This window comes from Procambarus clarkii, chromosome 38, assembly GCF_040958095.1.
Source record: "Procambarus clarkii isolate CNS0578487 chromosome 38, FALCON_Pclarkii_2.0, whole genome shotgun sequence".
In the NCBI taxonomy this organism is placed as follows: domain Eukaryota; kingdom Metazoa; phylum Arthropoda; class Malacostraca; order Decapoda; family Cambaridae; genus Procambarus; species Procambarus clarkii.
This window is the reverse complement of record NC_091187.1, coordinates 12,986,289-13,058,377: the sequence shown is the minus strand read 5'-3', so window position 1 is coordinate 13,058,377 and position 72,089 is coordinate 12,986,289. Positions and strand designations below refer to the sequence as shown.

Here is a 72,089-nt window from a genome sequence, read left to right as displayed (position 1 = left end):
AGGAGTCACAATAACGGGGCTGAAATATGTTGGCCAGACCACACACTAGAAGCTGAAGGGACGACGACGACGTTTCGGTCCGTCCTGGACCATTCTCACAATCGACTTGAGAGTGGTCCAGGACGGACCGAATCGTCGTCGTCCCTTCACTTTCTAGTGTGGTTTGTGGTCAACTTGGTGTAATTAAATTCCTTAAATAAATTTCACAAATACACAAGTGTTTGGGATTTTTATCCTGAAAAGAAGAAGAATGTTGAAAAAATCTTGAGTCAATAATAGTCAACAATTATTGCACAATAACAGGATCGAGACGAAGCTCCACAGGATCACTGTATAACAGGAACGAGACGAAGCTCCACAGGATCACTGTATAACAGGATCGAGACGAAGCTCCACAGGATCACTGTATAACAGGAACGAGATGAAGCTCCACAGGATCACTGTATAACAGGAACGAGACAAAGCTCCACAGGATCACTGTATAACAGGAACGAGACGAAGCTTCACAGGATCACTGTATAACAGGATCGAGACAAAGCTCCACAGGATCACTGTATAACAGGAACGAGACGAAGCTCCACAGGATCACTGTATAACAGGAACGAGACGAAGCTCCACAGGATCACTGTATAACAGGAACGAGACGAAGCTTCACAGGATCACTGTATAACAGGAACGAGACGAAGCTCCACAGGATCACTGTATAACAGGAACGAGACGAAGCTTCACAGGATCACTGTATAACAGGAACGAGACGAAGCTTCACAGGATCACTGTATAACAGGATCGAGACAAAGCTCCACAGGATCACTGTATAACAGGAACGAGACGAAGCTTCACAGGATCACTGTATAACAGGAACGAGACGAAGCTCCACAGGATCACTGTATAACAGGAACGAGACGAAGCTTCACAGGATCACTGTATAACAGGAACGAGACGAAGCTTCACAGGATCACTGTATAACAGGAACGAGACGAAGCTCCACAGGATCACTATATAACAGGAACGAGACGAAGCTTCACAGGATCACTATATAACAGGAACGAGACGAAGCTTCACAGGATCGTGGAACATCAGATGAGGTGGTGACGTCACCGTTTGTTTTGGTGGTGGAGGTGCCAGCGGCCACCAGCGCGTCACAAGAGATTTAACAGACAGTTTAACAAGACATTAACAGGTTGGCTTAATAAAGTCATTAATCCAGAAACGTCTTCCAAGACCATCTTGATCCAACAAACAATACAAAATAATGAGATTCAACTTTTATCGCACAAGTGAACTAAAAAGTTAAAAAAAAATGGTTGAATAGGCTCCGCTATTGACAAATTTGCTGAATTCTGCTTATTTTTTGACAAATTTTTTGACAAATTTGCTCACTAGATATGCTACTAGTGTCCAGGTAGCTAGTTGTAGTGCAACTAGTTCTGTTAAGCCAGTTGTTTAACCCGACACTATTGTGCACAAGTATTATTTTATAAAACCGAATTATTTCCATAAAACCGAATTATTTCCATAAAATCGAATTATTTCCATAAAACCGAATTATTTCTGTACAAAACTTCTATAAAATTCTATTATTAATATAAAAGCCGCCCCTACGTGTACGGTTTATTGTCAATGTCTACTCGTCAATATTTTGTATGGCTATTACTGAAATAATCAGTTATTAATGTAAAAAGTAAAACAAAAAACAGAGTACGTTATTATGTCTCCTGCAAATACGACGTCTCAGGACATAGCTGAGCAATCAATTACATAAGCAACCTTTCGTCACTCTCTCAGTCTTTTCAGCACCGCTCCTGTGCCAGGTAAGTCCACTACGGGCTCACCATAGTCCGTGCTACTTGCCCCGCTCCTGTGCCAGGTAAGTCCACTACGGGCTCACCATAGCCCATGCTACTTGGAACTTGTTGCGAGTAGCTGAATCTATAACAACAACTTTCTCAGTCTTACGGGCTATTCATGCCCGTGCCACCTCTTGGGTGGCTTAATCTTAAGCAATCAATCTCTCTCTCAGTAACCATTGACCAGGATGCAGCAAACATTACCCAGTCTACTAACGAAACCTGTGCATCTCTCCTCGATCATGACGGCTTAGCTTGTGTTGATTAAACAGTGTATACGAGCTTGGAAACATTACGAGATCAACACAGGGGATATTATTGCTACAGTGCGATCTCGTACAGCGCTTCGGAGGTCGTAAACCTACAATACTAGGCCGCAATGATCGAGGAGAGATGTACAGGTTTCGTAAATGAACACGTAAAATACTTTTGGTCTAATCCTGTCCTGAAGGACCCAAATGTTCGTACAGTCATGACGTAGATTATGACGTCACAGTGACGTCACAGTGACGCCACACTTTGAGCACAACCTACATGAAACTCAACATTGTTTCTCCTAGTTTGGTTAGGTCATGGTTAGTCAGGCTAGGGTACGGAGAAACTAGGTTGGCATAGGATAGGATAGGATAGGATAGGATAGGATAGGATAGGATAGGATAGGAAAGGATAGATGAGGTTAAGTTAGGATATGATAGGTTAGGTTAGCCAGTGTTAGGATAAGATAGATAAGATTAGGTTGGTCTAAATTCGGTTAAGCTGGCCTAGGACAGGACAGGATAAGTTAGGTTAGGTTGGCCTAAGTTAAGTTAGGATAAGTTACGTTAGGTTTGGTTAGGTTAGGTTACGTTAGGGTAGACCTAGGATAGGTTAGGTTAGGTTACGTTAGGGTAGACCTAGGATAGGTTAGGTTAGGGTAGACCTAGGATAGGTTAGGTTAGGTTAGGCTATTTTATTTATTTATAGCGTAGCGATGACGTAGAAGAGCACATCATTTTCTCAGGTCTTAGACCCCGCTCGAGGAATGAACCTCCCAAGGTGCTCCAGGACCTGCAAGACTAGGATGTAAGGAGCATTACACGATACGCACCTTCTTTCACTGTCTCACAATCCAACCCTCCTCCCCCCCAACCCCTCCCCTTGTTCCCTCTCTAACAATCCCTCGCCCCTTCTGCCCCCCCTATCTCCCCCTACCCAGGGGGTCCTCTCCCCCCTCTCTCAGTCCCTTTGTGCCCTGCCACGGCACATTTTCGCCCGAAGGAGTGAAGGATTTTAAGGAATTCAATGTCCTTTTAAAAGTGGCCGATCTTTGCGTTCCTCTTCTTTTGTGAGGATCTTGGAAGGAGGGCGGAGGGTCCGTGACGGCCTGGACGCTTTGACGGACGTCGGGGGTCGTGTGTTAAGACGCTGCTGGCAACCCTGCCCGTGTGAGGGACCCCCACAACAAGGGGACGCCGGTGTGAGGGACCCCCACAACAAGGGGACGCCAGTGTGAGGGACCCCCACAACAAGGGGAGGCTGGTGTGAGGGACCCCCACAACAAGGGGAGGCTGGTGTGAGGGACCCCCACAACAAGGGGACGCCAGTGTGAGGGACCCCCACAACAAGGGGACGCCCGTGTGAGGGACCCCCACAACAAGGGGAGGCTGGTGTGAGGGACCCCCACAACAAGGGGAGGCTGGTGTGAGGGACCCCCACAACAAGGGGACGCCAGTGTGAGGGACCCCCACAACAAGGGGACGCCAGTGTGAGGGACCCCCACAACAAGGGGACGCCGGTGTGAGGGACCCCCACAACAAGGGGACGCCGGTGTGAGGGACCCCCACAACAAGGGGACGCCTGTGTGAGGGACCCCACAACAAGGGGACGCCAGTGTGAGGGACCCCCACAACAAGGGAACGCCAGTGTGAGGGACCCCCACAACAAGGGGACGCCAGTGTGAGGGACCCCCACAACAAGGGGACGCCAGTGTGAGGGACCCCCACAACAAGGGGAGGCTGGTGTGAGGGACCCCCACAACAAGGGGACGTCAGTGTGAGGGACCCCCATAACAAGGGGACGCCAGTGTGAGGGACCCCCACAACAAGGGGACGCCAGTGTGAGGGACCCCCACAACAAGGGGACGCCAGTGTGAGGGACCCCCCACAACAAGGGGACGCCAGTGTGAGGGACCCCCACAACAAGGGGACGCCAGTGTGAGGGACCCCCCCACAACAAGGGGACGCCAGTGTGAGGGACCCCCACAACAAGGGAACGCCAGTGTGAGGGACCCCCACAACAAGGGGACGCCAGTGTGAGGGACCCCCACAACAAGGGGACGCCAGTGTGAGGGACCCCCACAACAAGGGGACGCCAGTGTGAGGGACCCCCCACAACAAGGGGACGCCAGTGTGAGGGACCCCCACAACAAGGGGACGCCAGTGTGAGGGACCCCCCACAACAAGGGGACGCCAGTGTGAGGGACCCCCACAACAAGGGGACGCCAGTGTGAGGGACCCCCACAACAAGGGAACGCCAGTGTGAGGGACCCCCACAACAAGGGGACGCCTGTGTGAGGGACCCCCACAACAAGGGGACGCCAGTGTGAGGGACCCCCACAACAAGGGGATGCCTGTGTGAGGGACCCCCACAACAAGGGGACGCCAGTGTGAGGGACCCCCCACAACAAGGGGACGCCAGTGTGAGGGACCCCCACAACAAGGGGACGCCAGTGTGAGGGACCCCCACAACAAGGGTACGCCAGTGTGAGGGACCCCCACAACAAGGGGACGCCAGTGTGAGGGACCCCCCACAACAAGGGAACGCCAGTGTGAGGGACCCCCCACAACAAGGGGACGCCAGTGTGAGGGACCCCCACAACAAGGGAACGCCAGTGTGAGGGACCCCCACAACAAGGGGACGCCAGTGTGAGGGACCCCCACAACAAGGGGACGCCAGTGTGAGGGACCCCCACAACAAGGGGACGCCTGTGTGAGGGACCCCCACAACAAGGGGACGCCAGTGTGAGGGACCCCCACAACAAGGGGACGCCAGTGTGAGGGACCCCCACAACAAGGGGACGCCAGTGTGAGGGACCCCCACAACAAGGGGACGCCAGTGTGAGGGACCCCCACAACAAGGGGACGCCATTGTGAGGGACCCCCACAACAAAGGGACGCCAGTGTGAGGGACCCCCCACAACAAGGGAACGCCAGTGTGAGGGACCCCCACAACAAGGGGACGCCAGTGTGAGGGACCCCCACAACAAGGGGACGCCAGTGTGAGGGACCCCCACAACAAGGGGACGCCAGTGTGAGGGACCCCCACAACAAGGGAACGCCAGTGTGAGGGACCCCCACAACAAGGGGACGCCAGTGTGAGGGACCCCCACAACAAGGGAACGCCAGTGTGAGGGACCCCCACAACAAGGGGACGCCAGTGTGAGGGACCCCCACAACAAGGGGACGCCAGTGTGAGGGACCCCCACAACAAGGGGACACCAGTGTGAGGGACCCCCACAACAAGGGGACGCCAGTGTGAGGGACCCCCACAACAAGGGGACGCCAGTGTGAGGGACCCCCACAACAAGGGGACGCCGGTGTGAGGGACCCCCACAACAAGGGGACGCCAGTGTGAGGGACCCCCACAACAAGGGGACGCCGGTGTGAGGGACCCCCACAACAAGGGGACGCCAGTGTGAGGGACCCCCACAACAAGGGGACGCCAGTGTGAGGGACCCCCACAACAAGGGGACGCCAGTGTGAGGGACCCCCACAACAAGGGGACGCCGGTGTGAGGGACCCCCACAACAAGGGGACGCCAGTGTGAGGGACCCCCACAACAAGGGGACGCCAGTGTGAGGGACCCCCACAACAAGGGGACGCCGGTGTGAGGGACCCCCACAACAAGGGAACGCCAGTGTGAGGGACCCCCACAACAAGGGGATGTTCTCAAATCTATGAATTTTTTTTTTAACTAAAGAAATAAAGTGTCAGACGAAAGATATTTAAGGAAACGAAATGAAAGAAGAAAGAAATATGGAAGAAGATATTCATGGAAACGAATTATTTTTTGTTAGCTAAATGAGTGCTTTGCATTCATTAACTAACGGCAGGGGAATGAAGGAACACAATATACGCGCCTTGTATTGATTTGTTGATGGGATAACAACTTTGGATTCCAAATCTAAGCTCGATCCCCCGATGGTTAAAAGTGGTTGGGTGCTGTTCCTTCATTTTATCTTCATATCCCAGCTTCTGGTCCTCATAACCCAGCTCCTTGTCCTCATATCCGAGCTCCTGGTCCTCGTATCCCGGATCCTTGTCCCCATATCCCAGCTCCTTGTCCACATATCCCGGCCAGCTCCTTGTCGTCACATCCCAGCTCCGTGTGGTCATATCCCAGCTCCTTGTCCTCATACCCCAGCTCCTTGTCCTCATATCCCAGCTCCTTGTCCTCATACCCCAGCTCCTTGTCCTCATATCCCAGCTCCTTGTCTTCATACCCCAGCTCCTTGTCCTCATATCCCAGCTCCTTGTCATCATATCCCAGCTCCTTGTCCTCATATCCCAGCTCCTTGTCCTCATATCCCAGCTCCTTGTCCTCATACCCCAGCTCCTTGTCCTCATATCCCAGCTTCTAGTCCTCATACCCCAGCTCCTTGTCCTCATATCCCAGCTCCTTGTCCTCATATTCCAGCTCCTTGTCCTCATATCCCAGCTCCTTGTCCTCATATCCTAGCTCCTTGTCCTCATACCCCAGCTCCGTGTCCTCATACCCCAGCTCCTTGTCCTCATATCCCAGCTCCTTGTCCTCATACCCCAGCTCCTTGTCCTCATATCCCAGCTCCTTGTCCTCATACCCCAGCTCCTTGTCCTCATACCCCAGCTCCTTGTCCTCATATCCCAGCTCCTTGTCCTCATACCCCAGCTCCGTGTCCTCATACCCCAGCTCCTTGTCCTCATATCCCAGCTCCTTGTCCTCATACCCCAGCTCCTTGTCCTCATACCCCAGCTCCTTGTCCTCATATCCCAGCTCCTTGTCCTCATACCCCAGCTCCTTGTCCTCATATCCCAGCTCCTTGTCCTCATACCCCAGCTCCGTGTCCTCATACCCCAGCTCCTTGTCCTCATACCCCAGCTCCTTGTCCTCATATCCCAGCTCCTTGTCCTCATACCCCAGCTCCTTGTCCTCATATCCCAGCTCCTTGTCCTCATACCCCAGCTCCTTGTCCTCATACCCCAGCTCCTTGTCCTCATATCCCAGCTCCTTGTCCTCATACCCCAGCTCCTTGTCCTCATACCCCAGCTCCTTGTCCTCATATCCCAGCTCCTTGTCCTCATAACCCTTCAAGTGCTACACAGTCACACTCACAGCTTTCTCATAATTACTTTACTGTGTGTTGATTTGAAAGTGTTGCTGACCCCTGCCTTGAATGTATTGAATGTGATTCAGAAGCAGACATAGACGACAATAGGGACCCAAAGCTGTGTCACGCGCCTGGCAACTGTGTCACGCGCCTGGCAACTGTGTCACGCGCCTGGCAACTGTGTCACGCGCCTGGCAACTGTGTCACGCGCCTGGCAACTGTGTCACGCGCCTGGCAACTGTGTCACGCGCCTGGCAACTGTGTCACGCGCCTGGCAACTGTGTCACGCGCCTGGCAACTGAGTCACGCGCCTGGCAACTGAGTCACGCGCCTGGCAGCGTGAGACTACCGTAGTATGCCTACGCGCCAAAATCGCACCGAGTATGGTGTAAGACCTGAGAAAATTATGTACCCCTTGACGTCATCACGACTCTATAAACAAACCCAACCTCTGGTGCGACCGCGGCGTGTGACGTCACTATGACGTCACACTGTTCATGCCGGTACAGGTTTTAAACTCTACTTATAAAATAAATTATCCAGGTGTATTAATCGTGAATATTTATTCTCATGATGTAGGGATAAACTAGAATATATGGTGAACGATGTGAGGGGTGGAGCATGGTCTCCTGGCCACTAGTGTGAGCCCGGCTAAATGCAACGTTATGATAGTTTGAGAATTGCCACCTCGAGAAACGCTGAGAATCAGGGGCCAGATTCACGAAGCAGTTACGCAAGTACTTACGAACGTGTACATCTTTCCTCAATCTTTGGCGGCTTTGGTTACATTTATTAAACAGTTTACAAGCATGAAAACTTGCCAATCAACTGTTGTTATTGTTATAAACAGCCTCCTGGTGCTTCGGAGTTCATTAACTATTTAATAATAGTAAACAAAGCCGCCAAAGATTGAGAAAAGATGGACAGGTTCGTAAGTGCTTGCGTAACTGCTTCGTGAATCTGGCCCCTGATCTAATTACGGGTCCTCGAGGGACAAGGGAGAACTGCCCATTCCACTATTTGAAACACATCCCTGTTGAAACAGGTAGGTTTGGCACCACAACAAGGGCACGAAGACTTGGCACTACATTACTGGCACTATGATCAACAGCTTAAATGCTCTTCAAGCCAACATGCATCAGAAAACTCTTTGACCCCTCAAGGATTCGAACCTATCTAAAGTCAGACGATTTTTCAATCCTTTTGTAGAGTCTGTTGCCCGAGTGGTTATAGTACTGGACACGCTAAGGAGCACGGAGGCCCTCACTATCACATTGCCTGGAGAGGAATGGAGTTCTGGGTGGTTAAATACCCTAGAATTCCTACCTCTGTAGGGCTCTGAAGTATGGTGTAGTGGATACAATGTGTAACTGCCACCTTGATGGCCAGTTGGCCAGTGTTCGAGTCCCCTGGTGGGTTGAGTGTCTAATAAAAAGTTATATACTTCAACATGTGGTTATAAGCAAGTCTGTGCATATATATATATATATATATATATATATATATATATATATATATATATATATATATATATATATATATATATATATATATGTGTGTGTGTGTGTGTGTGTGGGTACCAATTGTAGGGACTCACATCCCAGAGAAGACCTTGTGGATTCCTTGTGGAATCTTTTCTTCTCCTACCACTCCTATTCTTTCTTTTTATTAATTTTGTTTTATTTTATTTCATTGCAATGCTACAGTTTACAGAGAACACACATATATATAACAATATAACACTCAGCGTTCGAAGACCTCGTCCAGCTCCTCGGAGGTTGGGCGCGTACCCAGGATACAGCACGCATTTCCTCTCTGAACTGCGACACTGAGGCGCTGGAACAGGAAACTGGTCGCTCGTGAGTCTTTAGTTTTCCCAGTGAGTTCCTTGCCCACCTCCTTTAGGAACTTAAGTGCACATTTACCCCAGGCGCCCAGAGTCTCAGACCCTATCGGCACGAACCTGTAACAACGTTCTAGGTCTCTGTACTTGTGGATTTTCTGGGTCTCCCTGAAGGTGGCCGCCCCGCCTCCCTCAGCTGTGCTGTAAGGTAGATAGGTATCAGCCAATATAGACGCACACGTGTAATCCCATACGACCTGTTTACCTTCCCTCCATGGCTGCAGGGTGACTCCATCTGAGCGTTTGTTACTGTTATCAGGTCTGTACAACTGAGGTTCCCTTTATGCTGGACACCCAGCTGTAGCCAAACTTCTCTTGATGATGTCATTGACTGCTTCATGTCTGGCAATGTTTCCCTGTGTCTTACGACAGATGAGACCATGGCTGCCGTATTGGTCTGCCCGTGCATGGCCGCAGATACACCGGTGCTCGGTGGAGATAGGGGCGTATGTAAATAATACTGGAACTAATAAGTTGTCGAGGAATACCACAGGAGTTATAAAGGCAATATTTACCGTCATAAAAGTCTTTGAGGATAAAACTGGGTACAATAATCTTCCAGTTGGACCCCGCCCAGGTCCTCCCGGGACGCGCGGGGCGATGCTCAAGCACCCGTCTTTTACGTATACAAAGGCTAGAGAGGTGTTTATACCTGTGGGGGCGAGGGAAGGAAGCTGAGAGTGGGGGTTATGGGTGAGCTGTATGTTCCCCCGATGCCCCCCCTTCCACCCACACGGTCCCTCGGTCACTCATCCCCCCCTTGGCCCACAACCGTACGTCCCTCACCCCCTACTGTAACACCCCTCGCCACCCCCTCCCCCCTGCCACTGGGGGTCCCTCGCCCCCTCCTGAAGACCCCCATTGTTGCTGGCGCCAAGGGTAAGATCATGTATCCCATTTGCATTTACTTCCAAGACTTGTTCCCTGATATCTTAGGCATAATTATCGATTATTATAAGAAAGTCTGTCTGGTTAGCTGTCTGTCTGTTCGAGTTTGGGGGCCTGACGCCTGGGCTAGCCTCACCAAACTTTGCAGTATGATGGTCTTGCTCCAGGTGGTAGTCATAGGCGGGGTCAAATGGGGTCTATTTACCCCCATTTGCATGTCCATAATGCTAAAGTCCAATCTCGCTACATAACAGACGCTACCCTAAGACTCATCTAACCCATTATTTTCAACGTGGTGATTAAATAAAGAGCAACAGGGATGAAGGGAAAGTGATGAAGAGTAAGAAAAGTGGTGACTAGAGTAGAGAAGGTGGCGAAGGAGAAAGGGAAGGTGGTGAAGGAGTAAGGGAAGGTGATGAAGGAGTAAGGGAAGGTGATGAAGGAGTGAGGGAAGGTGGTGAAGGAGTAAGGGAAGGTGATGAAGGAGTAAGGGAAGGTGATGAAGGAGTAAGGGAAGGTGATGAAGGAGTGAGGGAAGGTGGTGAAGGAGAAAGGGAAGGTGATGAAGGGGTAAGGGAAGGTGATGAAGGAGTGAGGGAAGGTGGTGAAGGAGAAAGGGAAGGTGGTGAAGGAGTAAGGGAAGGTGATGAAGGAGTGAGGGAAGGTGGTGAAGGAGAAAGGGAAGGTGGTGAAGGAGTAAGGGAAGGTGATGAAGGAGTAAGGGAAGGTGATGAAGGAGTGAGGGAAGGTGGTGAAGGAGAAAGGGAAGGTGATGAAGGGGTAAGGGAAGGTGATGAAGGAGTGAGGGAAGGTGGTGAAGGAGAAAGGGAAGGTGATGAAGGAGTAAGGGAAGGTGGTGAAGGGGTAAGGGAAGGTGGTGAAGGGGTAAGGGAAGGTGGTGAAGGAGTAAGGGAAGGTGGTGAAGGAGTGAGGGAAGGTGGCGAAGGAGAAAGGGAAGGTGATGAAGGAGTGAGGGAAGGTGGCGAAGGAGAAAGGGAAGGTGATGAAGGAGTGAGGGAAGGTGGCGAAGGAGAAAGGGAAGGTGATGAAGGAGTGAGGGAAGGTGGTGAAGGAGAAAGGGAAGGTGGTGAAGGAGTAAGGGAAGGTGATGAAGGAGTGAGGGAAGGTGGTGAAGGAGAAAGGGAAGGTGATGAAGGGGTAAGGGAAGGTGATGAAGGAGTAAGGGAAGGTGATGAAGGAGTGAGGGAAGGTGGCGAAGGAGAAAGGGAAGGTGATGAAGGAGTGAGGGAAGGTGGCGAAGGAGAAAGGGAAGGTGGTGAAGGAGTGAGGGAAGGTGGTGAAGGAGAAAGGGAAGGTGATGAAGGAGTGAGGGAAGGTGATGAAGGAGTAAGGGAAGGTGGTGAAGGGGTAAGGGAAGGTGATGAAGGAGTAAGGGAAGGTGATGAAGGGGTAAGGGAAGGTGATGAAGGAGTAAGGGAAGGTGATGAAGGAGTGAGGGAAGGTGGCGAAGGAGTAAGGGAAGGTGATGAAGGAGTAAGGGAAGGTGGTGAAGGAGTAAGGGAAGGTGGTGAAGGAGTAAGGGAAGGTGATGAAGGAGTGAGGGAAGGTGATGAAGGGGTAAGGGAAGGTGGCGAAGGAGTGAGGGAAGGTGGTGAAGGAGTAAGGGAAGGTGGCGAAGGAGTAAGGGAAGGTGGTGAAGGAGTAAGGGAAGGTGGTGAAGGAGTAAGGGAAGGTGGTGAAGGAGTAAGGGAAGGTGGTGAAGGAGTAAGGGAAGGTGGTGAAGGGGTAAGGGAAGGTGGTGAAGGAGTAAGGGAAGGTGGTGAAGGAGTAAGGGAAGGTGATGAAGGAGTGAGGGAAGGTGGTGAAGGAGTGAGGGAAGGTGGCGAAGGAGAAAGGGAAGGTGATGAAGGAGTAAGGGAAGGTGGTGAAGGAGTAAGGGAAGGTGATGAAGGAGTGAGGGAAGGTGGTGAAGGAGTAAGGGAAGGTGGTGAAGGAGTAAGGGAAGGTGATGAAGGAGTGAGGGAAGGTGGTGAAGGGGTAAGGGAAGGTGGTGAAGGAGTAAGGGAAGGTGGTGAAGGAGTAAGGGAAGGTGATGAAGGAGTGAGGGAAGGTGGTGAAGGAGTGAGGGAAGGTGGCGAAGGAGAAAGGGAAGGTGATGAAGGAGTAAGGGAAGGTGGTGAAGGAGTAAGGGAAGGTGGTGAAGGAGTAAGGGAAGGTGATGAAGGAGTGAGGGAAGGTGATGAAGGGGTAAGGGAAGGTGGTGAAGGAGTAAGGGAAGGTGGTGAAGGAGTAAGGGAAGGTGGTGAAGGAGTAAGGGAAGGTGGTGAAGGAGTGAGGGAAGGTGGTGAAGGAGTGAGGGAAGGTGGTGAAGGAGTAAGGGAAGGTGATGAAGGAGTAAGGGAAGGTGATGAAGGAGTGAGGGAAGGTGATGAAGGAGTGAGGGAAGGTGGTGAAGGAGTAAGGGAAGGTGATGAAGGAGTAAGGGAAGGTGATGAAGGAGTGAGGGAAGGTGATGAAGGGGTAAGGGAAGGTGGTGAAGGAGTAAGGGAAGGTGGTGAAGGGGTAAGGGAAGGTGGTGAAGGAGTAAGGGAAGGTGATGAAGGAGTAAGGGAAGGTGATGAAGGGGTAAGGGAAGGTGGTGAAGGAGTAAGGGAAGGTGGTGAAGGGGTAAGGGAAGGTGATGAAGGAGTAAGGGAAGGTGATGAAGGAGTGAGGGAAGGTGGTGAAGGAGTAAGGGAAGGTGATGAAGGAGTAAGGGAAGGTGATGAAGGAGTGAGGGAAGGTGATGAAGGGGTAAGGGAAGGTGGTGAAGGAGTAAGGGAAGGTGGTGAAGGGGTAAGGGAAGGTGGTGAAGGAGTAAGGGAAGGTGATGAAGGAGTAAGGGAAGGTGATGAAGGGGTAAGGGAAGGTGGTGAAGGAGTAAGGGAAGGTGGTGAAGGGGTAAGGGAAGGTGGTGAAGGAGTAAGGGAAGGTGGTGAAGGGGTAAGGGAAGGTGGTGAAGGAGTGAGGGAAGGTGGCGAAGGAGAAAGGGAAGGTGATGAAGGAGTAAGGGAAGGTGGTGAAGGAGTAAGGGAAGGTGATGAAGGAGTGAGGGAAGGTGGTGAAGGGGTAAGGGAAGGTGGTGAAGGAGTAAGGGAAGGTGATGAAGGAGTAAGGGAAGGTGATGAAGGAGTAAGGGAAAGTGATGAAGGAGTGAGGGAAGGTGGTGAAGGGGTAAGGGAAGGTGGTGAAGGGGTAAGGGAAGGTGGTGAAGGAGTAAGGGAAGGTGATGAAGGAGTAAGGGAAGGTGGTGAAGGAGTAAGGGAAGGTGGTGAAGGAGTGAGGGAAGGTGGTGAAGGAGTAAGGGAAGGTGGCGAAGGAGAAAGGGAAGGTGATGAAGGAGTGAGGGAAGGTGATGAAGGAGTAAGGGAAAGTGATGAAGGAGTGAGGGAAGGTGGTGAAGGGGTAAGGGAAGGTGGTGAAGGGGTAAGGGAAGGTGGTGAAGGAGTAAGGGAAGGTGGTGAAGGAGTAAGGGAAGGTGGCGAAGGAGAAAGGGAAGGTGATGAAGGAGTAAGGGAAGGTGATGAAGGAGTAAGGGAAAGTGATGAAGGAGTGAGGGAAGGTGGTGAAGGGGTAAGGGAAGGTGGTGAAGGGGTAAGGGAAGGTGGTGAAGGAGTAAGGGAAGGTGGTGAAGGGGTAAGGGAAGGTGATGAAGGAGTAAGGGAAAGTGATGAAGGAGTGAGGGAAGGTGGTGAAGGGGTAAGGGAAGGTGATGAAGGAGTAAGGGAAGGTGATGAAGGAGTGAGGGAAGGTGGTGAAGGAGTGAGGGAAGGTGGTGAAGGAGTAAGGGAAGGTGGTGAAGGAGTGAGGGAAGGTGGTGAAGGAGTGAGGGAAGGTGGTGAAGGGGTAAGGGAAGGTGATGAAGGAGTAAGGGAAGGTGGTGAAGGGGTAAGGGAAGGTGGTGAAGGAGTAAGGGAAGGTGATGAAGGAGTGAGGGAAGGTGATGAAGGGGTAAGGGAAGGTGGTGAAGGAGTGAGGGAAGGTGATGAAGGGGTAAGGGAAGGTGGTGAAGGAGTGAGGGAAGGTGGTGAAGGAGTAAGGGAAGGTGATGAAGGAGTAAGGGAAGGTGGTGAAGGAGTAAGGGAAGGTGGTGAAGGAGTGAGGGAAGGTGGTGAAGGAGTAAGGGAAGGTGGTGAAGGGGTAAGGGAAGGTGGTGAAGGAGTGAGGGAAGGTGATGAAGGAGTGAGGGAAGGTGGTGAAGGAGTAAGGGAAGGTGGTGAAGGAGTAAGGGAAGGTGGTGAAGGAGTAAGGGAAGGTGATGAAGGAGTAAGGGAAGGTGGTGAAGGAGTGAGGGAAGGTGATGAAGGGGTGAGGGAAGGTGATGAAGGAGTAAGGGAAGGTGGTGAAGGAGTAAGGGAAGGTGGTGAAGGAGTAAGGGAAGGTGGTGAAGGAGTAAGGGAAGGTGGTGAAGGAGTAAGGGAAGGTGGTGAAGGAGTAAGGGAAGGTGGTGAAGGGGTAAGGGAAGGTGGTGAAGGAGTAAGGGAAGGTGATGAAGGAGTGAGGGAAGGTGGTGAAGGAGTAAGGGAAGGTGGTGAAGGAGTGAGGGAAGGTGGTGAAGGAGTGAGGGAAGGTGGTGAAGGGGTAAGGGAAGGTGGTGAAGGAGTAAGGGAAGGTGGTGAAGGAGTAAGGGAAGGTGGTGAAGGAGTGAGGGAAGGTGGTGAAGGAGTAAGGGAAGGTGGTGAAGGGGTAAGGGAAGGTGGTGAAGGAGTAAGGGAAGGTGGTGAAGGGGTAAGGGAAGGTGGTGAAGGAGTAAGGGAAGGTGGTGAAGGAGTGAGGGAAGGTGGTGAAGGAGTAAGGGAAGGTGGTGAAGGGGTAAGGGAAGGTGGTGAAGGAGTAAGGGAAGGTGGTGAAGGAGTAAGGGAAGGTGGTGAAGGAGTGAGGGAAGGTGGCGAAGGAGAAAGGGAAGGTGATGAAGGAGTAAGGGAAGGTGATGAAGGAGTAAGGGAAAGTGATGAAGGAGTGAGGGAAGGTGGTGAAGGGGTAAGGGAAGGTGGTGAAGGAGTGAGGGAAGGTGGCGAAGGAGAAAGGGAAGGTGGTGAAGGAGTGAGGGAAGGTGGTGAAGGGGTAAGGGAAGGTGGTGAAGGGGTAAGGGAAGGTGGCGAAGGAGTGAGGGAAGGTGGTGAAGGGGTAAGGGAAGGTGGTGAAGGGGTAAGGGAAGGTGGTGAAGGGGTAAGGGAAGGTGGCGAAGGAGTGAGGGAAGGTGGTGAAGGAGAACAAAGGTTGTGAAAGAGAGGGAAGATTGTAGATAAGGGACTCAGCGGTGTATCTTTCTGTTTGTGCCTGCAGGCTCGAGCTCTCAGCTCTTGGACCCCGCCTTTCCAGCTTCTCTCATGCAATAACTACTAAAGTGTGCGTGTCTATCATATCTACTTTTGAAAATTATGAATGTAGTTTGTTTCTTTCAGTTCATTTTCAAACTCTATCGTTTTAATAGCCAGGGACTATCCCCAGGGGACTAGCCCAGGGACTATCCCCAGGGGACTAGACCAGGGACTATCCCCAGGGGACTAGACCAGGGACTATCCCCAGGGGACTAGACCAGGGACTATCCCCAGGGGACTAGCCCAGGGACTATCCCCAGGGGACTAGACCAGGGACTATCCCCAGGGGACTAGACCAAGGACTATCCCCAGGGGAATAGCCCAGGGACTATCCCCAGGGGACTAGGCCAAGGACTATCCCCAGGGGACTAGCCCAGAGACTATCCCCAGGGGACTAGCCCAGGGACTATCCCCAGGGGACTAGACCAGGGACTATCCCCAGGGGACTAGCCCAGAGACTATCCCCAGGGGACTAGCCCAGGGACTATCCCCAGGGGACTAGCCCAGAGACTATCCCCAGGGGACTAGACCAGGAACTATCCCCAGGGGACTAGCCCAGAGACTATCCCCAGGGGACTAGACCAGGGACTATCCCCAGGGGACTAGCCCAGAGACTATCCCCAGGGGACTAGACCAGGGACTATCCCCAGGGGACTAGCCCAGAGACTATCCCCAGGGGACTAGCCCAGGGACTATCCCCAGGGGACTAGACCAGGGACTATCCCCAGGGGACTAGCCCAGAGACTATCCCCAGGGGACTAGCCCAGAGACTATCCCCAGGGGACTAGACCAGGGACTATCCCCAGGGGACTAGCCCAGAGACTATCCCCAGGGGACTAGCCCAGGGACTATCCCCAGGGGACTAGCCCAGAGACTATCCCCAGGGGACTTTCCCAGGGACTATCCCCAGGGGACTAGCCCAGGGACTATCCCCAGGGGACTAGCCCAGGGACTATCCCCAGGGACTATCCCCAGGGGACTAGCCCAGAGACTATCCCCAGGGGACTATCCCTGGGACTATCCCCAGGGGACTAGCCCAGGGACTATCCCCAGGGGACTAGCCCAGGGACTATCCCCAGGGGACTAGCCCAGAGACTATCCCCAGGGGACTAGCCCAGGGACTATCCCCAGGGGACTAGCCCAGAGACTATCCCCAGGGGACTAGACCAGGGACTATCCCCAGGGGACTAGACCAGGGACTATCCCCAGGGGACTAGCCCAGAGACTATCCCCAGGGGACTAGCCCAGGGACTATCCCCAGGGGACTTTCCCAGGGACTATCCCCAGGGGACTAGCCCAGAGACTATCCCCAGGGGACTAGCCCAGGGACTATCCCCAGGGACTATCCCCAGGGGACTATCCCTGGGACTATCCCCAGGGGACTAGCCCAGGGACTATCCCCAGGGGACTAGCCCAGGGACTATCCCCAGGGGACTAGCCCAGGGACTATCCCCAGGGGACTAGCCCAGGGACTATCCCCAGGGGACTAGCCCAGAGACTATCCCCAGGGGACTAGCCCAGAGACTATCCCCAGGGGACTATCCCTGGGACTATCCCCAGGGGACTAGCCCAGGGACTATCCCCAGGGGAATAGCCCAGGGACTATCCCCAGGGGACTAGCCCAGAGACTATCCCCAGGGGACTAGCCCAGAGACTATCCCCAGGGGACTAGCCCAGGGGACTAGCCCAGAAACTATCCCCAGGGGACTAGCCCACGGACTATCCCCAGGGGACTAGCCCCCGGACTATCCCCAGGGGACTAACCCAGGAACTATCCCCAGGGGGCTAGCCCAGAGACTATCCCCAGGGGACTAGCCCAGAAACTATCCCCAGGGGACTAGCCCCCGGACTATCCCCAGGGGACTAGACCAAGGACTATCTCCTGGGGACTAGCCCAGGGACTATCCCCAGGGGACTAGACCACGGACTATCCCCAGGGGACTAGCCCAGGGACTATTCCCAGGGGACTAGCCCAGAGACTATCCCCAGGGGACTAGCCCAGAGACTATCCCCTGGGGACTAGCCCAGGGACTATCCCCTGGGGACTAGCCCAGGGACTATCCCCAGGGGGCTAGCCCTGAGACTATCCCCAGGGGACTAGCCCAGGGACTATCCCAAGGGGACTAGCCCAGAGACTATCCCAGGGGACTAGCCCAGGGACTATTCCCAGGGGACTATGCCAGGGACTATCCCCAGGGGACTAGGCCAGGGACTATCCCCAGGGGACTAGGCCAGGGACTATCCCCAGGAGACTAGGCCAGGGACTGTCCCCAGGGGACTAGCCCAGGGACTATCCCCAGGGGAATATAGTCATACTGATAGTTTAACTGATCATATCTTTATCCCAGATAATTCCGGGACGAGCCTCGTTGCATATCTTCATTGTTTCAATTTTCCTTATATGTTGTGTAAAGTAGGGGGTCCACGCTGCATGCTGAAGGACTAGTCTCATGTAGGTGATGCACAATGATCATATATACATTTGAAATTGTGTATGGAGTCAGCCTCCACCACATCACTGTCTAATGCAATCCATTTGTCAACCACTCTGACACTAAAAAAGTTCTTTCTAAAGTCCCTGTGGCTCATTTGGGTACTCAGTCTCCACCTGAGTCCCCTTGTTCGTGTGCGTGTGTGTCTATGTGTCACACAGTATCTGCGTGTGTGCGGGCGTGCGCGCGTGTTTATATGTGAGATATTTGGGGAGCGTGACGGAGAGGGTGTGCGACAAGAGTGGCGGCCATGCCAGGTGCCTCCTCAAGGGGGCGCACCTTTCCTCCTCCTTTTGTCGTGAGAGTTCTCTCCCATGATGGCCCGACCATTCTTGACTGGGACACCCACTGCCATACGGACACATGTAACACCCCGCTCTTACACGATTGTGTACCTTCCGGCTCAAGAGCTTATGGACTAGTAACGCAAGAAAGGTATTGAGAGAAGCGTCACCGCTGCGCGTCGCCGAGCCGACATCATCTTGGCGGGAAGATCTTGGCGGGAAGAGGTGGCGTTGAAGCTCGCTGCCCGCCATCGGAAACCATAACACCAATTCATATTTATTAACTACCAGTTTGTAGCCAAGAGATTTCACCAAAAAGCAATCAAGAGGAGATTGAAGACGACGGCAGGGCGAGACTGGGGTTTGACCTGGAACCTTCCAGAGCTGTAGGCTCCTGGAATCTCTTCTCCGTCTCCGCCTCCTAGGCCTAGATCAATGGTTTCTTTCCCTTCCTTCCCCCGCCCCCCCCCCCCCAAACTTACCTCTCCTCTTTCCTTCCTTTTCAATTGGGTGTCTTTCTTCAGTCGTGTGCATGATGCTCAGGTATTTTCTTGTGGAATGTCTGGCTACTGCGTGGTCTATTATGACTCTCCTCGACCTCTCTCTGTCGGCTCTATTATGACTCTCCTCTCCCTGTTGGCTCTATTATGACTCTCCTCTACCTCTCTCTGTCGGCTCTATTATGACTCCTCTACTCTCCCTGTTGGCTCTATTATGACTCCTCTACCTCTCTCTGTCGGCTTTATTATGACTCTCCTCTATGTCTGTTGGCTATATTATGACTCTCCTCTATGTCTGTTGGCTATATTATGACTCTCCTCTATCTCTGTTGGCTCTATTATCCCTCTCCTCTACGTATCTCTCCCGGCTCTATTATGACTCTCCTCTATGTCTGTTGGCTCTATTATGACTCTCATTTTTGTCTGTTGGCTCTATTATGACTCTCCTCTATCTCTGTTAGCTCTATTATCCCTCTCCTCTACGTATCTCTGCCGGCTCTATTATGACTCTCCTCTATCTCTGTTAGCTCTATTATCCCTCTCCTCTACGTATCTCTGTGGGCTTTATTATGACTCTCCTCTCTCTGTTGGCTCTATTATCCCTCTCCTCTACGTATCTCTGTGGGCTCTATTATGACTGTCGTTCCCTACACTGAGGAGAAGGTCCAAGCACATCTTGAAGGGACTAACAGCCATATTCTGTACTTGGGTTGTTGTTGTTGTTAAAGATTCACTACTTGGAACAAGCAGTTCCAAGCAGCACGGGCTATGGTGAGCCCGTAATGGGAGACATTAACCATCAGAAAATAACACCAAGTAACCAGGAAGGAAAATATGCTCGCATCTCTTGTGTTAAGAGATAATGTTATGGACAAGGGAGGACGACTTTGGGTACCCATATTGTATGCCCATGATGTATGCCCGTGATGTATGCCCATATTGTATGCCCATGATGTATGCCCGTGATGTATGCCCGTGATGTATGCCCATATTGTATGCCCGTGATGTATGCCCGTGATGTATGCCCATGATGTATGCCCGTGATGTATGCCCGTGATGTATGCCCATATTGTATGCCCATGATGTATGCCCGTGATGTATGCCCATATTGTATGCCCGTGATGTATGCCCGTGATGTATGCCCATGACGTATGCCCGTGATGTATGCCCATATTGTATGCCCATGATGTATGCCCGTGATGTATGCTCGTGTTGTATGCCCGTGATGTATGCCCATGACGTATGCCCGTGATGTATGCCCGTGATGTATGCCCATGACGTATGCCCGTGATGTATGCCCATATTGTATGCCCATGATGTATGCCCGTGATGTATGCCCATGATGTATGCCCGTGATGTATGCCCATATTGTATGCCCATGATGTATGCCCGTGATGTATGCCCATATTGTATGCCCATGATGTATGCCCATATTGTATGCCCATGATGTATGCCCGTGATGTATGCCCATATTGTATGCCCATGATGTATGCCCATGATGTATGCCCATATTGTATGCCCATGATGTATGCCCGTGATGTATGCCCATGACGTATGCCCATAATATATGCCGATGTAGTGGCAACAGACTCACCGTCTTGGTAAAGCTGTATATGGCATTAAGTGCGTTTGGTGATGCCAAGACCGTACTCGTGGCCGCAAAATATGAACATCTAAATTTGTAATGCGAAAATAATTGACTTTTTGACATACTAATCTGTCATGCTTATCTTAAATTCTCAAGACGATTCGGCTTTTGGGGGAAGACGGAGGAGGTATATTAAGTGACGGGAATACTGACTACAACGTCAAAAAAAATCTATTCGCTATTATTTTCTGTTCCTTTTTAATCATTCACAGAAACTGTTGGGCTTACCTTGTGGAGGCCTGGTCGAGGACCGGGCCGCGGGGACGCTAAGCCCCGAAATCATCTCAAGGTAATCTCAAGGTCGGTCCGGGTTGTGGGGAGGGGTGGGGGCCCGGGTCACTGCTCCTGCGGTCTGATCTGCCAGACTGTTGGTATTTGCAGCCCGTCGCAGGCACCATAGCTCAGCTGCAAACAAAAAAAGGTATATACTGTAGTTGTTTATCAAGTTTCACGTCTGAGACGGAGCCAGGCGTAAGGCAGCGAGGTAACATGAAGGATGATGCCAGTCTCCGTGGTGCAGTGGTAAGACACTCGCCTGGCGTTCCGCGAGCGCTTTGTCATGGGTTCGTATCCTGACCGGGGAGGATTTACTGGGCGCAAATCCTTAACTGTAGCCTCTGTTTAACTCAACAGTAAAATGTGTACTTGGTTGTAACAACGATTCTTCGCGGCAGGGGATCGTATTCCAGGGACCTGCCTGTAACGCTACGCGTACTAGTGGCTGTACAAGAATGTAACAACTCTTGTATATATCTCATAAAAAAATATCAGTAAACAGTTTACTTTTAAAAGGTTAGCAACATATGTCGGGTATATTTCAACATATTCCTGATGGTATACCCGGCGATACCTGGGTTGTTTCTCTCTCTCAGAACCTAAAACATTAAGAAGAGCAAGTGAAAAACTGTTGAAACAAAACCACAATTCTAGCTTTAACAAGAGTCGCAATAGGGGCCGATCCTTCTTAAGGATGGGCACGGGGGTGGACCTTCACACCTCCTTCCTTCCTTCACACCGAGGGGTCGGCCGAGCGGACAGCACGCTGGACTTGTGATCCTGTGGTCCTGGGTTCGATCCCAGGCGCCGGCGAGAAACAATGGGCAGAGTTTCTTTCACCCTATGTCCCTGTTACCTAGCAGTAAAATAGGTACCTGGGTGTTAGTCAGCTGTCACGGGCTGCTTCCTGGGGGTGGAGGCCTGGTCGAGGACCGGGCCGCGGGACACTAAAGCCCCGAAATCATCTCAAGATAACCTCAAGATAACCTCCTTTCACATTCTCCATACAATCACAAACACGTCACTTCCTGTCCCGATCGGGATTCGAACTCAGAATTCCCGACTGTGAGTCGAGAAAGATCCCGACTACTACCAACTGCTTCACCCGTTTCTCGACAGAGGTCACTATTACTTTTCGAATGGCCAATCAAAGTGAAGGTAACACTCTTCATCTTGAGAAAATCAGCAGGTGTGGAGGAGGATTCGTACCTATGATTATTCATCTTATCGTTTAGCCAATCACGTTGTTAGCTCAGTTGGACTATTGAACAATCACGAATCTTTTATATCAGCTGATGTATGTCAACAAATTGAGTTCATATATTCACCGAGAGGTTTAACAAACTTCTCGGTATACCCAGTATATAGATAGTTAAGTTTATCTCGGTATACCCAGTATATAGATAGTTAAGTTTATCTCGGTATACCCAGTATATAGATAGTTAGGTTTATCTAGGTATACCCAGTATATAAATAGTTAAGTTTATCTCGGTATACCCAGTATATAGATAGTTAGGTTTATCTCGGTATACCCAGTATATAGATAGTTAAGTTTATCTCGGTATACCCAGTATATAGATAGTTAAGTTTATCTCGGTATACCCAGTATATAGATAGTTAAGTTTAGCTCAAAATGATGTACAGGAATAAATTATCCTCGCTGGTTGGCCAGTAAACTCCTGTAGCCTCATATCTCTCTCCCGTGGTTTAAATAATTTAATAATAATTTATTGTGTTGGGGGACAGGCAGCCAGAGTGTATTCATACACGGATACAAATCCAGACGGAAGTGTAACTCAAATGTTGGAGATGTAATAAAGATTTATTTGGACGTTTTAATTAAGGCAAGTGAAGGCCAGAGGAAATATATTTAGCCCGTGATTAATTATCAATCAATTTCTTGTGCAACTGTCATAAAAAGTGGATCCAACTCTGTAAACACACAAAGTAACTGTCCATAATTTTCCGTTTGTTACAACTTGTGATAAATTTGTTACATCTTGTTATAACGTTTCTGTGACGTATTACAACGTTGTTACAACTTGTTAGTAAGTGTTAAAACTTGTTTCAAACGTTGTGGCAACGCTGACGTTTCGTTGTGTGTTTTGGCGGGAACAGAATGATCATTGGTTAAATGGTTTGGTTTAAAATATATTGTTCAAAACTACTCATATCTTAGATTTTTTATTTTACATGGCATTTTAATTAGTAAAATAGCCTTAATTAGCTAATCATTGTTTAACCTTATTCATAAATGCTTGCACTTCTATAATTTACTTTACAAAATTAAGTAAATTCCAATTTATACAAGGAAAAAATAATGTAAAGTAGTACTGCCTAGTACAGTATAATTATACATTATGTAAAAAATACTGAGGTTCATATGACATGATGCTGAATGCATGAAGAAAACTGCAAACACCAGTAATGGCTACACTTCTAATGCCACCAACATGGGTTCAGAGATGGTAAATCGTGCCTCACAGGGTTAATAGAATTTTATGACCAGGCAACGAAAATTAGGCAGGAAAGAGAAGGGTGGGCCGACTGCATTTTCCTGGATTGCCAAAAAGCCTTCGACACAGTACCCCATAAAAGGCTGTTAAAAAAGTTGGAGCAACAGGCAGGAGTAAAAGGGAAGGTGCTCCAGTGGATAAGGGAGTACTTAAGCAACAGGAAACAGCGAGTAACGGTGAGGGGGAAGACATCAGAGCGGCGAGATGTCACCAGCGGAGTCCCACAGGGCTCAGTACTTGGACCCATCCTGTTTCTAATATATGTGAACGAGGTTCACATATATACTGAGGTTCATATGACATGATGCTGAATGCATGAAGAAAACTGCAAACACCAGTAATGGCTACACTTCTAATTCCACCAACATGGGTTCAGAGATGGTAAATCGTGCCTCACAGGGTTAATAGAATTTTATGACCAGGCAACGAAAATTAGGCAGGAAAGAGAAGGGTGGGCCGACTGCATTTTCCTGGATTGCCAAAAAGCCTTCGACACAGTACCCCATAAAAGGCTGTTAAAAAAGTTGGAGCAACAGGCAGGAGTAAAAGGGAAGGTGCTCCAGTGGATAAGGGAGTACTTAAGCAACAGGAAACAGCGAGTAACGGTGAGGGGGAAGACATCAGAGTGGCGAGATGTCACCAGCGGAGTCCCACAGGGCTCAGTACTTGGACCCATCCTGTTTCTAATATATGTGAACGATCTTCCAGAGGGTATAGACTCATTCCTCTCGATGTTTGCTGATGATGCAAAAATTATGAGAAGAATCAAGACGGATGAAGATAGACAGAGACTACAGGATGACCTGGATAAACTGGAGGAATGGTCTAGAAAATGGCTGCTGAAGTTCAACTCTGGAAAGTGTAAGGTGATGAAATTAGGCGAAGGGAGCAGGAGGCTGAACACAAGGTATCATCTGGGAGGGGAAATCCTGCAAGAATCAAATAGAGAGAAGGATCTGGGGGTTGATATCACACCGAACCTGTCCCCAGAGGCCCACATCAAAAGAATATCATCAGCGGCATATGCTAGACTGGCCAACATAAGAACTGCCTTCAGAAACTTGTGTAAGGAATCTTTCAGAACCCTGTATACCACTTATGTAAGACCAATCCTGGAGTATGCAGCTCCAGCCTGGAGTCCATACCTAGTTAAACACAAGACAAAGTTAGAGAAGATTCAGCGGTATGCCACCAGGCTCGTCCCGGAACTGAGAGGATTGAGCTACGAGGAAAGGCTAAAGGAGCTGAACCTCACATCCCTGGAAAACAGAAGAGTAAGGGGAGACATGATAACCACCTACAAAATTCTCAGGGGAATTGACAGGGTGGACAAAGACAAACTCTTCAGCACGGGTGGGACACGAACAAGGGGACACAGGTGGAAACTTAGTACCCAGATGAGCCACAGAGACGTTAGAAAGAATTTTTTCAGTGTCAGAGTAGTTAATAAATGGAATGCACTAGGAAGTGATGTGGTGGAGGCTGACTCCATACACAGTTTCAAATGTAGGTATGATAGAGCCCAGTAGGCTCAGGAATCTGTACACCAGTTGATTGACAGTTGAGAGGCGGGACCAAAGAGCCAAAGCTCAACCCCCGCAAGCACAATTAGGTGAGTACTTCTAATGCCATTAATAGTTACAGTACACAAGTCAACAACAATTTATGATAATCTACCTTTCCTAGTAATACATAACTCATTATATTATTCATTCTGAACCTTTTATTTTTTAACTTCAAAACCAGCTATATAGGCCTCTCTTTTTAAGAGAAGCCTATATTGTTGGTAAACTTACTAACATTGTTTGAAATAGCAGACAATTATTGACAAATCAAGAAACTATTTGCAATGCATAAAATTAGAAAAATGAGATTTTAATATGCTAAATATAACAATAACTTAATAATTTCAAGTACCCAGCTAAGGGTATTCTTACTATATGACCATTATTATTTTAGAAGAAACTGTAACACCATATAATATAACCTTTAAAGTTATCAATAATATAAATTGAATGATTACAAGTGTTGATCACATTAAAATGTGTGCTTTAATACATAAATACTTGCCTAGGTGAGGTTAGGTAAGAATTTTGTCTTTATTATTTTATATTTTATAATTTGTTATGCATCTTTTGAGTATGAGTTATTTCAAAGATATACACAAAGTTATGTTAAACGTCTTAATTAAAATTCATTGTCTTAGTATACAATATTTTGACATTAATTATTTAATTTGTTTTTATAATATTTAAAATAATTGACAACCTTATAAGTGAACAACATTTTGTAGTAAAAAATAATATAAAAAACATGGTTATAACCAGTCATTGGCTTTTCTTAAGTTATCATCTTTGACAATTTCTATTTACTTAATATTTCTGCCCGAAATAGCGTTAGTGTGTTAGTGGCTTTGCAAGAATGTAAAAATACTAATCTTATGTAATCTTACACACCCATTGTACCTTCTTGTAAATAAAAATTATTATTATTATTATTATTATTATTATTTATTTATATAATATACTGTGAAAATATTTATGTCTTTTTTTTTACAAAATATATACTTAATGTCATTTGTAGACACACCAATGATATATAAATAGCCTTAGACCTGTAATATCCCCATTGGTCAACTATTATGTATTAGCGATAAGACCTACCATTAATGTATGATGACTTACTGTAAATATATAGCTCTTGAAATAGCACTTTCTCTGTAACTAGCTGACATTGTAACTATAAGGTGTGAAGGATAGATGAAATTGTTTATGTAATAATCTAAGATGAGGTCTGATAAAGACCTTTTGTGCCCTCTGTAATGCTTTTTGCGCTACCGCTCACAGCATGAGTATGGGGTGCACAATATACTAGCCGCCTCCGGTGGCAACAATCAAATCAAATCCTCAGACCTGCAAGTCTTCTTGAGTAAGGACAAAGTTACCAATCTCTTGTTTCTCTGACATTTAATGTTCACCAATATTGTTTTACTTAATAACTACTGCTGTAATATTTTGCAATGATAATTTGTATTTGTCTTTTCATAAAATACATATTTATTAGAAGTTACAGACACAAAGAGCATATATGGCTATCAGAAAAGCCTTGCCGGTAGAGATATTTCAAAGTCCAGATTATATCCACAGTCCACGGATCCACAGTCTCCGTGGTGTAGTGGTAAGACACTCGCCTGGCGTTCCGCGAGCGCTATGTCATGGGTTCGTATCCTGGCCGGGGAGGATTTACTGGGCGCAATTCCTTAACTGTAGCCTCTGTTTAACGCAACAGTAAAATGTGTACTTGGATGAAAAAACGATTCTTCGCGGCAGGGGATCGTATTCCAGGGACCTGCCCGAAACGCTACGCGTACTAGTGGCTGTACAAGAATGTAACAACTCTTGTATATATCTCAAAAAAAAAAAAAAAAAAAAAAAAAAAAAAAAAAAAAAAAAAAAAATATATTGTCGAGAAAACATGACTAATGAACAAATCCACAAGGGCCGTGACGAGGGTTCGAACCTACGTCCGAGAGGATCCCAGACGCTGCCTTAATCGACTGAGCTACGACATGGTAAAAACATGCCATATGTACAGTGATTGATTGATTGATGAAGATTAAGCCACCCAAGAGATGGCACGGGCATGAATAGCCCGTAAGTGGTGGGCCTTTTGAGCCATTACCAGTATCAAAAGATGATACTGGAGATCTGTGGAGGTGCGACTGCACCCTGCGTGACGGGAGATGTCTCCCGGACCAAATGGTGACCAAATGGTGATGTACAGTGTACATAAAGCTACATAAGTGCTCCAGAGCACAACCTGTCCTCTGGGAGGGGAGCCTCTGGAGCAAATGACTTCAAAACCACTACATAATTAGTGCCATTGTCTATCCAATATATTTTAATGAATGAATACTAACCATGAAAACTCCCTATTCATGGGATGGTTACATTTGGTTAAGGTTAGGTTAGGGAAGATGTTATTACGTTTGGCCACATTAATACGGTGTATTATTCTCAAAAATGTGAAATGCTGAATTCAAAAACTATTTGACTATCTCCTAGAATTTCATTTACGGAAAACCAAATTCTTCAGACCATTTCAAAGAAAAGTTACAAGAATGTAAGAACTCTTGAATAAAAAAAACGAATTTAGCATATACTTTTTTATATTTTAAGCCAACGATTTATAACACAATAAAGTTAGAAACCGAGAATAATCTCTGTTTAGGACAAAGGCTCATTTGCCAGTTTACAAGTAGACTGTTACTAGCTGTAATCATAATATGTTACCAACCATCAAAGATATCTAGATAACTATTCAGGTGGTGTGAGAAATGGGGGAAGGGGGGGGGGGGAGTTTCGTTCTAATGGATTTACTTTGTAAAGTAAGAGTTGGCTTCGTTATCGGCTGACAACCCAGGAACTCAGGTTCGATTCCCAGGACAGAAATGGTTAAGTACGTTTCCTTTCACATGTAGCATACCACATTAATCATCTGTAATGTGCCAGCTATTAACTCCATAATATCAGTAATTACACTTGCAGTCATACTAACTAACCATTCTACACCCGGCCTGAATGGCTTAGCACTTTCTCCCGATACTTCCTTACCTTTTCCTACATCTGTAATTAAAATAGTACATGTTTTCTAACGTTTATTTGCTCATTTACCTTCATTTAGGAAAGTCAAAAGTATCCAGCGAGTTTCCCATCAGACCAAGTGATGATTAACACTGCAGAAGCATACAGTTCAACACAAGGCCACCTCTTGGGTGGCTTAATCATCAATCATAGCCTCATCTTGCGGCTACTCATGCCCGTGCCACCTCTGGGGTGGCTTAATCACCATCAATCATCAATCGTAGCCTCATCTTGCGGACTACTCACGCCGGTGGGTCAGTCTTCAACAATCAATCAGTAGCCTCAACAGTCCCTACAGGCTACAAAAGGCCCGTTCCACCCCCCTCCAGCTTACGGGTTCACCATAACCCGTGCTACATGGACACTTCGTTCTGAGTAACTAAATCTAAAACAACAACATCCCCTCCAGCACCACGGTCAGCACGCGATGTAACACTCCAGGAGTCTAGTTCCAACTCTCACACAAGGCGCTTTATACAAGTTCAAGTTCAAGTATGTTTATTGAGATAAGCAATAAATACATCTCAAAGGGATAGAGTAGCTTAGGCTATTTCTACCCCCCTAAACGCTATATACAACCTCGCTACAGAGCTGATAGCCAATTCCGGCCTTATTCCCGCTCTGTAACCCAGGCCTCGCTCAAGCTCTAGTCCACACTGAAGTTCTAGTCTCGGCTCCAGGCCTCACTCAAGCTCTAGTCTCGGCTCCAGGCCTCACTCAAGCTCTAGTCTCGGCTCCAGGCCTCACTCAAGCTCTAGTCTCGGCTCCAGGCCTCACTCAAGCTCTACTCTCGGCTCCAGGCCTCACTCAAGCTCTAGTCTCGGCTCCAGGCCTCACTCAAGCTCTACTCTCGGCTCCAGGCCTCACTCAAGCTCTAGTCTCGGCTCCAGGCCTCACTCAAGCTCTAGTCTCGGCTCCAGGCCTCACTCAAGCTCTACTCTCGGCTCCAGGCCTCACTCAAGCTCTAGTCTCGGCTCCAGGCCTCACTCAAGCTCTACTCTCGGCTCCAGGCCTCACTCAAGCTCTAGTCTCGGCTCCAGGCCTCACTCAAGCTCTAGTCTCGGCTCCAGGCCTCACTCAAGCTCTACTCTCGGCTCCAGGCCTCACTCAAGCTCTAGTCTCGGCTCCAGGCCTCACTCAAGCTCTACTCTCAGCTCCAGGCCTCACTCAAGCTCTAGTCTCGGCTCCAGGCCTCACTCAAGCTCTACTCTCGGCTCCAAGCCTCACTCAAGCTCTAGTCTCGGCTCCAGGCCTCACTCAAGCTCTACTCTCAGCTCCAGGCCTCACTCAAGCTCTAGTCTCGGCTCCAGGCCTCACTCAAGCTCTAGTCTCGGCTCCAGGCCTCACTCAAGCTCTACTCTCAGCTCCAGGCCTGGCTCCAGCTCTCCGGCCCCGTCTGCAGGCAACAACCGTCCTCGTCTCGGCCTGTGAGGACTCCATCCTACCATTTCCAACTGCAGCAACCACGACTATATTAAACAAACCTCAAAAGCCACAACACTCCTTGGAATACCGTCACCCAGAATCGTATACTTTACACCCCCTAATGCACCTATACTTTCTACCCCCCTAAACGCTATATACAACCTCGCTACAGAGCTGATAGCCAATTCCGGCCTTATTCCCGCTCTGTAACCCAGGCCTCGCTCAAGCTCTAGTCCACACTGAAGTTCTAGTCTCGGCTCCAGGCCTCACTCAAGCTCTACTCTCGGCTCCAGGCCTCACTCAAGCTCTAGTCTCGGCTCCAGGCCTCACTCAAGCTCTAGTCTCGGCTCCAGGCCTCACTCAAGCTCTAGTCTCGGCTCCAGGCCTCACTCAAGCTCTACTCTCGGCTCACCCAGCGGTCAAGAGGTACCCAGGAGTTAGGCAACTATTGAGAGGTTGCGTCAGTAGTTCGACCTGGAGGGACCTCGACAGGCTATAGTATATATATATAATATATATACGAGGGATGTATACATAGACTGCCTGACCCCAGACAAAATTAATTATTATGATACAGTGCTTGTTTTGAGCTTACATGGTGGTAGGGTGTATTGAATTTGCTGAGGAAAACTCCCTGGATGATGATAAAATTAAAACGCACGTGCCTACACCAGATATACAGCAACACTGGGCTGCTGTCCTTATATTGCTGCCCAATAAACTCATTCTTTGCGGGCAAATTAACAAATAAAAAATATAAATATTAATTATCTTCCTTATGACATGTTGTATAATAACATATTTGTTTTAGAACTGATTCTAGTTGCATTTAAAGTTCGTTTGACGGCAGCGAATCCGGATTTTAAAGCATCGTCTATCAGTTTATCTTGCTGCTTTTCTTGGGTTTATTAACAAGCTTAGGTATACACAGCAATGTGATGCTTCCCTATTCTATATGAAAAATTACATAGAGTAGATCAGACACTAGTTATAACTTCATATAATATCCCCATCTACTGCTGTAGCAAGTCCTAGAACCTGTTCAGAGTTAAGGAAAGCTGAGAGTAAAACTTTTTTTTAGTGTATAGAAAGGCAAGATGACAATTAAAATATTTGGTTAGCTTAGGAAAAGGGTTTTTCATGCCAGAAACGCTCTGCGTGTTAAAGGTGGTTTTATGTATTATACTTTTCTTACCTAAGAATTATCCAGTGTTCATGTACAGTATATGTATGTACTCATGCATAAATAATATACTGTATTATTATCATTATAATTATTATTATGATTATTATTTTTATGATTATTATGGGTAAGTTTGTAATTATAACAAGTTTGATCGGCGCTGAGGTGAATGCGGATTATAGGTGTGGCGAACGGTGTGGTGATGGCGGCCGCCAGTGTTGACATACAGCAGCTGCCATGATAACTTGGGCGACTTTACCGTGGGGTCGCGTCCTCAAGTGGACTACCAATTACCACAGGAAGTCGTTTCACCTCTTGTCCCGGCGCTACTCTCAAAACACGATGGGTAAAGCATATATGAAAGAACATATAGGCCAAGTCAAGTGGTAATCTATATGAATTTCAGTTTCTGGTGCTCGGCAAGATTAGCCGGGATTTAATAATAATGTTATAATACATTGTGGCGGGGGACAGGAAGCCAGAGTGTATTCATACACGTTTCGGCTTTTATCAAGGTCCCCCCCCCCCTTCAGGTCGAATTACTGTCTCCACCCAGGATACAACCTCACAACAAGCTGACTAAATCCTGAGTACCTACTCACTGCTGGGTGAACAGAGGCATTAGGTGATGGGACATGTGCCCAACAATTTCTGTTTCGCCCGGGTTTCGAACCAGGAATTCTCGATTGTGCATCGAGAGCGAACCCGACTGTACTACGTCTAATAGTCTAACTATTAAGACGTAGTACAGTAGTACCATCTCAACGTCTAATAGACGTCGAGATGTAAGTCTTGTCCTAATCACACACTTGGACCGTGACCAAGCACTCGGGAGAATGCGAAAGACTGTGTAAATTCTTTACATAAATTTCCTAAATACACAAGTGTGGGGTTTTTATCTTAAATAATAATAATAATAAATTTAGACAAAAGTACATAACAAATCCACAAGGGCCGTGACGAGGATTCGAACCTGCGTCCGGGAGCATCCCAGACACTGCCTTAATCGACTGAGCTACGACAGGGTTAAAAGGTTTGTGCCTCGGAGAGGCTACGGGATCCAGTAAGTTCAGTAGAACTTCGGTTTCAACCCTTTTAACCCTGTCGTAGCTCAGTCGATTAAGGCAGTGTCTGGGATGCTCCCGGACGCAGGTTCGAATCCTCGTCACGGCCCTTGTGGATTTGTTCATTTGATGCATCACGTTAGTGTGATCTCTGTGTGTGATCAAAAGTACATACATAAATAAGATTCAAGAACAGTGTAAGATTCGTAGGTAAGGCAAGAACACTGCCTGAAGTCACTAATACTGTATGCAGAGCATTTAGGGCATAATGTGGGAAAAAATGGTGAACCACATAAAAGCTCAATGGGACAACTTGAAACTAAATGAGATCAGAAACATTTCTGAATTGAAGTAGAGAAATATAAATAAAATGACAAGATGTGATGATTGGAACTGCAAAAATTGCACCAGAACAACAGTAATTTTCACAGAATAAACAGATAGTATTCAAACATGTATACAAATTTTAAACCAGCAAATATCAATAACAGTGCAGGAATGGCAGCAAAACATAGGTTGACATTTAGGAAGTAAAGTTGCTTGCATAGAGTTAATCAGGTAGTTCTTAGCTTTTCTTTTAAACTAGAGAAGAACAGTCTTTGATGTGATTTGGTAGGTCATTCTGCATTTTGTGACCCTTGATTTGCAAAGCATTTCTGCTTTGGTTAAGTCACACTCTTGGAATACTGTACCAAAAAGATATTTATTTCTAAAGTGGTGCCCATGGTTTCTGTTACAGCTCTCTAGAAAGTGCTTAAGGTTGGGATTAGCACTGCAGTTGTTTCATATACAGTATATAGAGTACACTTGAGAGGATGTGCAGTGAATTAATACACTGTATTTAACATGCTTAAAAGATTTAAGTATGGGAACCAAGTGCTATCTAGGGCTTGAGTTTGTCATTGGTCTAATTGCTGATTTGTTGAGTAATTAGGGGTTGAAGATAATTTTGGGTAGTAGAACCCCAGGCACAGGTGCCATAGGTGAGATAAGGATAGATGAGCGTGTATTAAAGTGCTACCAGGGCAAGGCAAGGTACATAGTACTGTGTCTGATTTTAAAAAGAATGCCAACTGTTTTAGATTTTTTTTTCTATGTTTAGTATATGGCACTGTCTATGTTTAGTATATGGCCCTGGAAATTCAACTTGTCATCAATGAGAACACTGAGAAGTTTACCATTTAATTTGGATGATGTTAATTCTTAGGTTAATTTGATCAGTGGATTTATTACCAAACAAAGGTTTTATCAATATTATGGGCGAGTTTGTTAATGGTTAGTCAAAGGTAGGTTTTTTTAAATTCAGTCCTCGCTGTGTCATTTGAATAAGGAGGTTAGGATTGGAAAAATGAAGGAAGAAAATTTTTTTTTTAGGAAAAAAATCCCTCGGAAAAATCTAAGAGATCCATAACCTCTAAACCTATTGTATTAACTAATGTAAATCTTGTAACCTTTAAATATCTAATAAAGCATAACAAAAGACAAAAGGAAGGAGTTGGAGAAAAGCACACAGAAACTGTATCGGAGCGGACCTAAACATTCCCTCTAATGTGTTATGTGTGATTTCCTCTGAGGCTAAGGGTCCCCTTCTTCCAGCTTGAGGTGATACTTCCTTCCATATTTAAAAAAAAAAGTATACATTTTTTGTTTATTTACATATATGAGTTCTTACACTCTTGTAAAGCCACTAGCATGCATAGTGTTTCGGGCAGGTCCTTAATCCTAATTTTCCCCGAAATGCGACCCACCAAATCGTTCAACAACCAGGTAAGTACCCATTCAATGCTGGGTGAACAGAGGCTTCAGTTAAGGATTGACGCCCGGTCAATCCTCCCCAGCCAGGATACGAACCCAGGCCAAAGCGCTCGCGAAGCGCCGAGCGAGTGTTTTACCACTGTGCCACGGGGACTGCTTAGTACTGTATAATGCACACCATGTATTTATTTATACTATACTAATATACATATATTTATAAGCCTAAATCTTATAATTACACATAGCACATAATTTACCTGTAAATATACATATACAGTGGCACCTCGACTTACGATAATTTCGAGTTACGATGTAAGTGTGATCGAAAAATGCGACTCGACTTATGATAGTGTGGTCGACTAACTATATTTCTTGGTACACGTTTGGGTCGACCGAGCATGTGGTTCCTGGTTACGTGGGCTGACCTGCCTCAGTTTACTAGAGCTGCCCGCTTAGTGACAATGACGCCTATAAGAAAGTTAGTTTTTGTGGTGATTTTGTGCTTTTTGAACATAAAACTGATTATTATATATCATGCCATGGGTCCCAAGAAAGTCAGTGGTAAGGTTCAACATATGAAAAGACATGTAAGAATGACCATAGAGGAAAAATAAGAGGTCATATGTAAACATGAAAATGGTACAGGTACTAGTGTTGTTGAACTAGCTAGGTAGTACTGTACAATAAATCTTCAGAGGAGGCGGCGGCGGCATTAGAGGATGTCCCTTATTAATTAAGAAAATGTGTGCAGTATGGGAAGGACTGCAAAGTTTTGCTGAAAAGAATCACCCAGATAAAGCTGTAACAGCCCATTGCATTGATCTTTTTAATGACAATGTGATGCCTCACTACAGACAAGTGTTGGAAAGAAGGGAAAAATAATCTTCAATGGAACGATTTCTAGTGAGAAAATCAAGCAGTGAGCCAAAAGCAGGTCCTAGTGGCATGCAGGCAAAATGTCCCAGTGTGTGTACCCCAGAGAAGTCCTCACTGCCTGATGTTATAATAGAAGGGGACTCCCCTTCCAAACAGTAACACCTCTCCTCTCCCCTCTTCACCATCTTCCATATGCCATCAAGAGTCCTCCATAAAGGTAAGATAAACATATGTACTGTATTGTAGTTAGAGAATTTTTTTTTATTCAGTATAAAATGTATTTGTAAATTAATATTTTGGAGGGTGGGGAACGGATTAATTCAATTTCCTTTATTTCTTATGGGAAAAATCGCTTCAATTTACGATCCGTCTCTGGGAATGGATTACCATCGTAAATCGAGGCCCCACTGTACTGTACAGTATATTGAAATCACTCGTTTGCTACTGTTAAAAGTTCAGTTGCTTCTAATATGGCTGCTCTGAACATTCAGAACAATCCTGGTTGTGGTGCACACAATCAATGAAACAATCCTGGTTATGGTGGACAATTTAAGAGTTAAAGCTAAGGTCTTCTTACATGATTACTCCTGCATCCTTTACATTGGAATTTTCATTCTTTAGTGTGATTTGACTGCGTGCAAGTAAAAAAAATTATAACTTTACGTTTGCATTTCAGGGTTATCATTTGCGCCACATGATGGGCTTGTGAGCAGTCGTCGAGAGGAGGCACAGAGATCGCTGCTGGTGGAAGTGGCAGGACTGGACTCGGTATCAGACCTACACCAGGTGTGCTCTCAATATGGCAATGTTCACAAAATGTTTCACTACACTCTTAAGAGTCCCCATAATAACAAGGTAGGCATAATTTTCTATATTATATGATTATGTACGAATTATATGAATCCCCAGAATGCAACCCAACAACAGTTGCCTAGCCCTCAGGTACTGTACTTGTTTACTGTTAGGGAACAGAGGTAAAAGGAAATGAGCCCAACTATTTCTGTTCCTCCTGGGAATCGAACTTGAGCAATTATGAGTTGAGAATGAAGCCAACTGTCCGTCATGCTGCTGATTGTACTATTGACTGGGTTAAATGAATTGGACCAATTCATCTACAAGAATCTTTTCAGATGTGTAAAGGTAGTCATTATAACCCTGATTCGCATTTTATTTTCTTAACCCATGCACCCAGGCATGCAGTTGTGTTGTCTCATAATATCTTCTCACTCTCCTGTTTATTACACAACAGTGAAACACCCCTTGAGAAGCAGTCTTGAGATGCTGGGTATGTACTCACATACATGTGCTTGCAGGGAAAATTTGAGCTCCAAAGCCCTGATTTTTTTTGTAACTGGTCACCCATTGTAATGGCTCCCAACCGTCTCTCTTCTTTTCATACTTTTGCTGTCCTTAATGTTCCTACATTAGAAACTTATTGATTATACGTGTACATACATTTTTTACTTTTATGTAAAATGTGCAATTTTGTCTTCTATATTTCATTGTAATTAAAGAAAATTTACAGTCCCCATGGTGAAGTGGTAAGACGCTTGTCTGGCATTCTGCGAGTGCTTTGCCCTAAGTTTGTATCCTGGCCGGGGAGGATTTACTGGGCGTCAATCCTTAACTGTAACCTCTGTTTACCCAACAGTAAAATGGGTACCTGGTTGTTAAACGATTTAGTGGGTTGTATTCCGGGGAATATAGGATTAAGGACTTGCCTGAAACGCTGTGTGTGTTTGAGCTGTACAAGAATGTGTGAACTCTTGCATATACTGTATGTATACAGTATTAAAGAAAAAAACTAAACATATTTTTTTTCTAGGAGATGATTCTAGTGGAATTTGAGGAATCATCATCCCTCAAACAAGCTCTTAATTTTACGTGCATAAACTCGGCCCAAAATGTCATTCCTGCCCATTCCCCCTTTGTGTGGCTGGCAGCAAACAAGGCATCTGACCAAGCCAGCAGTGTGCCAACTCGTGAAGATATGACAGATATCATAACTCCAAATATCACATACTCTGCAGAAAAACTCGTGCAAGAAATTGTCCACTGTTCCAATGTAAGGAGACTCGTCTTATTTTTGTTCTACGTGTTAGTGGCTTTGCAACAATGTACAACTTCATCACTGACATACGTACTTTCACAACCCACTGTACCTTCTTGTATATATAAATAAATGAATTGCAAATAAAATTGTAACATGAAATGCTGTGTTCAAATTCATTGAATTTTTTTGTAAGGTTTATCTCTGATCTAACTTCCCATAATAGACACCTTTACGTGTACAGTATTGCTGTTGTATTGTGTTTTGAATATACAGTAGTATACAATTCAACAATTCATATGTTAAGACATTCTGAATTATGCTCTTTATTTACAGATGTCAGAGCAAATTCAGAAGCTGTATGATTGCCAAAAGTTAACAGAATTGGGTTGGAGGCTCAGGTTCTTTACATGTAGACAAGTAAGTTACCATTTTGTAATCATTAATTATTCTGAATGCCCACATGGAGTGTTTAGATGATTAGAGTAAAGCCGCCCATAACTGACCATTTTTGTATGTTATTTGTTTTATAATTGGATTTAAAAATAATTCCTTTATGGTAAAACTTATTATATGTCATATATTTAGCAAGAAGACAACATGGATTAGAGCGGTAAGATCATGCCTTCTGCAGCTACTTGACAACTACAACAAAATCCATGAGGCATTAGAATAAAGACAAAATGCAGATGTAGTACAGTATACACAGACTTTGCAAAGGCATTTGACAAATGTGACCATGGAGTGATATCACACAAAATGAAGTCATGGAAATAACAGGTAAAGTAGGATAGTGAATATTAAATTTTCTGTTGAACAGAACACAATGAGTAACAGTCAACCAAATAAAATCAAGTCCAAGAGCAGTTAACAGCTCTGTACCTTAGGGTACAGTCCTTGCATCACTGTTTTTCCTTATTCTCATATGAGATACAGTATAGACAAAAATCCAAATCAGAGCTTCATATCATATTTTGCAAATGACACAAAAATCAGCATGAAAATTACTTCAACTGAAGACATTAAAAAACTACAAGCAGATATTAATAAAGTTTTCAACTGGGCAGCAGAAAGTAACATGTTTAACAGTGATAAATTTCAGGTACTTGGGTACGGTAAAAATGAGGACCTTAAACAAAATCAATCAAATCCGCACATAGTAGGAAAGCAACACACGAAGGATCTGGAAATAATAATGTCTAATGACTTAACGTTTAGGGAACATCCTATATTATCCAGGTGCACAATGAATATGCATAATTGAAACTTAACATGTGGGAAATATGGGATTAGGTACTAGAGGCTTCAAATTAAAGCAAAAATCCACTTTTCACTTAATATTACATAGGTATTAAATAAAACAGTGAGACCACTGATGTTAATTGCCTTGGCTTGCAGTGATTTACTAGCTAATTATTAGAAGTGGGATTAATTGGTCCATATTCCAAATCATAACTGTGAAATGTCATTCATTCTCTTAAACTTTCCTCAAACAGCCTTTGCTGTGCTGTGCATCACTTCTGCACATTTAAACATTTGTTAAACTGCTGATTTAGCTTATTATACATGCGCTTATAAGTTGCAAATTGAAAGGAAAATAATTGATTAAGAGTACATACAGAGGTCTGATGTACAGGCATGGCTGACTGATAGGGGAAAAGTTTCTTTTGAGTCTTTAGACAAAGTTGTAGGATGTTTTTGAATAATGTATATATTTTCATGGACTTATATACAGGTATTGGAAAATGATTTACAGGATTTTGTTTGTTACTTATACAATGTTAAAACTTATCCTGATCTTCACTAAAGCACTTATTCTGTTCTTCACTAAAGCACTTATTCTGCTCTTCACTAAAGCACCTATTCTGCTCTTCACTAAAGCACTTATTCTGCTCTTCACTAAAGCACTTATTCTGTTCTTCACTAAAGCACTTACTCTGTTTTTCACTAAAGCACTTATCTTGCTCTTCGCTAAAGCACTTATCCTGCTCTTCACTAAAGCATTTATCCTGGGAGCAGTTGCATCCTAGTGCCTGGTTGACCAGACCACCAACCAGGAGGCTTAGTCAGAGACCGGTTTGCATGGACATTGATCCTCGGAACCAACACAAGGTGAACAATAATGCATATGTAATATCATTAAATTTGTTTTATTCTGTGCAACTATTTTAAGCATGAGAGGAAGCAGCATTTAGAGTATTTCAGTGTACTAGTACAACTGAAAAATCACTTTTCACAGATAGAAGTCGCATTGTCTGGGCTATTTCCCAATGCCACAGTTCTACCCTTTGGTTCTTCTATCAACTCATTTGGAAACCTTAACTGTGACTTGGACATGATCCTTGAGCTCTCCAGTCTCAGTTCTCAGGCAAGTAATACATTGAGATCTTGTTGATCAGTTTTTAATTTAATCTTCATTTGTAGCATAGAAGTACTGTACTGTACAGAACATAGTTTTAATTGCCGAGCCCATAGCACGTACAGTGTTGTGGAGCAAATTATAGGTCAAATTTGCAAAAATTCTAATTTAGCATATAAATTAAACAATTTATCTAACTAGTGCTATTTTGTCAATAGTAACAATGTAATGGGACAAGTTTTAAGGCATAATTAGGTGTTCCCCAAATATTACTTTTATCCAACGTTTTCAGTGTCTGTACAGTGTCTGGAGAATTCCTACATGTTTATAGTTTAGTTCATTTATTATGCACCCCATACCCATCTTGTGGGCAGTAGTGGAAAGGGTTACAGAGGCACATAATAGGCTCAGGTACTGAACCCCACAATTCATTTATCTCAGCAAGTTACAATCTTGATAAGCTAGTTACAAAATTCAATGCATATCGTCACATCTACAATGGGTTGGAGATCGACCACAAGAATTAGCTTTATAGTGTTTAGACTTGTGTACAGGGCATGGTGAGATCTTGCACCCTTTGTGCAAGATCTCCCTTGAACTTAAACTTTGAACTTAAATTATGCAGTAGGTACAATGTACAGCACTACCAACGGGGGAATTTTCAAGCATTTTTGCTTGGCCATCATATCCTGAGAGTTACTGAATCTAATCTGAAAATGATTGTCAAAATGTGTATCCACAAAAAATTGTTAATTCTGAGCTCAAGCTTATGATCTTAGGTGAGCAAACGAAGACACTTGCCAATCACCTGCTGAGTTTCTCAAGGCAACACACCAGGTGGCAGCGCCTTACTTGCCACCAGGTGGCAGCGCCACACGTGCCCTGACGTTCACTGACCTTTTTTATCGTAAATGAAAAAAAAGGTGCATAATATGTGCACTTACTTAATTAACATTCAAATTATAAAATCTAATGTTGCCTATGAGTATCTAACTGTTACAAATACTGGAGTCTAATTACACGAGAAGTTTTAGCTATAGACGAGGCAAATTGCATAATTGTGTTATTCAAATGAAGTTGAAACAAAAAATTTAAATTACACTGGTACTTGATATGCATGTAAGCACAATCTGTGTTTATAATTATATATTTTGCTGTTACTTTAATAGAAAATATCATTTTTATTTTAAATAAGTTGCACTACAGTAATTAGATACATATACCATTATAGAGAAGGGCCTGCAGGATTCTCTAAGCATCAACCTTTAGATCAAGTTATCACAAGACAAGCCTAGCCCCAGGCCAGACGTTGGGAGTAGAACTCCCAGAGTTCCAGTTAGGTCGGGGTGTACGCTATTTGATTACAGTTTTGACTGATTGAGAGAGATAGATAAGTAGAAAGTGGAATATAAAATACTGTGTGTGGCCTAGGTTTGAGTATACCATGTCAGAAATAGGAATCTCATACCTTGTTGAGGTTACTTTAATCATGGCTCTTACATGATAGGTATGTTGTTAACCTATCAACCAATTCCCTGCAGCGGTTACTGTATGTACACGTACTGTATTACAAAATTTTGGGATATTTTATAGTATGACAAGTTAATGCTGACGACAGTTTTCTTGTTATCAGTATGTAGCTAAATTGCTTTGTATAAATGTTTTTAGTTATTGTTACCACAGCTATCATAATTTTTATTTGTATTTTGTTATTTTGCAAAGTACAGTACTGAGTATTTACTACTTGTGTCTGTCAATACCTGGACTGCTTATAGATATTGTTTAAAATATAAACAGGAACGAGTTTGTCACTTTTATATAATTGTAGGTATTGCAGTATTTTTACTGCAGTACATATTAATTTGTTATATTTTTATTAAAAATATGCTTTTAACAGACAGACATCCTCTGCATTTTTTAGGATAATACCCAGCGGTTAGTCTTTCAAGCAAAGAAATCGTTATCTTCCGTAAATTCACGATTGTCATTACAACGACAAATGGAGCTTATTTCTGACATCTTGGACAACTTTGTTCCAGGATGTTCCCAGGTAAGTTGGTCATATTTTCTTGTATTATGCTACGTTCTACAAAATGCTGGGTTTGGTCAGTGTAGAATATGTTAATCATGGTCAAGAGGAAAGATATAGTTTGTGGTGTGTTATTTTCTTTCTGAGAAAAAGGGAGGACATGTTCACGAAGAATGGCAAGGTAGTGTGTGAAGAACTCTGATAAGAAATTCCAGGTTTTCAAAATAGAACAGGGAGAATTGCGTGAACTGAGCGAGGTGGTGTTAAACCAAGCAGCACTGGAGGAATTTGGACTGAGTGAGCTGATGCAAGTGTGTGGTGAAGATATTGCCAAACTTGACATGGATACATTTAGTGGATAATGACAGCTGGTATTTTGATGTAAAATCAGATGGCAACTATATAAAATTGTTTGCTAAGGGTATCATTTAAACCTCTGAAGAATGTAGTATGAGGTTCACTATAATGGTATGTGTAATGGTATGTGGCAAAAGGTTTATTTATTTTTAAAACAATGATTATGGTCTGATGGTAATGATAATGATTACTCAATATCATAACCAGTAGGGCCTGTGAGTGCTACTAATAGAGGAAACATGTAGTGTGACCAAGGATCCTCACAAAGAATCCTTATTGCAGAGCTGAAACATGGAGAGCCAGATTAGTGGACACCCTTAAACAAACACATACTGTGGCAGCATGCTAAACAGCCAATAAGAGAAAGAGGAGGGGATCCACCAGCTAACCTTGACATGGAGCCAGATTCATGAAGCAGTTCTGCAAGTACTTACGAACATGTACATCTTTCCTCAATTTTTGATAGCTTTACATTTATTAAACAGTTTACAAGCATGAAAACTTCCCAATCAACTGTTGTTATTGTTATAAACAGCCTCTTGGTATTTAGGAGCTCATTAACTGTTTAATAATTGTAAACAAAGATGCCAAAGATTGAGAAAAATGTATAGGTTCGTAAGTGCTGGCGTAACTGCTTCGTGAATCTGGCCCCTGGTGTTTACCCAAAATGAAGATGTAGTGAACTTAAAATATGAGGTGCAACTATGAGCCAGTAACTACTGCATTAACATGTTTGATTGCACTGTAGAATTGAAAGACAATCGAACCAGGAAAGAGGATAAAGAGTGTGGGAGAAGAAGAGGGGGACTGCAGGATGTTCAATAGAAGACCGAAATGGAAGTAAGGCAACAAATTAAATGATGGAACTTTTAATGGAACAGTTCATATTTCTTGGGAGGAAAGTGGATGAAAGGAAAACAGCAAACCCCCTTGTTCAATGGATTATGTAAGGAGGAAAAGGAGGAGAGAAAAAAGATATGGAAAACATAGGGATAAAGAAACAGGGACATGTATACAGAGGCAAATAGGGAGGCACTTAAGAGGGCCTAGGATGAGTACCTCAGAATCAGGAAGGCAATGGAGCAGCAGTTTGAAAACAACATTGCGACGAAAGCAAAGAACCAATGTAACATGTTGTGTTGCTATATACAGAGGAAACAACAGTACAAGGCTTATGTGATCAGATTGCAGAAACAGGAAGGAACACTTTTGTAAAATGATAATGAAATGCATAAAGAACTCTAGAAAGGTTCCAAGAGATTTACAAACCAGAACCCGATTGGTTTCCGAGGAGTGGCGATGACTGTAAGTTAGAAACAATACTAGATAGAATTGAAGTTACTATAGAAGAGGCAAAACGGCACCTGGATGAAGTGTATGTTACAAAAGCAGTAGGATTAGACCAGTTATCAAAATGGTTACTAAGAGGAAGCTGTAGGGATTTTGTATTATCCATAAACAATTTAACAGTACTGTACAGTTTGCCCTCTCACCAAGTGCCCAACCGCAAACATTCTGGGCCTCTCAAGGCCATGAAACTGCAATTACATACAGAATGGTTAAGGAAATGACTCTGAAATTTCTAGATATTTTGGCATGTTTTAGCAACACTGAAATGTTTATGGAAGAGCACAGATGATTTTAAAATGTGTCATTGGAATGTTAAGGGAAAAGAGTTGGTATGAAATAATGTGTTGCTCTGGATGGGGGGAGATAGTCACAGCGGCTTGGTGTATCGAACATGGACCATGAGTGCCCATACACTAAGCAAGGAACACCATCAAAGGGCCTCCCAGAAAAGAGTATACAGAACATTTAATGTTTTACTTTTAGGCTAAGATATATGTTGAATACAGTAATGATTGTTTTTTCATCATAAGGTAACTTTAAACATTTATCACATTATTATTTTCTCAGGTACGAAGAATTCTTAATGCCCGGGTTCCTATCATAAAATATCACCAAGACTTGACTGATGTGGAATGTGATCTTTCCATGTCCAATAGGTTAGTAAAAAATTATAATCTGCTTTTGTCATCATCATCCAGTACCAATTAATATTTTTCCAATGGTCATTGGTATGTTCCACAAAACAAATATTTTTTGTACTCTTACTTCAACAGAGTAAATGACTTGTGTTGCCTCCTACTTTCTAATGTAACTGGTGTCAGCACATCTTTAATCTGTAATTATTACTGTACAGCCTACTTATTTGTTATTGAAAACAATACAGCATGCATTTACTCATATTTCAACACACATACCAAAACCATGTTGTAATACAGCTGTAGAATTGGAAATAAACATGATACCGTACTGTATGTAAAAATACTAGTATTTTTGCTTACCGTTAAGTGAAGCTCCACTTGGTTTGTGACTCACAACTGGCTACGTGAACTGTCCTTGTGTTAAACGAATTTCCACTCACCAAGAACAGTGTTTATAGTCTGTATTGAATCAGAAATGATGATGGTACCAATGTCATTCTCTGTCGAGTTTCAGTCAATTCCCTCTTTTTCACAAATACTGTACCTGTAATTTAAAAAAAAAATATATTTTTACTACTACTACTACTGTATAGCCTGATTAATAGTGTTGGTAGACATATTTCCTACTTAGGTAGGTACTTATCAGGAGAAAGTGCTAAGCTATTACGACTGTATAGCACTTTGAAGGGATGAAGATAATGATTTAGGATAGGACAAAGAGAAGTTAACTTCCCTTCATCCCATCTTACTACTCAATTTTTTTTTTTTTTTTTTTAATAAAAAAATGGCAAATCATTTCAAATACATAGCATTGCCTAGCAATATTAAAAAAAATGGGGGGGCGTGACGACGAAGTATAAATGTGTCGAGTCCAGTAGGTGTTTCTAAAAACTAAAAAATGGGTCACATTAAATATATCCCAATATACCAGTATGTGAGGTAACACAGAGGTATATTGTGATATATATATTTTAATGGTATATAATACTATTCTGGTCAAGTAAATGCTGTGTACTAATTTTTCATTGATTCTTAATATTTCAATCAAATTAATATTTATTCAGTTATAGAGAAATGTATCTTACTCTTATAAGATATACATCTTAAAAGTGATATATATCTTACTATTGTAAGATGTATATCTTACAATAGATATATATATCTTACAAAATGGTATTGTCTATTTTCAAAATGGGTTTCATAAACAAACTACAGTAGGCCTATAGAGGCAGTCCCTATTTATATCTATATCTACACTTAAAACACTCTAGTGATCCCACATCTTTTATGGTATGCAGTAATTTATTTCATAAATCAACAATCCAGTTTTGAAATCAGTATTTCTATAATATATATGATCATATTCAAATGTTTTACAATTTCAAATATGCAGACGAGGAGTCACAATAACGTGGCTGAAAAATGTTGACCAAACCAGAAAGTGCAGAGACGACACAATCGACTTGATAATGGTCCAGGACAGACCGAAACATTGTCATCTCTTCACTTTCTAGTGTGTGGTTTGGTCAACAATATCAAGTGTGTTTCTTATGTTTATATATATATATTTTTTTTTATAGATCAGGATTCTACATGAGTCAGATGCTGTACATGTATGGGAGCATGGACCCAAGAGTGCGTCCTTTGGTGTTTGCGGTGCGTCGATGGGCAAAAGACCGACACATAACTTCACAGTTCTCTGGCCGCTGGGTTACCAATTTTTCACTAACGATCATGGTCCTCTTCTACTTAATGAATGTGTCACCCCCAGTAATTGCTTCGCTTCAATCACTTGAAGTTAATACAGGTAATAATTATTGAAAATATATACAGGTATATATTAATCATTTATTACCTAAGTGTAGTTACAGGATGAGAGCTATGCTCGTGGTGTCCTGTCTTCCCAGAACTCTTTGTTGTATAACGCTTTGAAACTACATACTGACAGTTGTGGCCTCCGCCACCTTTACACTTAACTTGTTCCAACTGTCTGCCTCTCTGCAAAAGAAAACTTTCTAATATTTTTTCGGCACCTTTGTTTCCTTAACTTGAATCTGTTGCTGGTTTCAGGAATTCCTCGTGTCAGTTTGGTCAATTCCTGTTAGTATTTTGGAAGTGGTGATCATGTTGCCTCGTTTTCTACTATGTTTAGGCATGTTTAACACCTCTAGTATCTCCTTATAACTCTTGTTTTTCAGTTCTGGAAGCCATTTTGTATCATGTCTTTACACCTTTTCCAGTTTGTATGCTTTTTGAGATTTGGGCGTTATACAACTGCTGCATATTCCAATTTTGGTCTCACAAAAGTCATGAGCTGTTTCTTTAGTATTTCACCATTCATATAATTAAAAGCAAGTCTAAATTCAGTGAATTCAGTGCATATAGTCAGTTGAACAAATTCTTACTGTTACTTACATAACAGTTTTACTCTGCTGTGCATATTTACATAGGCACAACAGTTAATATTGTTGTTCTTACATACATTTGTTTAATAAAATTATTATTATTACAGAAATGTCTGGTTAACTGGTAATGAATTCTAAGGTATTCATGTGCAGTGTACAAGCTGTAGTAGATTACCTATGAATGAATTCTATAGTTCTTCACTTGGTTGTGTGACTAACCTAAGTTACACATTGTGTAACCTAAGTTGTGTGACTGTCTTCATAGCTCACAGGGCCATATAGCCAACACTTTCCCCAGCTGATCTGCTAACTCCAGCAGAAACTTGTCAAGCATTCTCTTAAAAACTTGCTCCTTTTGTCCCAGTGACATTCTTTATATCTGTTGGCATAAGGTGGAAGAATCGGAGACCTCTGATGTTTACACAATGTTCACAAATTGTGTGTATATAGCTCCCAAATTGTGTGTATATAGCTCCCAAATTGTGTGTATATAGCTCCCAAATTGTGTGTATATAGCTCCCAAATTGTGTGTATATAGCTCCCAAATTGTGTGTATATAGCTCCCAAATTTGTCATTTGACTTGTTCTACATTTCTAACCATATCTCTTACTCAGGTATGATGTAACAATATACAGGTTTGGAAGTTGACCTGTATAAGAGCATTAATACACTAAACACTCCACTTTTATAAATTTTCTCAATTAAATTTACATAAAATCTAAAAAGATTTACTATTTTAGCAAATACAAACTAAGGTACATTACATAAATAAATTTCATGTCTATATTACCATATGCAGTATTTCGGTGCATATTTTAGACATAAATTGTGCTTCTATGTATGTAAATATTAACATAATTTTTTATGGCAGGCCCCTGTGATGGTAATGGAGAAAATGTAAGGTTTACTTTCCCACAAAACATTGAAAAGATGGCAACAACCGAGAACGATGATTCTTTAGAAACCCTCTTTAGAAGATTTTTTGAATTTTACGATAAGTTTAACTTCAGAGAACGAGGACTTTCTATCATGCATGGAAAGAGTTTTGCTAAGCCAGAGCATAGTGCTTTATATATCCAGGTAAGTTTAACTATTTTTTTTAAGTGGGAATTGCAGAATACTTTGTTGATAAATGATATATTTAGACAATAAAAAGTTCCTTTTTCATTAGACTAACACTGCATGGTAAATGATGAAATGCTTCAGGGCTAGCTGCTTACCTCTCAGAAGTTATGGTGGGTGAGATGTAGCTATTTATGCCCTGCCTCTTAGCTCTTCATACCTGGTGTGCTAATTACCCCTCTCAACATTAACTCTTTCATCTTGTTTCTTTTTAAAGTAGTGGATGGAATTGGCTTCAACAGCCTCTTCCTTCAATGCATTACACTTCCCTGACACCCATAAGTAATGAGAACGTCTTTATATCTCTTCAACTCAATTGCATGTCCAGCTTCCACCGATATCCCCTTGTCCTAACTCTCTTTAATTTAAATTGGTTTCCCTTATCCACTTTACCTACTACCCTCAAGATCTTGTATGGAGTTATCATATCCCTTCTTGTTTCATCTATCCTCTTAAGGTTGTGAGGCCGAGTTCTCTCAACCTATCCTCTTAGCTAAGGCCTCTCAATTCTGGTACTAATCTAGTTGCAACCCTCTGAAAAGGTGTAGCACTGTAGAGGTTGGGCCAGTAACTTTAATTTTTTTAATTCTTTTAACAAGCACATGCCTATTATGGGTATTAATTTTGTATATAAATACTTCATTCTTAAAAACTCTTTAACAGAAAGGTATCCAGAATTCAGGAATGTCATTGCTAATCAATCAGCCATGAATACAAAATATTCCAGTATATGTTGTATAACTTTCTTGTATTAACTTTACTGTTATTTGTTTCTACATTATTTCCACATTATCTTGCTACAATATTTCTAAAACTATATTTTACTTCCCCAGAATCCACTAGATCATAATCTCAACATCAGTCGGAATGTTACTCTTGAGGAAGTAGACAGGTTACGTGTTGAACTTACTCATGCAAGATTCCGCCTGGAGGGCAGCACTGATAGCATTGTAAGTTAAAATGTTTGATTTTTATAAGCTGAGGAATAGAACTTACATTTTTTAATCACTTTGCTAGGTTCTGTAGCAATAAATAATTTTTTGTTTAAATTTTATTATCTAATTTTAATTGAGCTTTTACATTACACTTCCACTAAATTGTTCATCATTTATGCTCACACTTATGATTTGCAGCCATGTTTGAAAAACTGCCTTTAGTGAAGTGAACTGAAATGCATTTAGGACCGACAGAACAACATAGTGACATCCAACCAACAAATCTGAAAATAAAGGAAGTGAAAACATTTCAGTATGTCCTGGACCATTATCTCGTTTAGTAATAATGATGTTTTGCTCTGTCCTGTTATCATCAAGTGTGGTCTGTCCTGTTGCTATCAAGTGTGGTCTGTCCTGGATTGTTATCAAGTAGTGTGATCACACAAGTTGATAATGGTTCCAGATGGACCAAAATATTGTCACTTCCTTTCTTTCCAAAGGTGTGGGTTGGGTGTGTAATTTTCAGCCAGGTTATTGTGACCTACTGTCTGAATAGCAGTGTGTCATTGTGGTTCAAGTACAGCATTTGCATTTGTAGACTTGAGAAATATTTCATCTGAGATAGCTAATTTGTGTAAAGATACAACAAAGTTGAAAATATAGATTACAAAAGTATATAGGATATGGTATACTGTATAAGTACAATGTAAGTTTATCTGACAATGTAGTGATCATAGTATTTGTTCATGGATAAGTTTGGTTCTCTTCTTGAGACTTCAGCCAGATAGACTGTTAACCTATTGTGTAGTGACTTATTTGGTTGATAGTTTTCTATTGAAGTCATATTCGTTCTTGGAACTGATAGATTTGAATAGTTTTGAGAATGTGATAATCACCTTTGTACTATGGATATCTTGGATAATTTCAAGCATATGTTTGACATATGAATGAGTATGGGTGGTTATAAAGAGAAGCTGCCTCTTAAGTACCAAAAGGCTTTCTGCAGTTTTCTTTCATTCTTATGTACTTGATTTTGTTGTCTGTAATGGTCACTGATAACATTACTGTACTTGATATTGAGGTGTCTGATCGGTGAGGTTACCTTGAAATATCAAGGTTAAAATCTTGATATTTCTAAACTGTCTTTCTGCCACAAAAATTTGGATTTGGATCAAGTTAGGATCATGATAATGGATGTCCTATATGAAGTACATATACCTACACAGCTCACTGTTATATTGGTGGGAACTCATAATGATGTGTTGACTTCTGTGACTGAGAAGTTCTGTTCCCTTGTGCTGACGATGAGTCACAATTACGTGGCTGAAGAAATGATGACCAAACCACAACTCTCAAAATTCAGAAGTGACAACATTTCGGTTCATTCTGGACCATTACCAAGTCGTGTGATGACTTGATAATGGTCCAGAACGGACTGAAACATCGTTGCTACTACACCATCATTCTGTTCTTTTAATCAGTAAGAAAATCTTGATTCATGGTTGTTTCCCTGGATAAGAATCTTCTGTTATACTATCAAATTAGATGTGCAGTGTCGATGGCTTAGATTGCACACTCCTGTGTCATGATTGAGCTATTCACAGGCTTGTATAGTAGTAGATAGATTATCTGCTTGCAAGGTTGGAGTATTGAAGAGGTAAATGCTGAATTGTATTGTTGCAATCAGAGGCTGCTTTTTGCCCATCATAATGACTGTTCATTATCGCTAGAAAATATATGCAGTAACCTGATATGAATTCATCTGACAAGTGTAGAGTTTTCTGTGGTTTCTTGGCCTATCCACTTCTCGGTTTGCTGTACAGTAATTTAAATCAATAAGGTTTAGAAATATATTACTGACTAACAAGACATTGAGAGTTGAATCCTTTAAATGTTTAAAAGATCCTGCCTGTGTTAGTTAACTGTTCACTTTTATATTTGTTTTCCTCAGTGATGAGGTACTCTGGTTTGTCCTCTTAAACCTTCACTTGATTTTGAGGACATACCAAACTGCCCTGTTTCAAATCTGTTTTTCTAAATTGAATGAGCATACTATTCTTGATTAATTATTTTGGAGCCAAGTGACATTTATCTTGTGTTCAACCTGAATATAGATCATTTCACTGAGCTTAAATTTTATTTTATAGGACAGTAATACAGTACCGTATACAAAATGTAGATTTTCACTGTCCTAACCATAACAGTTTTAAAAATGCAAATTCTTCATAGATGTAGGGACAAAGTGCAGTCTCTCCTGATCATTAATACTTAAAATTAAGTCTCTTGAGTCAACCATCATTATACAAACACTGTTTGGCAATTATTGAATTGCAAAATTCATTAGCCTTCTCAATGGTTTTTTCACACCTGTGCCTTTTCCACTCCCACATGGCATCATAAACTCTTGCCACCTTAACTTGTTTAAATGTCTTTTCATTGCTTTATCACTTTCACTTTGGGAAAATACTGTAATTTCTTCTCAGATGTCATTACAAAATGCTTTCACTTTTATATGTTGATGGCTTGATTCTCACACAACTTGCATTTGGATCCAAGACTGTGCACAAATGTTGTCCAATTTAGATAAATTCAGAGAAAAACTGAATTGTTTCATTATATGCAGTACTCAAAATTGGTTTGGTAGACGTGTACTTACATTGAATGGCTGCCTAAAAACAAGAAACTTGCTTTCCAGACACAAGGTACTCTGATTAATAAGTTTTTGCCTGTACAGTATAATATTTCATTTTCCTATCCTCTTTAAACCACTAAGGTTAATACCAAAATGACATGAAAATTATTCATGAAAAATCTATACCATCTTTCTTTCATTAACAGGATGTGGAAAGTAATAGCCAATGGGGTGCACTCTGTTTATGGGATGTGGCTGCTACTGGAAATCTTCATTCTCATCAAAATTCCCAAAATTATTCTATAGACTGGAAAGATATGTTTCATGCCGAAGACAGAAAAATTGCATCATCGACTAATAGCAATAATGTATCTACAAAATTCGACAGCAAAAACAATAAAAAAAGGATAAATAATAGCAACCCAAATTTTTCTGAGAAGGATAATGCATTAAGAGGAGGAATGAGAGTTACAAGTGCTCCTGAACTTAATGGCCTGATATCAAAATTAAAACAAAAAGCAGGACAGAAAGGACACATTCCTCGAAGAAACAAATTTGTATACAAGGGTAAATTTAAATGATGTTGAAGTGTCTGCTGTTGCAGATGATGAATGAAGTTGTATCAGCACCCATAACCATAGATGGGTGTAATATTTCTACCTGTGTGTGTCCCATATATATCTTGGTACTAGAGGAAGTTAGGTAAGGCACAATTGATTATATTTGGGCAAAAATTTGACATTTGAGTTTTTATATTTTATCAGTACATTAAAGCAACAATAGATAAGGTGGGGTAGATACTGTCATGGGATGTAGCTCGCAGGCCTGTCTCTTACCAGGGGTACTGTGCCGTCTAACTTCCTTCAGGCAAGGTGAGGCAGCAACTGCTGTCTTTTTTGTGTGTGTGTGGCAGGGCTGCTGCTGCTGTCATGTAACAACCTGTGGTGAGGCAGGGCCATGTTTGAGGTCTAACTGCTTCCTGATGAGGCAATGTGGCATCTGCCGTATTTACTTTGTGAGGCAGGGCTGCTGTGGAACTATGATCTTGTTGCTGGCACCAGTGTTTTTCAGGTTCATTGCTTTCCAGGGGTGAAGGCAATGGCTGCCAAGGGGGCTCTCTTGGCCCCTTATTCTCTGGGCCTCATGTGTACTGAATTTGCAGCTGGAAAATAGAGTAAGCATTGGAATACTAAAGGTAAAAAAAATAGTCATTTCAGGGACAATTTTCTTTTTTTTTTGGGTGGGGGGGGGGGACACTTAAATGTTGTTTTAAATGTGCCACTGAATAAAATTTATAATTTTCTTTTTTGGCCATTGTATGTTACTGTATAAAATGTAAATAAAGTTTGATAGGAATAAATAAATAAATATGATCCTTTAGTACATATTCTTTTATTTTAATTTCATTTATAAAATTGTAGTACTGTACTGTATATAGCAAAAGAAAAAAATATCAAAAGAAGGCACCAAGCCAGGGGGACCATGTAACACCATCAGTGTCACTAGATATTTCAAAGGAGGCACCAAGCCAGGGGGACCATGTAACACCATCAGTGTCACTAGATATTTCAAAGGAGGCACCAAGCCAGGGGGACCATATAACACCATCAGTGTCACTAGATATTCCAAAGGTACTAAATCTCACTGAGGATGCGAATACAATACCAAAAGCACGTAAGGTTGTGATATCAAAGGTATCGGATTCACCTATGTCTTAAAAATCAAGACATTCAACAAGGAGATGTATGACTAATAGGAACAATGCAGTTTGGACAATAAAGAGTAGGGCAGTGTTCCATTGCGTGTGAAACGTGTATAGCCAATATGTCACCTCGTCAGAGCAGTTTCCCACTGCCGGGAAGAAGGGGGGGCTTCCTTATCCCCACGAAGAAAGTGGGGTAAATGGTGCAGTTGTTACAATGGAAGAAGCCATACCAGGGCTAACTAGACAAGCCAGTTGGGCCATACTGAACTTTCCGATCTACCCCCATTCTCTCGCCAAAGATGTGTACTGCCCCACTGGGTAGGCTCAACTTACAGATGAAGGGACATATAGGTCTCTGTACATGGCCATTATATTGGAACATGTTTAGCTAGTGCAGCATCACAACACACAGAAGAGGAAAGCGAGAGCTACCCCCTTCCTACCCGTGGGCTAAACACAACAGCCCCCCTCACTGAGCCAAGGCACTGTCCACCAAATGGGTAGCAAGAGAAAGAAGCAAACCCAGAAGCCTATATAGCACCATGTTCCAGAATATTAATGAAGTTCTAAATATAATCCAGGATGCCAATATGGGCAAACACACAAAATAAGTGATGTCAAATGGACTTGATTTGCCAAGGATTTTATGGGGATATAAAAGAACAAGGAGACAAAAACTCAAAAGAACGGGGAAGGCAAAATTTCCAATCCTGAAATTCTACAAGGAAGTATACAATTATTAATGACAATGGAACTGACAGTTAGGTTTACCTTTGGATGCAGATGTGTACAATTAAGTGTCCTATATGTATCCTAGCTCAGGACGTTTCCCCACTTCCTGTTCTGGGGGTAGGGGAGTACACCAATATTAACTGGCTTTGACCCATCTGAAAAATGGCAGTAGTGCATCTGCAATAATAAAAATATTGAAGGAAAAGGCATTTCAGGACAGGACAGTATAGGGGTATAAGCCTTCACCATACAGGTTTGGGCTTTACAAAATATAATGCAAGACCCTCCATAGAGATAAGATAGGCACAATATGAATAAAACATTGTGGACGTGAACAGAATTCATATGATAAAAGATTGCACAGTAAAGCAGGGCGTCCAATACAAGTAGCAATCAAGGTGTGGTAGAAGGGAGGCTTCATAGGGCCCTCGGCAAGTATTGAAGGTAATATCAAGCAGAAATTAAAGGAGGTAAAGCTGATGAATATGCAGGACATTGACAGTCCAGTTGAGAGAGCACGAGGGAGAAATGTTCACCTATCTCCATCCAAGGAAGTAGCTGACAAGATTGAGAAATACTGCAACACTTGCAAAAGCCAAATAGGAAAGGAATAAGGCAATGATTATTCTAAAAAACAAATATGAGGCCTGTTAAACATTCACCAAAGAAAAGGAAAGGAATAGAGGATCAAGAGAATGGGTAATTTGATGTCATGTAGGTTGTCAAGGACTTTCAAATTCAGGAAGACGTGCAGAGAGACCGAGCAATATAGGAAGAAGTGTGAGTACAAGAGTCAACATGAGTTGGTTCACCAGAGACAAGGATTAAAGAAGCTTAAGATGAGAGATTATATGACAGGAACGGAGATAAAAAAAAAAAAAGACAGTACAGTATACATTTATACACAAATATATAGATAAAATTGGAATGGGTGCTTGACAACATAGAAAGGGAATATAATTTTGGATTAAAAGTATTAATGGTAATTAAAGTTGAGATCTCTGCTGCTCCTGAGGAAAATGGAATAGCTTAATACTTAATAAACTAGTTATTCTAAAAATCTAATGGACTTTTTTTCATGTTATAAAGAGGTCAGCATTTTTAATAAATGGAAAAACGTTCCTACCGTCTTGTCACTGGCAGTAGAGGTACTTGGTACTACCGTCTTGTCACTGGCAGTAGAGGTACTTGGTACTACCGTCTTGTCACTGGCAGTAGAGGTACTTGGTACTACCGTCTTGTCACTGGCAGTAGAGGTACTTGGTACTACCGTCTTGTCACTGGCAGTAGAGGTACTTGGTACTACCGTCTTGTCACTGGCAGTAGAGGTACTCGGTACTACCGTCTTGGCACTGGCAGTAGAGGTACTTGGTACTACCGTCTTGTCACTGGCAGTAGAGGTACTCGGTACTACCGTCTTGTCACTGGCAGTAGAGGTACTTGGTACTACCGTCTTGTCACTGGCAGTAGAGGTACTCGGTACTACCGTCTTGGCACTGGCAGTAGAGGTACTTGGTACTACCGTCTTGTCACTGGCAGTAGAGGTACTTGGTACTACCGTCTTGTCACTGGCAGTAGAGGTACTCGGTACTACCGTCTTGTCACTGGCAGTAGAGGTACTTGGTACTACCGTCTTGTCACTGGCAGTAGAGGTACTCGGTACTACCGTCTTGTCACTGGCAGTAGAGGTACTTGGTACTACCGTCTTGTCACTGGCAGTAGAGGTACTCGGTACTACCGTCTTGGCACTGGCAGTAGAGGTACTTGGTACTACCGTCTTACAAGCCCCCGGAGTGAGGCAGCAGCAACACCCTCCTCCTGCGACTCCCGCGGGGTGACTGAGGAGTAGCTCCCAACACTGCCAGCTGTGTTTTTCATGTTTTACCTGAATTTACCTGAAGGCCACTAACACGAGTGGCCTCGACGGGGACAGGAAGCCGGTGGCTTGTCGAAGGTCCCCCTCCCTCCCATTTGCTTTCATCTTTTCCAGTTGGATTTTAAATTTTAACAGTTTTGGCATTTACGGCTTTGGCGGGTAGGCGGTTCCATGGGTTTAGTTTACCTGAGTTTACCTGAGAGCTACTAACACTAGTCGCCTTGACGAGAAGAGGAAGCCGGCGGCTTGTCAAATGTCCCCTCATTTGTTTTTATGAGCTTTTTCAGCTGTACAGATACTTTAAAAGTTAACAGTATTTTGGCATTTGCGGCTTCGGCGGGTAGGCGGTTCCTTAGTTTTATCACCCTGTGTGGGTGAAAAAGCATCTCCTGTTCTCACCTAGTTGTGCTTGCAGGGGTTGAGCTGCGGCTCTTTAGTCCCGCCTCTCAACTGGCGGGACTGTTCCTGACCTTCTTAAGCTCTTATCATATGTACATTTACATCTCGACGCACAATCGAGACTTCCGGGGTCGGATCCTGGGCGGGACAGAAATGGTTGGGCACATTTCCTTTCACCTAATGCCTCTGTTCACCTAGCAGTGAGTAGGTACTCAGGAGTTAGTCAGCTTGTAGGGGCGGGGTCAGTAATTCGACCTTGGGGGGGGGGGGACCTCGTTAAAAGCCAAAACGTGTATGAATACACTCTAGCTTCCTGTCCCCCGACATAATGAATTATATTATAAATTATTTGAAGTTGTGTATGGAGTCAGCCTCTACCACATCATATGATGTGGTTGTGACCTCACATTGTGGCTTGTTGAGCTTGAAACCGTTGCTCCTTGTTTGTGTTACATCTGACCTCTGAAAGAAACTGTCCGGATCAACATTCTCCATATTGTTCAGTACTTTAAAAGTTTCAATGAGATCCGCCCAGTCATCCTGTGAGATGGGAATATTAGAGTTTTTTTTTTTAGATGACCTTATAGCTAGTTTTTTTTTATCTACACTGTAATCTTTCATGTAGAATAGGGGGCTGAACATTGCTGTGTATACCTTAGTTTATTAATACAAAAAACTTCTAAAAAAGACACTAAAATATCCAGAAAGATCTGTATTTCCCAGATATATGTCTAAAAATAATCTCAGCGCCCCCCCCACACGCCAACACAACTAGGTGAGTACATAGTTTACAACTTATTTTTTTTTTTTTTTGAGATATATACAAGAGTTGTTACATTCTTGTACAGCCACTAGTACGCGTAGCGTTTCGGGCAGGTCCCTGGAATACGATCCCCGCCGCGAAGAATCGTTTTTTCATCCAAGTACACATTTTACTGTTGCGTTAAACAGAGGCTACAGTTAAGGATTTGCGCCCAGTAAATCCTCCACGGCCAGGATACGAACCCGATACGAACTGGAATGTTCACCAATGGGGGATTCATTACCTGTAGCCAGCTGCCATAGATATCGATATGACGATATCCCAGCTTAATTCTGTCAATTACAATGTCACACTGTCTACTGGATGTTTTATGCTGCCCGTACATATAATTCTCGGTTCTAAACACATCATAGCAAAATAAATATTTATGAGAATGACGTCACGCGTTAATAAAGGAAAACTCATATAAATTTATATTAAGTATATTATACAGATATTAGCTCATACTGACTAATAAAATAATTTGTATTCCACATTTAAATGTTACCCAGAGGGACATGATCTCACAAATACACTGAAGTCACACATGTGCTGGTCAATAACATTTATCAAAACACTCCCTCGAATCATCATCGCAAAGCTCGAGCTTCTGAAATAATTTTTAAACTTCAGGTATTTTTCACTTAATTATATGTTTCTCAGCTAGAGTGCCATATCAGGGGTGTTTTAGTCTTGTCATGAACAGAACACCGGGTAATGCTTGCCGGAAATGAGGCTGCAACTGCGGGTTAACTGAATGACTACAAAAATTCCATTTGATCCTTGAGACAAATTTATGTCTGTGGGTTTTGCACCGGTAGGTCTGGCCCTGAAATGTATATTATATCTCTGTCCAGGGCCCTGGTTTACTACTCAGTTATTTAGCATATGATTTATTGGGAGTTTCAGAGGAGGTGGGAGTTTCACCTCTACTTTAGGGTCCTGGTAGTACAGTCGGGGTCGTTCTCAATTCGTAATCAGGAATCCCTGTCTCGAATCCCAGGCAAGACAGAAATGATTGGGCACGTTTCTTTTAACTAGATGCATCTGTTCACCTAGCAGTCAATAGGTACCCAGGAGTAGGCAACTGTTGTGGGGTTGCATCCTAGGGGAGGGTTCGTAATTCGACCTTTGGGAGGACCTCAATATAAGTGTAATGTATATATGTATGCAGGCTGCCTGCCCCCCCCAACGAAATTAATTAATTACTACCACTTCATTGAGGCTTCAATAACTTATCAATTGGCATTCATGCTTAAATCTTGTTATTAACAAAATTAGATCAAGCACAGCTTTGCTATAAAACTGCCATGAATACTGAATGTTAGAGTGGCACTAGGTATAAATGATTTGATTTTTCTGATGGTTACACAAAGTTCTATATAATATTTTAATATCTGCTGCTGTTGAAAAATTCAGCCCTTTCAGAGACCTAATTAAAGAAGTGTCTGAATATAGAAACCTAATCTAACATGGGTATTATGGATGTGTTGGATATAGGATTATTGGGTAATGCACTACAGGTATTTAGATCCAGAATCAAATATTTAATAATTTACTGCTCATTGTGTATTAAGTTAGTTATGCCATCCTAATTTAAAGTTTCCAAATAGCACAGCACTCAAGGCCTGTATCTAATATGTCAACAATCATTTTCATTGTTGGTTGATGTGAAAATTGTGAAAATATTTGAATTAGGCCTAAGAGAGCAAAGGAAGTTAACTGATATGTTTTACTTAATAACAGCAGCTGTTTTGCTGGCAGTTGATGATATTCTCATAATACGAGGAAATTTCATTCCCTAACCTAACTACCCAAATCTAATCTCATACTGCATATTTAACAATGAAAACATAAGTACATTCTGTGATGAATTCACTACTGTGAGATTCACTTGAATGCCGCAGTACAATTGCTGACTGATAATATACAAATTCTAAATATAGTAAATATTGTAGTAAAAATAGACCCTTAGCAAAAATAAATAAATAAATAAAATAAATACATACATATATATATATATATATATATATATATATATATATATATATATATATATATATATATATATATATATATATATATATATATATATATATATATATATATATACAACTTTAGAACACTTTCCCACCAGGAGACTCGAACCCTAGCCAGCACAGAAGCCTTCCAGCAACTGGCATAACAGGTACGCCTTAACCCGCTCCACCACCCGCTCAGACCCTTAAAAGAGATGGTAATTTGGGAGTATTTAAATACACCAAAGATCACCACCTCCCAAGAGCACTAGAGCAAGTGAGGGGTCATTTAGACGTTAATTTCATCAAGTCCCTGTTAATATGGGAAGACACAGTGTCTATGCTTAAGGCACAACTCTCCTAAACACGAGAGTTAAGTGTATGTATATATATATATATATATATATATATATATATATATATATATATATATATATATATATATACACACACACATACATACATACATACATACATACATACATACATACATACATACATACATACATACATACATACATACATACATATATGGGGTAAATATATATACAGTTGGCCACATGCTTACAAATGCCTGCTATACGAAAATGCCTGTTATCTGATTGGGGGCTGTTCGGATAAAAATGTTTGGAGAACTGGTGGGGCAGGCAGTCTGAATAAAAATGTTCAATAAAGATGGAATAAGTGTACCCAGTGACCGTACACAGGGCCACTTGGGCAGTGTTCATACACTAATAGATGGCTTAGAAGCTTTCAACTCTGATATGACATTAGGTACATGCCAAAAGGCAGTCTGCTGAAGTTACCCCATCACCATTAATCTCCACTTCAGTCAACCCAACACTATCATCATCCACTACCACCTTTTCTATCTAAATAACTTGAAGATTATAGTTGATGAAGCATTGATAACAAGCAGATCAGAACATATATGGGTTATCTTGAGATGATTTCAGGACTTAGCGTCCCCGCGGCCCGTTCCTCGACCAGGCCTCCTTTTTGTTACACATCCCCAGGAAGCAGCCTGTAGCAGCTGTCTAACTCCCAGGTACTTATTTATTGCTAGGTGAACAGGAGCATCAGGGTGAAAGAAACTCGGCCTATTTGTTTTTGCCTCCACCGGGAATCGAACTCGGAACCTTAGGACTACGAATTCCAAGCACTGTCCACTCAGCTGTCAGGCCCCTTGTTTGGTGAGTACAAACTAAACACTGTTGAATTTCTGCAATAAAATTTTCAATTTTTTCCTCCTAGCATTTCAGGATGACCAACCACTTATCCGAACACAATATATCTCAGTCCTGAGGGGTTCAGATAGCACGTGGCTGATGTGCTGTCACTCAATATATATATATACAGTATACAGTATATACAAAATTAATAATAAAAAATAAGAATAGAGGTGGTAGGAGAAGAAATTATTAAATTGTTCAGTGAGAACCCACAAGGTCTTCTCTGAATACTCTATATTTTCTACTTCGAGGCTATGGGTCCCCCACAATTGCACCAGAGGTGGCACCCCTATATATATATCAACCCATCCTGTTTACATAGTACTTTTTTGTAACTATGTGTACCATAGTACAAATATTTTTTTTCTTATGGTTTTTGATCTGGAAGATCCTGTGTAACGAATTTACTCAGTTTCTATGATCGAGCCACAGAGATTTTACAGGAAAGAGATAGTTGGGTTGACTGCATCTATCTGGACCTAAAAAAGGTTTTTGACAGAGTTCCACATAAGAGGTTGTTCTAGAAACTGGAACATATTGGAGGGATGACAGGTAAGCTTCTAACATGGATGAAAAATTTCCTAACTGATAGAAAAATAAGGGCCGTAATCAGAGGCAATGTATAGGTTTGGAGGAATGTCACAAGTGGAGTACCGCAGGGTTCAGTTCTTGCACCGGTAATGTTCATTGTCTACATAAACGATCTACCAGATGAAATACAGAATTATATGAACATGTTTGCTGATGATGTTAAGATAATAGGAAGATAGGAATCCTAGATGATTGTCATGACCTTCAAGAAGACCTGGACAAAATAAGTATATGGAACACCACTTGGCAAATGGAATTTAATGTGAATAAATGCCATGTTATGGAATGTGGTATTGGAAAACATAGACCCCACACAACCTATAAATTATTTGAGAAATTCTTAAAGAATTCTGACAAAGAAGGGAATCTAGGGGTGGTTGTAGATAGAAAACTGTCACCTGAGGACCACATTAAGAACATTGTGCAAGGAGCCTATGTTACACTTTCTAACTTCAGAATTGCTTTTAAATACTGTACATGGATGGCAAAATACTAAAGAAATTGTTCACGACTTTTGTTAGACCAAAGCTGGAATATGCAGCTGTTGTATGATGCCCATATCTTGAGAAGCACATCAACAAACTGGATAAGGTACATGCCACTCCAGAACTGAAGAACAAAAGCTACGAGGAGAGGTTAGAGGCATTAAATATACAAAAACTATAAGATAGAAGAAAAAGAGGCGATATGAGCACTACGTACAAAATAATAACAGGAATCGATAAAATCGATAGGGAAGAATTCCTGAGATCCGGAACTTCAAGAACAAGAGGTCATAGATTTAAACTAATGAAACAAAGCTGCCGGAGAAATATAAGAAAATTCACTTTTGTAAGCAGAGTGGTAGATGGTTGGAACAGGTTCGGTGAGAAGGTGGTGGAGGCCAAAACCGTCAGTAATTTCAAAGCGTTATATGACAAAGAGTGCTGGGAAGACGGGACACCACAAGCGTAGCTCTCATTTTGTATCTACACTTAGGTAATTACACTTGGGTAATTAATTCATGTACTAAGGAATTAGATAGTAGAATTTTGTTCTATTTACTTTACAGTCCAAAAAAAGAAGCTAAAAATCAAACATATATATTCCTAGGCCTAATATAGCACACACATGTACTATATTAGGCATCAGAGAGTGTGTATTAGGCCTAGGAAGGTTAGATTAGTTTAGTTGTCTTTGAAACCTAAATAGAAAATCTTTTCCGGTCTGTCAAAATTTAATATGTCCGATTTCTACTTTCTATTTGCATTGTATGTCGGTATTGTGTATGTACTATGGTCCTTATCATCACTATAAATACAGTACAATGGAGCCTCGACTTACGATGCTAATCTGTTCCCAGAGATGGGTCGTAAGTCGAAGCGATTTTTCCCATAAGAAATAAAGGGATTTGAATTAATCCGTTCCCCACCCTCCAAAATATTAACATACAAATACATTTTATACTGAATACAATGTTTTTTCTAACTACAATACAGTACCTAAGTTTATCTTACCTTTATGGAGGGCTCTTGATGGCATATGGAAGATGGTGATGAGGGGGGAGGAGGAGAGTTGTTACTGTTTGGAAGGGGAGTCCCCTTCCATTATCACATCAGGCAGTGATGTTTTCTCTGGGGTACTCTCTCTCCTACGTTTTTCTTGAATACCACTAGGACCTGGTTGTGGTTCAGTGCTTGTTTGTCTTACCACAAATTTGTCAAGAGACATTTGTTTTTCCCTTCGTTTTAACATTTGTCTGTAATGATGCATCACTTTAGCACCCATAATGTCCTTTTTCTTAGCCAGTATGGTGGATATCGTTGACTGAGATTTGTTGTACTGCCTAGTCAGTTCAACAACCCGCACACCATCTTCATATTTACGAATGATCTCTTGTTTCTGCTCTATGGTCATCCTTACATGGGATCTCATATGTTGAGCCTTACCATTGACTTTCCTGGGACTCATGGCATGATATATAATAATTACTTTAATGTTCAAAATAAAATCACCTCAAAAGTGAAATTTCTTATAGGCGCGATCGTCACTAAGCGGGCAGCTGTAGTAAACTGAGGCAGGTCGGCCGCATGACCGGAAACCACGCGCTCGGTCGACCCAAACGTGTACCAACAAATATCGTAAGTCGACGACACCATCGGATGTCGAGTTGCATTTTCGATGAAATTTACATCGTAACTCGAAATTATTGTAAGTAGGGGCAATCGTTAGTCGAGGTGCCACTGTACTACCAAATTTATAAGTCACTATAAGTACTGTACTACCAAAGTTAAAATTAGTGCCATTTGAAGTTGAAAAGTTTGGCCATTTAAAATTAGTTGAAGCTAGGCTTCAACTCAAAATACCCAAAGTCATTTATTGATAAAGCCAGCCAAATTGCTTGTACGGCTTTCTTTAATTTGAAAAAGAAAGAAGCGTTCTGTATTTAGAATACATTAATTCTGCCATTTCAATTAAATTCCTACAACAATTTAATATCAATGTAGCCTTTAGGAATCTTGAAACACAATTTGCTGCTTAGCTAGCACCTTGTGTTGTGAAACTGGTATGGAGGCAAATTATTTTATTATCATTTTTGAGGAAGATATTGAGGCATTGTTTTTTGTGCCAAGATGCTTCCTTTGGCTAGCTGGTTCTCCAGTTGCAGCTAGTGGACTCTGTGCCTGTAAATCCATGTTTCATTCAGCCTTCTAGCCTCTTTTCCTGGTGAAAACACCAAAACTATGATGGCCAGCAGGTGACAGCAAGGATTATGTTTGAGGCCTCGGCCTCGAGATCTCCTCTAGGGAAGGTGTGTAGGGGCTTGGAGCACAATTCTTTCCTTTCAGTTCCTCACTCTTGTTTTTCCAGGATGCTGCATTAGTTTGGCGAGCTCTGATGTTGGTCCCTATGTGTCTGAGTGATGAGAGGATTCTGGGGTTTCAGTGGTCTCAAGCTAAGTGCCTCCTTGGTTCTCTGTCAGGTGCATTTCTGGATGTCTGCTTTTCTCCAGATTCATCCCTCTTATGCAAGTTTCCAGTTTTCTGCCTGCATTCTTTGCAATCTTTGCAGGACTTGCTGTTACAGGTATTCTTGTTGTGAGCCTGGGACCATCGCAGCCTGAGAAATAGATCCTGGTTCCTTTGAATATGAATTCACTGCCACTTTCTAAATGAAGTGCCAACCTTTCAATGGTGCATTATTTGTGGCTTGCCTCTCCTATGAGGTCAGATTATGGTACTTCTACAACCAGCCTCCTCAATTGATGACAGTTTTGCTCTCTGTGGATCACTAGGCTCGTGTAAAATTTTAAGGGGTTCTCTGGGACCCCTTTGCAGTCATTGGTGCAAACTCTGGCTTCTTTGCCAGTCTTGCTGTCAGCTGAGGTCTTATTCAAGTTGTGTGCACTGCTGCAGGATGTGGTGGTGGTGGACTTCTGTGTGGCTCATCATGCCTATGAGCAAGTTATTTTGGATCATTTCCAGGAATGTCAGAAAACTTTTCCTACTTCCTGTCTCATCATTTTTACCCCTTCTCTTCCCAGTAAAGTTGTGTGGATGTTAGCTGCAATGAGAATATCTTTCCAACAGCTCCACCATGTGTTTTGATTGAAGCTAGTTCAGCTCACCTTTTCTCAGGGGTGTGGGTATTTGCTGTGGTCTCCTGGATGAGGTGCTGGTGCATCAGTGGTCCACGTTAGTATGGTCTTTTGCCTATCGCCATTAATGGCGAGTTAAGATAGAAAATCACCCAATGCTGGCAGGCAACTGGCTTCCTTTGTCTTGGCAGCCCTTTTATGGCAAGTCCCAGTAATGGTGTGGTAGGAAAAGAACCTGTGTATCTTCCCGTCCATCTCACTGGACTGTGAATTCCCAGCAGAGAAGCAAAACGTTTCTGGAGAAGAAGGTAACCCTCCTAGAAGCTGACTTTCAGAGATTACATCAGTCTCACAGAGGCTAATTTAGCCAAAGGCTGCTGGCCCTTGTGCAGCCTCACAGAGGCTGATTTAGTCTCTGAAATCAGCACTAGACCCAAATGCTGATTTAGTCTCTGAAATCAGCACTAGACCCAAATGCTGATTTAGTCTCTGAAATTAGCACTAAATCCAAATGCTGATTAAGTCTCTGAAATCAGCACTAGACCCAAATGCTGATTTCAGCTGGCACTCCCACACAGCATTACCAGTTAAGGCTGAGTTAGTCTATGGAGCTCACCACAACCTTCTAAGAGGCCCCCAATGTGTCAGCTTCTGCTGGCCCTTGTGCAAGATGGTTATTTGGAATAAGGAAGAATAGGAATGATGTCTAGTAGCAATATTGCCCAGGCTGAAAGAGCAAAGAAGAAAAGAAAGATTTCCTGTTTATGAAAAGAAGGAATTGGTTATGTAATTTGAGTGGTCTTACTGTAACAAAGGACTAAGGCATTAATACCAGCACTGTTAGCTAAGAGTAATGTACATAAAGTACTGCAGTGTAGTGTATGCAAAACAGTATTGTGCTGAAATCATTGTAGAAAATTTGTGAAATTTACCAAACTCCAGATGTAATGGAATTTTAAACAGGCCTGATGTGGTTTGGTTCCAATTAGTCCATTTAACCAGGAATAAAGTATACTGTATTATACTTTTTCCACATATTGTGCTCTTATGTCGTGTGTTTTGTTCAAGTCAGTTTGACAGAATGCATTGTATTATGCAAATTTTAAGTTAAGCTAAAGCACATAAGGCCACATTTGCATTGAACACAAGACGGTACTAAGGCGAATGCTACACTTAGTTGCCAGATAATTGTTCATCACATCCATTCAGGCTTAGAATACAAATTTTGTTCCATGAAGTGTTATGTTTTTCTAATGTAGATTTTGGTTATAATTTTTTTATATCATAAAAATTCTTGTATAAGAGTTCTGTACAGTATTGTACTGTTAATAATTTTTGTCCTCTGCCACCGTGCTTTTTTTGCATATCCTATAATGTACTTGTTTTCATGGTGACAATGATGATAAGCATCATATATATCTCCAGTAGATTCTTTTGATAGATTCTTTATTTGATTTTCTTAATCTTTCAGAATACTGAGCCAAGATGGGGAAGGCAGAGAAAGGTACGCCAAAAGATTTGGCTAATAAGATGAAGGCGAAGGGTTTGCAGAAGCTTCGGTGGTATTGTCAGATGTGCGAGAAACAATGCCGGGATGAAAATGGCTTCAAATGTCACACTATGTCTGAAAGTCACCAAAGACAACTTCTTCTCTTTGCTGAGGACCCTGATAAATACCTGGATAGCTTCTCTCAGGAATTTTTGGATGGTTACACCAGTCTCCTTAAACGTCGATTTGGCACAAAGCGTGTTCATGCCAACAACGTATATCAGGAATATATTCATGATCGACATCATATTCACATGAATGCCACGCAGTGGGAAACTCTGACAGATTTTGTTAAATGGCTTGGTCGTGAAGGTCACTGTGTAGTGGATGAAACCGAGAAAGGTTGGTACGTGGCTTATATTGACCGAGATCCAGAGACAATTAGAAGACAAGAGCAGATGAAAAGACGGGAAAAATTTGAGAAGGATGAGGAAGAAAGAATGCAAGATTTCATTAATAAACAAATTGAACTAGGACGCTCAAAGCTGGCTGAGGATGGTGAGACTCAGTTTACGGAATTACAACGTGATGAAGGGGAGACTATAGCTCTCAACATCAAGTTAGGAGGAAGTAAATCAGCTAAGCCAAAATTGGAAGGAAATAGTGCGCTAAAGGCACCTTCAACTAGCAAGATAAAGATTCAAGAAAAAATAAAAAAGGATGTTAAAAAGAGGACAGCTTTAGATGACATAATGGAAGAAGAGATGAGAGGGAAGAAATCCAAAGAAATTTATTCTAAAAGGCAGCTGGATGGAAAGTCGCAGTCTGAGGAAGGTCCTTGGTTGGTCAAAAATATTGTTGTCAAAGTGATTACAAAAGACTTAGGTTCCAAATATTACAAGCAAAAAGGGGTTATTCGAGAAGTAATTGATAAATATGCTGGTTTAGTGAAGTTATTTGAATGTGGAACTAAACTAAAACTAGACCAGGCACACTTAGAGACTGTAGTCCCATCCATAAACAGAAAAGTACAGATTGTTGGAGGTCGATACCGGGGACAAGAGGCTATGCTCAAAAGCATTCAAGAAGCGTCCTTTAGTGCCACTTTAGAGCTACAAGATGGCAAGATTATAAACGAGGTTCCATATGAACATTTTAGTAAATTATATAGTTCTTGATTAGAAAGTAGAATGTAAGTTGTTAACTGATAAGAGTAGATGGTGCCCAAATTGGCTAAATAACTTGAATTTATCAATTTGTATTACAGTAATTTTATATTTTTATTTGTTTAGAAATTAGAAGTTTGTGAGTAAACATTTGCTGTGAACAGAGTTGTCTGTTTAATTATTTGGTAATTTCTTAAGTTTTATGTCATTTTGTTTTAATATAAAATGCAAATGTTGTCCAGTAACATTGTACACATTAGACAAAATAATTTCCCAATGAGAGTTTAAATTACGGACTGAGAGTCATAAGGAAGCACGTCAATTGGTCCAAAAGAACGGTTGTAGTTACAATTTAATGGACAAATTATGATATAAATTCTTTAATATATCAATTACATAGTACAATATTGTTAGAAATTTATGACACAAATTTCCTTTCATAGCTTTGCAAAAAAAAAGAAAAAAGAAAAAAAAAGATAGTTTATACAGCACTGTTAAATATTTCTTCTGTCGTGTCAAAATGCTTATAAATATGGCTTTGTGCTGTTGATCAGTTATAAACATTTAGGATACTCTACAGAGGTAAATTTTCTATGACTTTTATAATAAAATGATTTTCTGTACAAATACAGTATTACATTTTTGTACCATGTCTAAATGTGTGACTCTAGCTGGTTATGACAAAATTGAACAAATGTAGTGTATTGTCCTTTATAAGGAAAAAATAAGAAATATTTGGTTAACAAACATTTAAGTAAAAATAGCAAGATCTTGTTAAATTTACATAAAGCTACAAAATCTTATTTAAATTTGTATATTTTTAAATAGTTATTGCTTAACACTTTTAATGTAACATATTTTAGGTAATGGTAATAAATGTTAAAGTTATGTAGATTTTCCATAACCTACATTACATAGGTTTCAGTTGAAGTGAGTTACCATTGTTGAGAGCTGCTATTGTTAATTAAGTAAATCTTATCTTCAATAACAAAGAAAACAGACCATTCAATTGACAAAAAACTGTCATATTTTTATTATAATAATAAAACTGTAATGAGAAAATCCACCAGGGCTGTGAGGTGGCGTGACCCTACGACCTCAGCATTATCAGCCACATACTCTACCACTGGACCATCGCTGACTTGTTGAGGTCAACCGGATTTCTACTGAAATCACAGAAAATCTGGATGCGCCTACAGAATGAAGTCAGTCCAAGTGTTTACATATGACCCACAAGCACTCCGGTGGAAGGCCAGAGTGGTCCCACACCTTATTCACTCGGAACGGAAACCAGCGAGGATCGGCGGAGTGCAGGCCCCTCAAGCTGCTCTGAAAGTTAACACTTTCGCCCGGGCATGACGCAGCATTGCGTCATCCGTTTACTGGCGGTAATACCAGGGATGACGCAGCATTGCGTCATCCACTTTAAATAATCACCAAAAATCAGGTTTTTATCCGATTTTTTTGGGACTTGTTTTAAAATGTTTGCCGATTTCTTCCCATTTTCTTTGTTGAGCCTCGTGGCCCTCAGGTGGCTTGGCACACTCCGTCGGCCCATTGTTTTCGCTCCACTGTTGTGACCAATGTCGCCTCCCCTCACATCTCAAACGTGTGAACATTAAGTCTATTTTTCGTGGCTATATTTCTTACTGCGGCTTTAGAAACTATCTACGCTTACTCCACGATGGATAGTGATCATGAACAAGGCCCTTCCAGGAGGAAAATTGCGAAAGAAAGGCTTGAAAAGGAAGGGAATTGGGAGTGTAGCTAGAAGGCGTCTGAGCACTCACTCACGGCTAACGCGTGTTCCGTCTTCAACTCGTCGGCGGTTGGAGCGTGACCAGGTTTTTTATTTTATATGCTAATGTTCCTCTAGAGAATTCTATTGCGAACCCATTGAGACCAAAATGAAAGACCTAGGACAAAAATTGAGGTGACCAGAGTGAAAAGAGTGAAAACATTTTATCGCGTTTGCGCGCTCCTGGGTAACTCATTCGCACTTTCTGTTTGCTGCGGGTAATTAGCCGGGCTTTTGGAGTTTATATGCATTTAGTGCTGTAGAGAATTCTATTGCGAACACAATGATACCAAATTTAATCTCGTAGGACGAGAATTAAGGTGACAAAGTTGAAGAGAGTATACACTTTTCAGAATTTACGCGCGCTCCCATGACACCCTGGGTCCCATATCGCACAGTTGAAGGGTGGCGCGGGGGTACGCCAAAGTGTTAAGGAGGTACCGAAGCGAATTTTGGTTGTGGGAGATTCCCAGGTGAGGTATTTAGACAGAACGTTTTGTGCCAGAGATAGGGGGAACAGATTAAGGGTTTGCTATCCGGGAGCTGGAATTGGTGATATTGTTGGAAACATGAATGATATTATGATGGTAAATGGGAACAAACCTATTATTTGTATTAGTGCAGGGGGTAATGATGTTGGGCGAGTTAGGAGTGAGGAACTAATACAGAGATTCAGGACAGCCATTGAATTAATTAAGAGCAAGGGAGGAATCCCGATCATATGTGGCATTCTTCCAAGAAAGGGAGTGGGAAATGAATGGATGTCGAGGGCACTTGGTGTCAATTGCCGGCTGGAAAGATATTGCAAATCAAATGCAATATCTTTCATAGACAACTGGGAACACTTCTATGGAAGAAATGAAATGTATGCTCGTGATGGGGTGCATCTATCCAGGGCTGGGGTTGTTGCTGTTGCGAACTCGTTGGAACCAGTGGTTAGAGGTGTTTGTTTGGGTTTAAACTGTTAGTAGATAGTGGCATGGGAATTGATTTGGAGGAAGGAGGTAATAAAAGTATGTGTTCGTGGGATAAAAGAATTGGCAAAATGATCAGGGAAAGAAAAGGGCCTCAAAATAACAATTCACTTAGGGTATATTACACTAACAGTAGAAGTCTAAGAAATAAAATTAACGAATTAAATGCTCTTGTCTGCACAGAAAAAATAGATATTATTGCACTTACCGAAACGTGGATGAATGTAGAAAATAGAGAACTATGCCTTCAGCCGAACAAGTCTATGTGGGTGGGGACGAGGACAGGTTGACGAGTTTAGCAGTTACCAGGGAGGATGTTCTTAAACAAATAGTAAAACTCAAACCAAACAAATCCCCAGGGCCGGATGAAGTGTTTGCCAGGGTGCTTAAAGAATGCAAAGAGGAGCTTTGTGACCCACTGTCAATCATATTTAATAAATCAATAGTCAGGCAGAGTGCCAGAGTTTTGGAAAGTTGCTAATGTGATACCAGTTTTTAAGAAAGGAGATAGATCACTTGCGTCTAACTATCGGCCAATTACAATACAATACAATACAATTTTATTTAGGTAAGGTACATACATACAATAAATATTTACAAGGATTGTTTAACTTATAGGTATAGCTAGTACATACAATGCCTAAAGCCACTATTACGCAAAGCGTTTCGGGCATAAACATTATTGCCAACAGCATTTGGTGTTCCCAGGCGGTCACCCATCCAAGTACTAACCAAACCCAACGTTGCTTAACTTCGCTGATCGGACGAGAAGCGGTGTTCTCAACGTGGTATGGCCGTTGGCATAAATTAGCCTAACGTCTATTGTGGGAAAGTTACTCGAATCTATAATAGCAAATAAAATTCGTCTTCATCTTGAAAAACATAAATTAATAATTGAGTCGCAACATGGTTTTATAAATGGCCGTTCATGTTTAACAAATTTGTTATTTTTTTATTCTAGCATAGTTGAGGCAGTTGATAGTGGTAAGGATTGCGATGTTGTATACCTTGACTTTAGCAAAGCTTTTGATACAGTGCCACATGAAAGACTGATTAAAAAGATAGAGGCTCATGGTATTGGGGGTGCTATATTAAGCTGGATTAGGGCATGGCTATTCCAAAGGAAACAGAGTTAGTATAAATGGAGTCAAATCAGAGTGGGAAAATGTTGTAAGTGGAGTGCCTCAAGGCTCTGTCCTGGGACCTCTGTTGTTTATAATATATATAAATGATTTAGATTCAGGTTTGAGTAGCAACATTTGCAAATTTGCCAATGATACGAAAATCGGTAGGGAAATTAATTCGGAGGAGGACTCACTATCACTTCAAGTTGATCTAGATAGGGTTTTGAAATGGTCGAAGGATTGGCAGATGCAGTTTAATGCTGATAAATGTAAAGTTCTGAGGTTAGGTAATGATGATAGGGTTACAAGATACGAGCTAGATGGTGTTGAGATTGCGAAGTCGAATTGCGAAAGGGATCTGGGAGTTATGATTAGTAAGAATTTAAAACAAAAGGATCAATGCATAAATGTTCGTAATAAGGCAAATCGGACACTTGGATTTATTAATCGCAGCGTTAGTAACAAGACACCTGGTGTGGTTCTCAAGCTATATCTTGCTCTAGTTAGGCCCCATTTAGATTATGCAGTTCAGTTTTGGTCGCCATATTATAGAATGGATATAAATTCACTTGAACGTGTCCAGCGTAGGATAAGAACATAAGAACATAAGAACAAAGGTAACTGCAGAAGGCCTATTGGCCCATACGAGGCAGCTCCTATTCTATAAATTCTGTTAAAGTGCCAGATTTTCGAAAAGCTGATTTTAATAGCCTAAGAAATTTTTTGGGTCAAATTGATTGGAAAGTCTTGGGTATGGGGTGTGGGCCGGTCTTGGAGCGAGACATGAACCCAGCGATAGGTGACTTAAATGGGGATTTCGATGTGGATTCAATATATAACTTATTTAAGAATATTCTAAACAAAGCACAGGAACGTAGTATACCATACAAATTGAATAGATCGAATACTAATGACCCAAAGTGGATAACAAAGAATTTGAAGAACCTTATAGGTAAAAAGAGAGCTTGGTACAAAAGGATTAAAAATGGGGAGGTCACTTTAGAACAGGAATTCGTACAACTGGTTAGAAATGTTAAAAAAGAGATAAGGAAAGCAAAAAGAAACTATGAAGTTCGCATAGCAGGGCAAGCAAAGACAAATCCTAAAGGGTTTTTTCAGTTATATCGTACTAAGACTAGGGAAAGGATAGGTCCATTAAAAACTGAGACAGGTCAAATAACAGATAGTGATGAAGAGATGAGTAGTATTTTTAATAAATATTTTGTATCTGTATTTACTAAAGAGGAACTTAACAATATGCCTTCAGCCGAACAAGTCTATGTGGGTGGGGACGAGGACAGGTTGACGAGTTTAACAGTTACCAGGGAGGATGTTCTTAAACAAATAGTAAAACTCAAACCAAACAAATCCCCAGGGCCGGATGAAGTGTTTGCCAGGGTGCTTAAAGAATGCAAAGAGGAGCTTTGTGACCCACTGTCAACCATATTTAATAAATCAATAGAGTCAGGCAGAGTGCCGGAGTTTTGGAAAGTTGCTAATGTGATACCAGTTTTTAAGAAAGGAGATAGATCACTTGCGTCTAACTATCGACCAATTAGCCTAACGTCTATTGTGGGAAAGTTACTCGAATCTATAATAGCAAATAAAATTCGTCTTCATCTTGAAAAACATAAATTAATAATTGAGTCGCAACATGGTTTTATAAATGGCCGTTCATGTTTAACAAATTTGTTATCTTTTTATTCTAGCATTGTTGAGGCAGTTGATAGTGGTAAGGATTGCGATGTTGTATTGTGGTTGATTGTATCAGAGGTTGTGTTAACCGGAGCTCCTGAGTGTTGTTATATTATCTTAGCAATATGGAAGTTGTAGTGAAGGACCTGGTGACTCTAGTGGGAGCCCTGAGGACAGAGTTGGACTCTCTGCGGGAGGAGGTGCGTCAGCTTAAAAAACAACGAGAAGTAACGAAGGAGGAGACCAGCAGTAAAGGGACCTCGTCTTGGAGAGTTGCGAAAGACAGGGGCCTTAAGAAGACTTTGATAAAGCCGCCTTCAAACGCCATAGCAACTTCAAATTCATTTGACGTTTTGGAGGACGAGTGCTGTGGAGAGACTGTGGATCGCGCAAAAGGGAAAGCAACAAAGAGAAAGGAAGCGCAGGCCCCTCAGAAAGTAAAGGAAGTACCTAAGCAAACATTAGTTGTGGGAGATTCCCAGATAAGGTATTTGGATAGAACGTTTTGTGCTAGAGATAGGGGGAACAGGTTAAGGGTTTGCTATCCCGGAGCTGGCATTGGTGATATTATAAACAACATGAATGATATTATGGCTGGTAATGGGAACAATCCCATTATTTGCATTAGCGTGGGAGGAAATGATGTTGGTCGAGTCAGGAGTGAGGAACTGATTCAGAGGTATAAAACAGCCATAGAGTTAGTTAGGAGCAAGGGAGGAATCCCGATCATATGTGGCATTCTTCCAAGAAAGGGAGTGGGAAATGAATGGATATCGAGGGCACTTGGTGTCAATTGCCGGCTGGAAAGATATTGCAAATCAAATGCAATATCTTTCATAGACAACTGGGAACACTTCTATGGAAGAAATGAAATGTATGCTCGTGATGGGGTGCATCTATCGAGAGCTGGGGTTGTTGCTGTTGCGAACTCGTTAGAAGAAGTGGTTAGAGGTGTTTGTTTGGGTTTAAACTGTTAGTAGATAGAGGTATGGGAATTGATTTGGAGGAAGGAGGTAATAAAAGTATGTGTTTGTGGGAGAAAGGAATTGGCAAAACGATCAGGGAAAG

The 72,089-nt window shown here is 42.5% G+C and overlaps 2 protein-coding genes, 1 long non-coding RNA gene and 1 other non-coding gene across 11 annotated transcripts; 2 read left to right on the top strand and 2 right to left on the bottom strand.

Annotated features, from left to right (window-relative positions):
- The first annotated feature begins 30,450 nt into the window (after nucleotides 1-30,450).
- Nucleotides 30,451-51,226, top strand: LOC123771949 (poly(A) RNA polymerase, mitochondrial). Of its 2 annotated transcripts, none has more exons than XM_069337732.1 (11): nucleotides 30,451-30,616; nucleotides 34,642-34,751; nucleotides 35,791-36,030; nucleotides 36,352-36,435; nucleotides 38,255-38,383; nucleotides 40,296-40,424; nucleotides 42,678-42,766; nucleotides 44,329-44,555; nucleotides 46,026-46,234; nucleotides 47,110-47,226; nucleotides 50,050-51,226. In XM_069337732.1, the coding sequence occupies exons 1-11, from the start codon at nucleotides 30,508-30,510 to the stop codon at nucleotides 50,422-50,424; spliced, it is 1,818 nt and encodes a 605-aa protein (XP_069193833.1). In that variant the 5' UTR covers nucleotides 30,451-30,507; the 3' UTR covers nucleotides 50,425-51,226. The 2 variants fall into 2 exon arrangements, with proteins under 2 accessions (XP_069193833.1, XP_045620743.2); XM_045764787.2 differs by having other exon boundaries at nucleotides 30,452-30,616; nucleotides 34,642-34,820.
- On the bottom strand, nucleotides 50,271-54,279 carry LOC138372384 (uncharacterized). Of its 3 annotated transcripts, none has more exons than XR_011230816.1 (3): nucleotides 54,055-54,130; nucleotides 52,320-52,435; nucleotides 50,271-51,005 (listed from the first exon to the last, which is right to left on the bottom strand). It is a non-coding gene; the product is annotated as an uncharacterized lncRNA (long non-coding RNA). The 3 variants fall into 3 exon arrangements; XR_011230815.1 differs by having other exon boundaries at nucleotides 53,407-54,124; XR_011230817.1 differs by lacking the exon at nucleotides 52,320-52,435 and having other exon boundaries at nucleotides 53,407-54,279.
- A 1,603-nt stretch (nucleotides 54,280-55,882) lies between these two features.
- On the top strand, nucleotides 55,883-66,318 carry LOC123771950 (DNA/RNA-binding protein KIN17). 5 transcript variants are annotated; one of them, XM_069337729.1, is made up of 4 exons: nucleotides 55,898-55,990; nucleotides 58,442-58,568; nucleotides 61,216-61,318; nucleotides 64,247-66,318. In XM_069337729.1, exon 4 carries the CDS (start codon nucleotides 64,261-64,263, stop codon nucleotides 65,440-65,442), a length of 1,182 nt encoding a protein of 393 aa, XP_069193830.1. In that variant the 5' UTR covers nucleotides 55,898-55,990; nucleotides 58,442-58,568; nucleotides 61,216-61,318; nucleotides 64,247-64,260; the 3' UTR covers nucleotides 65,443-66,318. The 5 variants fall into 5 exon arrangements, with proteins under 5 accessions (XP_045620744.1, XP_069193831.1, XP_069193830.1 ...); XM_069337730.1 differs by lacking the exon at nucleotides 58,442-58,568 and having other exon boundaries at nucleotides 55,891-55,990; XM_069337728.1 differs by lacking the exon at nucleotides 61,216-61,318.
- A 2,567-nt stretch (nucleotides 66,319-68,885) lies between these two features.
- LOC138372438 (5S ribosomal RNA) lies at nucleotides 68,886-69,004 on the bottom strand. The gene has a single exon (XR_011230872.1). It is a non-coding gene; the product is annotated as a 5S ribosomal RNA (ribosomal RNA).
- Between the last annotated feature and the right edge of the window lie 3,085 nt (nucleotides 69,005-72,089).

Coding starts and splice junctions, on each gene's coding strand:
- LOC123771949 (XM_045764787.2), top strand. CDS start 30,508: ATGATAACTTGGGCGACTTTACCGTGGGGTCGCGTCCTCAAGTGGACT. Junction 36,031..36,351: donor AAATTGTCCACTGTTCCAAT/GTAAGGAGACTC, acceptor CTTTATTTACAG/ATGTCAGAGCAAATTCAGAA. Junction 47,227..50,049: donor AGGGCAGCACTGATAGCATT/GTAAGTTAAAAT, acceptor TTTCATTAACAG/GATGTGGAAAGTAATAGCCA.
- LOC123771950 (XM_045764788.2), top strand. CDS start 64,261: ATGGGGAAGGCAGAGAAAGGTACGCCAAAAGATTTGGCTAATAAGATG.